Here is a 72,089-nt window from a genome sequence, read left to right as displayed (position 1 = left end):
CAAAAACCCCTGACGGCAACAGCAGCACCTGCACGGATTAAAAAGCCTTCAGACAATACAGCAACTGGGCCTTGGATCCACAAAATAGTTTTTGCCCTAATTAAAACAAATCTCCATTACACAAGGAACTCATAATAGTAATCATCCAAGACGTCCTTGAAACAGATCAGAATCCATTATTACCAAATATAGCGCATAAGGTCTTATCAGATCATACAATCATAAGTAGTAATAGAAAATAACGAACAGCTGCGAATGTCATGACATCGGCCCTGACATCAGGTAAAGGCCTGCATAATGAAGGACTTCACAACAACAGAAAGCATGTCATGACACTGTTTTTGACATGATAGAACCACAATTAGTTTTACCAAAAATTACAGCCAATCAACAACATCTACACAAAGAATGAGCTCCTAGTCTCTTGAGAAGGCTAAAGCAGTAACCAAGACCGTTCAAAGTTAGTTGGATGCCAATTTCATCTCTGAAGTTTGATATACCGAATGGATTTTTATTGTTGTGTTAGTTAAAAAAGAGCTTCAGGGAAGTGGAGGATGTGAGTCGGCTACACAAATCTCAACCAGGCACGCCCTAAAGATTATCATCCCCTGTCAAACATAGACAAATTTGTGGACAATTCAGCCAAATATAAACTTCTGGCATTCATGAGTGTGTATTCGGGCTACAACCAAATATCCATGTATGAGCCAAACAGAGGAAAGACACCTTCATGATCGAACGAGCAAACTACCAATACAGCATGATGTCCTTTGGAATGCAAAATGTAGGAGTGGAATACCTGAGGATAATAAACAATATCTTAGAAGAAGAAATAGGGGAGACACTAGAAATTTACATGGATAATATGATTGTGAAGTCTAGAAACAAATATCTACACGTCCTGCATCTTGACCGAGTATTTTGCAAAGTCTGAAAGTACAACATGAGGCTCAACCCAAAAAAATGCACCTTTAGGTTTAGATCCGACAAATTTCCAGGGTCTTACCAAATAGAAAGGGAGATAGAGGCCAACTGTCACAAGTGTGAGGAAATTATCAAGATGAACATGCCATCTACCAAAAAAGAGGTGAATAAGCTCAACGAGATACAAACAGCTCTAAGTCGATTCGTCTCAAAGTCTTCCTAGCATGCCTTACCATTTTACAGGTTATGGAGGAAAAAGGCACAGTTCTAGTGGACCCTGGAATGTGAATAGGATTTCTTATGCCTGGAGATCATTATGTGAGTCGGCTACACAAATCTCAACCAGGCACGCCCTAAAGATTATCATCCCCTATCGAACATAGACAAATTTGTGAAGAATTCAGCCGGATATAAACTTCTGGAATTCATGAATGTGTATTCGGGCTAAAACCAAATATCCATGTATGAGCCAAACAGAAGAAAGACACCTTCATGATCGAACGAGCAAACTACCAATACAGCATGATGTCCTTTGGAATGCAAAATGTAGAAGCGGAATACCTGAGGATGATAAACAAGATCTTAGAAGAAGAAATAGGGGAGACACTAGAAATTTACATGGGTGATATGATTATGAAGTCTAACAACAAATATCTACATGTATTGCATCTTGACCGAGTATTCTGGAAAGTCCGAAAGTACAACATGAGGCTCAACCCAAAAAAGTGCACCTTTAGGTTTAGATCCAACAAATTTCTAGGGTCTTACCTAATAGAAAAAAGGGATAGAGGCCAAGTGTCACAAGTGTGAGGAAATCACCAAGATGAACAAGCCATCTACTAAAACGGAGGTGAATAAGCTCAACGAGATGCAAACGGCTCTAAGCCGATTCATCTCAAAGTATTCCTAGCATGCCTTACCGTTTTACAGGTTATGGAGGAAGGAGGCACAGTTCTAGTGGACCATGGAATGTGAATAGGCTTTCTTATGCCTGAATATCCTTTTAACTACACTGTAGGTCCTATGCCTTTATATTGTTGTGTTTGAAAAGGCTATCAGCATCGCCCTGATCTTGGAGCCAGATTCTCATCAAAGTGTGGTGTACTTCATCTCCAAAACTTTTGTTGGACCAGAGACGCGCTATAGAAGATCGAGAAGGCGTCTCTAACTTTGGTAACTGCATCTAGAAAGCTATGACGGTATTTCCTAGCACATTCTATAGTTGTTCGAATTGAACTACCCCTGAAACATGTACTTCACCGTCCAGATCTTGCGAGGCAACTAACTAAATGGGGGTTGACTGTGTGTTGTAAGGGCTTGGTACGCAAACGCCATAAAAATGATATCATCTCTAGAACGCCTCCAAACCCACTTATCAATCTTTCACTAAATTGAAACTCTCAGAGAGCTAAGAAAAAAGAAGAGACCAAAGGTTCTTCGTGAATGAAGAAAAATCTTTTCCACCTATGGTCCCACAAAATCATCCCCTCTTCCCACATTGTTATCTCACTCGCAGTCCCAACTTGAATTTGAGATATGATAAAAAAAAAGTCTCTGAAATCTAATCTTACGAGGAATAATCCCTAACAAATGGTCCTCCCAAAAGGATGTCTGAAGACCTGTCCTCACCTTCTTAACAAACCCTTCCTCAAACCAATTAGAAGGATCGTCCTTTTTGGATCATAGGAGGGACACTTCTTTCCACCGGGAGGAAACTGAACAAAGCCTCGAAGACCTGCCCCGACACAGGGAAGACACCTTGGAGGAGCCATACCTGACATAGAAACATTGCACTTTGAAAATTAATCAATATGCTTTGTCTTCAATTTGGTATCTCATTATGAGCAATTAAGATCCAAAGATAGCATGATTCTTAACAGTATATACAGTACCTTAATAGCACCAAACAATTATAAACTATACCAACATTGTATAGCTAGTAGTTTAGTTCAAGATTTCCTTACAAGTTACAAATCTCAAAAGATTACTAGACACCAAATCTATATAAACACGAACTAACATAAAACACTTTATAGTACATCTTATTAAGTTTTACATAATGAGTCTCTTGCATAGCTTCAAGACCTTAAAAAGTCCAAACACCTGGACAGTTTTTTTTATGAGTAGGAATCGAACTCGATACTCCGGGTTTATATCATTCAGACACACTGCGCCCGAGAATTTACTTTCCCGGCTTGAAACCTTCGTTAACCACGGTAGAATCTACACCTTTACTTTGAATTCTCTCATATTCCAACCGGTTTACAATGGTAAATTTTCTAGCCAATTTCAAGCATACAACTCCTGCAAATATCATAATAGCAGAAAGTATCCAACTGAACTGCAAATTGGCTAATCCTCGAGCTCGAAAATCGGCCTCTTTCGTTCCACAGATAACGGCTCCGTGCATTTCACTACCACTCTTACTAGCCATATTCATCACACATCCTTCAGGAACAAATGCAGGAATCCAAAGCATAAATCCCATGTTTATGAACCAACATCCTTGAAAAATAACCGAAATCGAAAGTACAATTGCAGCGTTGAAACTGTTGGGAAAAACAGTTGCGGCCAGAGCTGCAACAAGCGAAACAAAAACTATAAGCTGTAACAGCCAGTGATAATGACCTTCGAGTCCAACATGATCAGTGGAGTGAAAATGGAGTAAGAAAAGCTCTTGACTGAAAACCGAGGACACTAGAATCCCGACAAATCCAGAAAAGAGTTCGAGCGAATCGGTTAACTCGGCAGCGAGCGAAAAGCCAGCAAACAAAGCAAGGTGTATGAACATGGTTGCATGTTCAAAGTTATCAAGCTTAAAAGCATAGTGAAAATAAGGGAAATCTATGATTTGCCTGAGAAATGCTAGTACAGAAAAGATTAAAATTAAAACAAGTTCCAAGTGTTTGAATTTGAATTGAAAGGTGTTAATTTGGAACCAAAATCTTACAGTGAAATTTGAAGGACCTTTCACAAGGTAAGATTTGATTGTGTTGATTATGTGCCATAGGCCAAGAAATATGAGGGCTAACCCTTGCACAAAGTGTGCTATAAACAATCCCATGAGAACTTTCAAAAAATTTCCCTTCAGAATAGAACAATTATTTAACTTGGTTTGTTTATTTAAATATATATGAAAGCATTAGGAATATGATGCTTGCACGGATTATATACATCAATTTTATCTTTTGTTTTTTGGATAAAAGTTACTTTATGATTATATGATGTGATTAGTCCACACATTTTATTGAGTAGTGCATGGTGCATGTGTTTCCACAAACAGAAAAGAGAACCTAAATTTTGAGTAACATCATGAAATAAGATGAAAATGGAGACACCACTTCATAAGTAATTAAAGTGACCTCCTAGTAAGGTATTTTTGGTTCTAAACCAGATATTCTCTATATGCAACACAATTGCAGAGACTAATTTTTCTATTTCAAGTAGAATCATGTTCTGGGCCGGCCGGTCCTAAATGAGGAGTCTCAATCATTAGTCCAAGTCACTCTCTACGAAAGCACTGAAGGCAGAGGAATCAGGATAACCCTGCTCTGAAGCTTCACACTTGATCCACGTTAGAGGTTGCTGCCTCTTGTTAGATACCATCAGACGACCCTCGCACACTCCACGCCAAAATGACAGATAACGTCTATAATTGCCATTCATATATAAGCCATGAGACTTGAGATACTCAATCTAATTCATAACTCACTTTACTTTTCATTCTCTTACTGACTTGGACGTTGGAGTGTTAATCTTACAGGTCCACCCTTGTACCGTCGTAATGGAGATCTACTATGTCGCATCAAGACTCTACTCCATCATTTCACCAAACATTTCTTGTTCCCTAATACAACAGATTATAATAAGATTATAATAGTCAAGTAAAGCTATCTCAAAAAAATAAAAAAAGTAAAAACTATATCTCAAAAGCTTTAACTCAACGCTGAATTCGGACTCATGACCTCCGGTTAAAATAGAAGAGACTCAAACTATCTCATATAAACGATATCCTGAAGTAATGGTTTCATGGACCTGTTGTTTTCTTCGGAACTCTGTGTAATATAATTGGAAATCCGCATCAGAGATTGTAGGATAAGAGACAACTCTTCTTTAAAAAAGCACTAGATGTAACAGCAATCAACATATTATTACATATGCAACCTTCTTTTCTTTGTGAAGCTGAAAATACCCATAACGATAGTTGTTGTCTTTTTGCATAAAAACCTACAAATAAAACTTGTCCTTTGGATTGTGTGGAGAGTAAAATTTCTCCAATGAAATCATGTGGCAACCATGATGTTCCCCCACTCATTAAAATAAGTTGATTCTCCATTAGACTATTTACAATGGTTTCCAAATTCAACACCCTACTTTTTCACTTTTTATACTCCACATCATCTTCTCTCTCTTCCACCTAATAATTCAACACACATTCAACTTTTACTCACTACAATAGTTTTGTTTAATAAAATTCAACACCCTACTTTACCACCATTCACAACACACTAAAAATTCAAATAGTCACAACAACCAATAGGATTTTGCAAAATATTGTATGTGGCCTCCACTCTCATTCATTCAACATGTTGAATTCTTTCAACACAAAGTAATCCACATCATATTAAACAAGCTATTAAACATACCATTGCATGATTTCAACAGTTGAAAAAAAATTTCAACACCCCCATTGTACATAGTCTTACATGAAATTCATGTAGAAAGAAGTCACTGATAGTGAAAGAGACAAAGTTGTGTGTCTATTATTTTGTATCTTCTTCCAAATTTAAAATAATGTCATTTTAAACTTTAAGTTCTTGACCAAGAAAAAGTATATTTAAAGTAGAAGGAGTTAGGAGTTAGAACACGATTTCATAACAAGAAAGAGAAGAAAAACTAACTTGGCCAATGAATGACTGATAAGTGGCATAAACAAGGGTAGATCAAGCATGGACTGTTACTTCCACTTCAAGATATATGGATATATATTAGAAAATCCATTGAAAAATTTAGCTTTTATGTTGCAACTTCTTTAGAGAAGATTGTGGTCATTTATCAAGTAGAGACAAAAGTGTCGTATCATCTGTGAAGTGGTGAATTTGGCAGCATTATTTTGTACAAAGTAAAATAATAAACAAATTTACGTGTGATTATATTTGTTTATTTGTTGTTTTTTTTTATGTTTAGCACTGTTAAACTGCTACTAGCATGTTAAAATAAACTGTATGTAACTTACAGTTTGTCTTCAAATTTCAACTGATAACCTGGGGTGTTTGGTTTCTGTAGTGTCTCAGTAAAACCAACTTTGGGTTGGGTAGAATTGATTCTAACCGAAACAGAATTTCGGTGTCTGGTTTTTTGTTGGCCAGGAAAACCGAAAACTCATTTCAATTCACAGCAGAAAATAATGCATTACAGATAATAGAAAAAATAGGATCAGAGACATTTCCTTGCCATGTTCTAAAGCTTGATCTCCTAGAAACTCCAACTAGGCCATGTGCCGCGGCATATGTATCTCTTATGACACTTGCCGCAGCATATGGATCAAGGTTTACAGCAGAAAAGGATTCATTACAGATAATTGAAAAAATAGGATAAGGGATATTTCCTTGCTAGTTACAGCCTAACCTCCTAGAAATTCCGAACACGCCACGTGCCGCAGCATCTTGTATATCTTATGAAACAAGCTGAAAGACGAGGTATTTTGACGGCAGAATTTTATTCACATCCAGAAGCTCATCAATCATAATAGCTAGCAAAAAACTCTATTCAAAGCAAAAAAAAATGACTTCAGACATAAATTGGATTAGATTGAAAGACATTGGCGTCTATTGTCCTTTGACATTAATTAAGGCAATGCAGCTTTGAACAACCTTTGTGGATAATTCTATGTACTAAAAAAGAAAGCCAGACTCAATGGTTCTATTATTTTTCTATTGATGAATGGAAACAAGAACATAATTATTGAAATAAATAATAGCTGAGTCATGTACGTTACACTTGTACAAGAACCTCTATTCAGCCGACCTTCATAATCAGGCGCATGTTCATGTTTGCTCAATGATGCAGCTTGTAAAATCAAGAGTACCAAGACAATATGTATCAACTCCACATAAAGAAGATTCCACACAAGTCCCTGAATAAATTACTTTCGTCTAGCATAGCTCTTTGTCTATTCAATATCCAAGTAAATGAAGATAAGCACAACCTCATTTATCATCATTTTCCACTAGGTCATCATTTGTCTCCATTGCCTCAACTAAAGATAGGAACGTGTTGTCATCAGGAGTAATGCCTTTTCTGTTCATTTCTCTTAGAAGCTCTTCAGCATACTCACTTTCACCGTTTTTGCAATAGCCTTGAATAAGAGCATTGTAGGTAAGAATGGTAGGATGAAATCCTATAGACAACATTTCATTATAAACTTCTAAAGCATCTTTCATGTCACCTTTTTTACTGTAACCACTAATAAGTGTATTGTAACTAATATGATCAGGATTAATCCCCCTTCTCTTCATCTCATCAAGAAGTTTCCGAGCTTCTTCCACTTTCTCTTCTCTGCAGTACCCTTGCATCAAAGTATTGTAAGTGACTTCATCAGGAACAACCTTTGCATCATCCATCTCTTTCAAGAGTTGAAATGCACGATCGATGTTACCATTTGCACAGTGACCATCAATCAATGCATTGAAGATTATGATATCCGGCAGCAGACCTTCTTTTTTAGTCTTCTTAAACATCTCATCAGCCTCGCTCATCCTACTCCTTTTCCCAAGAACATCAATAAGCGACGTGTACGTTACCAATGTTGGTCTAATCCTTTTCTCTACCATTTCCTTATAAAAGGTGAAGGCTTTCTTCGCATCCCCACACCTACAATACCCATTAATCAGTATATTATACGTAACAACATCATGTTCCATCCCTTTTTCTCGCATCTCTTTGATCATATCATCGACTTCCACCAACTTTTTCTCCAAAAACAATGCATGAATAAACAAATTATACGTGACAAGAGAAGGCATTATGCCTCTAGTAATCATCTCATCCCTATAAGCAAAAGCCATATCCAATTTCCCTTTATTGCAACACCCATCAATCAAAGCATTGTATGTTACAACATTAGGAACCAATCCAGATTCCAACAATTTACAAAGTAAATCAGACGCCTCCTCAATCCGTCTCTCTTTACACAACCCCGAAATAAAAGAATTATACGTGTAACTATCTGGTTTAAGACATTTATCTTTCATAGTCTGAAAAATCAAACGAGCTTCTCGAAACTTACCTTTTAAGCAGTATCCATTGATAAGTGTATTATAAGTAACAACATTAGGCTTCACACCAAGAACTTCCATGTGGCCGATAAACTCCTTAGCCTTTTTCAATTTGTCTTCTTTACACAAGACATTGATCATAATGTTAAAAGTGAAGACACTGGATTTAATCTTCATCCTAAACATATCTTCGTAAAAAGCCCATGCCATTTGGGTTCTATTAAGCTTAAGGAAGAGACTCAAAACCCGATTGCAAGTCTCGGTATTGGGGAGAATTCCGTTTTGTTTCATTAAATTGAAACATTCAAGTGCCTCATTGGGTTTTTTGAATTGGCAATAAGCGGTAAGGAGAATGTCGAAGACGACGGTGGTTTTTGTGTTGAGATGGTTTCGAGATAGTGATATTTGGTTGAAGAGGATAGAGGGGGAGGTGGTGTGGATGATGGGGTGGAGGATTTGGAGGGAGGGGGTGGAGGATGGGAGGCGGTAGAGGATACAGAGGGCGAGGCAGCGGGTGGTGAGGTCGAGGCAATGAGGGTGGTGGTTGAGGTGGGAGAGGAAGGTTTGGACGAGGGTTGGGTTTTGGTGAAGGTGGGGAAGAGTGGAAGAGAGGAGGGAAGGGGTGAGGTGTGGGGCAAGGTGTTTGATGAAATGCCACTGAGAAGATTTGATGGAATTGAGGAGGGTTGTTTGGGTGATTGGTGGGGTTGGGGGAGTGGTGAGAAGGGAGAGAGTTGAGAATGGTTTGGGATGGTGGTGAAAGGAATTGGGATTGAAGGGTTTAAGAAACTTCATGGTGAAAAGAGAGATCAAAATGGAACTTCAATTTTTTTTTCTTTTTATTCTTTTATCGTTTTTTCTAGTTTATAAACTGCTGCAGGCCTTTGAATCTGGTTTATAGGGCGGCGAGGGTCGATGCAGCTTGCAAGTTGACGGAGTAGCCGTTAAAGGAGCGGCGAGGGTCGACAGCAGCAACTTGGCAGCGGTGCAGGACAAAGGCTTCTGCGCTGTTTTGTTTGTTAAGTGATTATAAAAATAAATTTAAATTTATTTTGAATTTAATTTCTTTTTAATATGAATTATGAGATAGTGATTAAGGGTGTTATAGGATCTCCAGAACTGAGAATCGGATCGGTAAATTTGGATCAATATACCGACCGAAATAAACATTAGATTGGTATTGGATAAAAAATTTATTTGTTGCCCGAAGCAAGAAACGGACCGTTTATCCAACGAGTACCCGGTAGCTTCTCCTATTTAAAGTTATTTTCATTCATTTTGTCAAATTTTTTTTCTCACTCCCTTTCAGTCACTCTCTACACTCTCTCGTCTCTCTCCCTCTCTCCCACTTCCTCATCCATATGTCTCCTTTCCTAACCCTATCTGATTTTACGTTGTTGATTGTTATTACTTAGTGTTTCTTTGTTAGAAACTTTGATTCTTAGGTTGAATCGTTGAACTTGAAACCATTCCTGTAATGTATTATAAAATTTCTTCCTTTTTATTTTTGTATCTGTATGTATATTTATTTTGCTTGCATGTTTCTATCTTACTGAGATTATATGTTTGCTTGCATGTTTGATATACAAATCAATGTTTCAATTTTGACCTAGATTTTGTCCTAATTTTTGTTGCGATAACAATAATTCTCTTGTTGCGATTTGAGATTGTTTTGTGTTGCTAAGGGTTTTGATTTTGACCTAGGGTTTTTGAGTAATTGATTTTGAACATTATTTTGATTTGATTCAATTATTCTTATCAAAGAGGTTGTATACTTGAACGTGATTTTGATTTGATTCTTAGTAAATACTTTGGATTATTTTATGTTGTTGAGGTTGTCTTTGACTTGTTATTAATTTTTTTGCTGAGATTGTTGTATTGTTTGATTGATATTTTATTTTATGCCATGCCTTTTCAAGATTCTTCACTGACTCCTCCTCAAACCATGGTTGATCTTATTGATGTTAATATGTTGCTTGATTTGGATGGGGAAGAGGAGACCATGGATGGAGGAAATATAGAGGTTGGAGAGATGATTGACATGATGGAACATCCAGTTCCTATTCCAACTGACAACACTATCAATACTCAAAACACAGCTACTACTCAAAATACAACTACAACTGATGGGGCAACCCCTCCAATTGACCCATAATAGAATTCTCAGAGTCATTTAAATTATGTTGGTAAGGCCCCTCGTCCCAAGAAATTTGTGATTCATACTGAAATGGTTCTTGTTGAAATGACAGATGGTGCCAAGAAGTGGAAATGCAAATGGTGTGGCAAGCTGTACACCTATGATGCGAGATGGAAAAGCACTTCTAATGGTAAGAAGCACTTAGAGGCTTGTGTCCAAAGAAAGCTGAGGTTGAAAGGTAATACTGATAAAGACGTACTTCAATCTAGGTTAAATATAGGTAGTAGTGGTGATAGTACACCTAGTATTGCAACTTGGACTTATAATCATGCTAGGGTTAGAGAAGTTGCCTGTGATGATTTCTGAGGCAAATTTTGTGTGACTGGATTGTTTCTAATTCAATTATGTTGTCTCGGCCTGTGATGATTTCTGAGGCCAATTTGCCTATGATGAATATAATTTCTAAGGCCAAAAATGTTTAAAACTCTACTTGCTCAAATAGGTATAGATGAATTTAAGTTAGTTGACAACTCTACTTGTTCAATTAGGTATAAAATGATCTTCATCAAATGGGTATATCCCTTTTTGTATCCAAATCCTACTCAAGCCACTGAATATGAACAAGAGTTAGCAACTAACTTGAATTCTCTCTTCAAATTGTATCATGATACCTATGGAATAACTGATGATATATCCCCTGTATCTGGAACCCTTGAAGTAGGTTCTAGTTCTGGGTTGGGAAGGAGGAGTTTTGAGATGTTTTTAGAAACTATTGTGAGTAGTAATTCAAATTCTGATCTTGAATTGTATCTTGAGGAGCCTCCATTGAAAGTTCCACAAAAATCAAAGTTTGATGTATTAACTTGGTGGATGGGGAATGAAGCCAAGTATCCTGTTCTTAGTAAATTGGCAAAGGATATCCTAACTGTTCCAGTGACCACTATTGCTTCTGAAGCAACTATTAGTGTTGGTAAGAGAATTATTGATCCTAAACGATCTTTGATGAAAACTAAGACGATTGAAATGGTTGTTCGTGGGGGTGATTGGGTGAAAGAGAGGTATGGAATCAAAAAGGGATGCACTGCTAATGTTCTTGAAGAACCACAGGATGAACCTTTATCGTATCATTTTGGTGAGGATTCGAATGCCGCTACTTCTACAACTGCAGCTTGAAAATATTTGATGCCAATGATGACAATGTTCTGAGGCAAGAAAAAATGTAATCTTATTTTGTAGTTCTTTTAAAAACAATGCTTGAAGAATATTTGTGGGTGGAAAATCTTATTTTGAACAATGTTTTGTAATCCTTTTTTGAACATTTTATTTTGAAGTGTAATGTTAATATGTTATGTTATTTATTTGGTATGTATTCAGTATTATTTTTGCAACATTATTATAACAAAAGTGAATATAATTTAAGAAAAATTGGAATTATGGAAATATTTAAAAAATTCAATTATTTCGGGTGGACCGGGTATCCATCCGATTAAAATCGGTCCGGTCTCGGTTCCACAAGACTTTCATCCAATAATTCGGTCCGGTTTCGGTTTACCCGAATGATTCAGTCCGATTTCGGTTGCTTTTTTTGGACCATCACTGTTATGGTTCGGTCCCCGTTTACCCGATAAGGACTTCAGTTCGACTCTCGGGACCCTTGATATCCGGACCGGCCCGAACCGATAACAGCCCTAATAATAATGGATGGTTGTGATTTAATTCTTGTTTTTTTTTGCTTTAATACGTTCTTACAATAATCATTTTTCTTAAAAGAAATAAGAGTGAAGACTCGTTATTTTATTTTATTTTTTATTTTTTTATTATTCTTGCTAGAATATCATTTTTAGTTATGTATTTTTACGGCGTAGAGTTTATTTTTGTCCATCAATTTTAAAAATGACTATTTAAATTGAGCCACGTTTATATTTTTTCATCTAAATTTTACTAATGAAGTCAACTTTTTATGTCGTGTAACTTAGTAACAGAAATAATGAAAAAGAGTTTTAATTTGATTCTTCTTCTTAAAATTAAGAAATTTAAAATCCACAATTTTTTGAATCCACCAATTACTTCAATTTAAGATCCATAAATAATTAGTTTACCAAAATTATTTCACTTTTAAAAAAACTAATGAAGGATGTAAGTAAGAACCAAAGTCAACCGCATCATCAGTACACATGCAAGTCCTTTGTTTAATGTTGCTCCTGTTAAAACCAAATAATATCATAAATCAACACAACACCTACCAATTAACTTGTTTTCTAACTTGACCTCAACACAAAAATTATTAACATCAAAAAATGTTTAGAGAGAGAAGCTCTCCCCTCTATAAACTTAGGGTTCCCCTCTTTTGATGGGTGTCACCTCCCTTATTGTAGGGGCTACTCCTCCCTCATCGGAGCTATTCACCACTATTATGGTGGTCATCTTCTCTTCAATGGAGGTTTCTCCCCCACTATAAGTTTTCCCTCCTCTCTTTTCATTCCTTTGAAACCATTCATCCATGTTAAATTCATACATGTTTCTTCCTCGAACCTCCATCAAGCTCCTCCTCCTCTTTGCCATCAACTATCAATCGCTTGTCACCCAAAATCACCTCCACCAATCGATGGTCCAGAGTGGTATCGACATGGAAAACGACCTTCACCGGAGTCGCCACCACCGGAAGATAAGGAAGTCTGGAGTTTATGTGTTGGTGTTCATGTAATAGTTTATTTTATTGTGCTTATTTTATTGTGGGTTCTATTTTTTTCTTGCTTGGTTTATTTTGTTGGGTGTGTTGTTATTAGGCTTATATTGTTTTAAGTTTGTGCTCAAGGTATTTGATGAAATACCTCAAATAAGCTTGGATGAAGGAAAAGTGTTTTTGAGTAAGAATCTTACTAGGTATGTGACAAATCAAACTCCTCTTTTCAGTCAACAATTGTTTCATCCACAAGTTGCGAGATTAATCAATATTGTGAACTTTAATAATCGATTTGAGCGTGATAAAGCTAGTGTCAAAGCTAAAGATATGATCTGTAACTGGATATATTTAAAGATTGAGTTTCCAAAACTCACTTGTCTCTTGCAAAAGAATTTTGCTTGGTTGATTGGATTAAAGTTTTGGATTGGTACCTTCCTTTTGGTTTCTAACCTCTCAAAGCTTTTTGATGTTCATAGCTTGTTAGTCTTTAATATTAGTGTTGTTGTTAATGTGTGAATGAGAAATGCCCTAACACATTTTATTTCTCTATGTTTGTACTCTTTTTTTTTCATCTAATGAATGTGATTGTTTTCTATAAAAAAAAACTTGTTTTTCAACAACCTCACTTGTAAATGCCAACAAACCCATTAATTAACCATCATCAAAATTTGCAGATTAACCTGTTCCTAATAGACCCAATTGAAATCTAAACGCGTCCATTATTTAATCATCATTAAATAAGAGAAAAAATTCAAAATTTACTTGTTCTTAACCAACCCAATTGAAATATAAACACACCCATTGATTATTTATCATAAAAAAGATGGACTTGTTATCAACAAAATTGGATTTATTCACACCCATGATTTAATCATCATCAGAGCAGGAAAAAAATTAAAAATTTGCATGTTTTTCATAAACGTAATTGAAAATGAACTTGATCCTAACAAATCCACGTGATTGGATCATTATCAAAGCAGAAACAGATTTAAATGCGGAACGAATTCTTCCAGATTCTTCAATTTTTAGAAACAAATAGAAACAATCAAATTAAAATGGGTTTTGAAAAAAAATGGATTTTAGAAACATTTTTTTTCCAGAAATTAAAGTAATTTTGGTAAAGTAATTATTTCTTAATGTTGAATTAAAATAATTGGTGGATTTAAGGAATCATGATTCTTGAATTTATGAGTTTTTGGGAAGAAGATGAAGAATCAAACTAAAACTCCGAAGAAGAAAAAAGTGTAGCGTCTATTTTCTCTGTCGCTAAGTTACACGTGAGCAAAAAAAGTGACGTCATTAGTGAAATTTGAACGAAAATGACTAATGTGATGCTATTTGAAGACATAAGGGAAATAGATCCTCTCCTGCCTTTTTGAAACTGCCATCTCTCCTTTTCAAATCCAATGGTTGATTGATCATCAATGAAAAATAAAAACATAAAAAGAAATTAAAATATAATGAATAAATGATTGGGATTTGAGCTGAATGAAAACACGAGAGAGATAGCAGGAGAGGATCCAAATCCAGACATAAGGGACCTAAATGGTAGTTTTTAAAATTGAGTGACCAAAATGAACGCCACCCTATAGATACCGGACTAAAAAGGATATTTTGCCTTCTTTTTTTATAAGCGAATGAAGACTCATTTATGATATGTTTAGATTGATGGAATGAATTAGAATCCTATAAACTTATATTTCATTGTTTTGATTAATTAGAAATAGATGGAATAAAGCGAAATCTGATGAAATAAATTTCATTCGATCAAAATATTTCAATTTATCAAAATGTGATTTAGTGGGATACACATCTCTCATTGATTGATAATGTAAAAATATTTTATACTGTCATTGCATATACAATTTTCTCATTTAATTTGTGAGAAATTTTGTGAGTCTAATTTAGTCACTAACAAAATAAAGACAATTTTGACTTAAAAAACAATTTTAATTCTTGAAAAAATAAAGTAGAACAATTAAATCATTATTAAATAAGTTGAAAGTGTGTGATAGAAAATGGAGTAGACAGTCCTTCCGTTAAGGCAACTCAGTTGGAAGTTGTGTGGAGATATCAGATGCAAGGGTGCGGGTTTTGAACCCTCGGCATCCCACTTGTTCACCTTTAAAATGTGAATTTCAGCTACAACAATATTTTGCTGCTCAAAATCAAGGACGTTGTTACAAAAAAAAAAACAGTCTCATTTTCCATTTTGGACAGTGCCAACGCTTTTTTAATCTCATTTGGCATGTGATCCTTCATCTTCTGCCTAGGGGTGGCAAATGGGCATGTGGCCCCGTTTAGGCCCGCTCTGCAAAAGCCCGCAAAAAATGGGGCGGACGGGGCGGGCATAGTGGAGGATGTGAGCCTAAAACTTAGGTCTACCCCGCGAAAAAGTGAGGGCGGAAAAGGGAAAGTCTGCGGGCACTACACCTTTTAAGCCTAAAACACACAAAAATTTATATAAATGACCATGCCCTTAAAAGCCCATGATGAAAACGGGGCGGAGCGGGGAAGACACATTAGAGGTGAAGTAACTAGAAATGTCACGAGAAGGGGGGTTCAATTGTGACCCTTTTAAAGTCTAGCTTTACCTTAATAAAAAACACAACCTCTCAAGGAATCCTTGGAGAAGAATGGTTAGAGTAAATCTCATATAATATTTAGCGTAGTGTGTGTAACAATGTGATTAACAATATAATAAATAAATAAAATAGAGTTTAAGAGATCACACAAGAGATTAATTATGGTTCACCAATGTGGTTAGTCCCTTCCCAACACCTTGTGATATTTTCCTTTATTGAATATTATTACAACAACTTTTTTTTCTATGTATTCTTAGCCTCACCAGGCTTACACTTCTTAATGGTATAGCTTACAGACAGGTTACACGATAATTGATTTTGTATATCTTTGTTGTGATATACTATATGGTCTCAGGATGTTTACAATATATTTTAAGATACTCTTTATATGGCAGTGAGTATATGAACTGAGACTCAGAATAACAATATGATAACTCTAAGGTTTAAGTGTTCACTATTTGATAGTGAGTATTAGAAGTGATTTTAATGTGAATGATACACTTAACTTTAAAATTTTCTTTTCTTGTTGTGCTCAATATTGTGTTTGATACAAAATGTGTATCTCCTTTATATAGAGAGCCAAGACTTGTTTCACATCTTTGTCAAAAAGTAAGACTGTCATTTACAAAAATGTCCTTGAGCATATAAGAGACCAATATTGAGAAGTACTTTGGATGTGCTAAGAATAAATCTTGTCTTATTCTTGAGAAGGAAAATGCTGAGAAGTACTTCGGAAGTGTTGATAATAACTCTTGTCTTATTCTTAAGAAGGAAAATTCTTATTCTTGAAAGACCAAGTCTTATACTCGAAGACCAAGTCTTATTCTCGAAAGACCAAGTCTTATCCTTGAAATTTATATCCTCATATATTTTTTACTTGTCTTTTCATAATGAGGAATGCTATTCTTTTAAGGGTCATAGTATAATATTTTGAGTGAGAATGAATGAACCTGTCTTATTTATTTCCACTAAAGAGCACACATCAAATAACAAATAAGATCATAATCTTAATTATATTTACACAAGAGTTTGTCATCTTCAAAACATCAAAAAGGAATTTTTCAACAATCTCCCCCTTTGTGATGATGACAAAATTCTTGTAATTAAGATTTTGATTTTTTAAATTGGAGAAATTTTGTGCTCCCCCTCAATTTATGCATCATTAAATAGATTGTGCTCCCCCTCTGTTTAGGCATAAAAATTTGATGATTTTTATATATTTTGATTTTAAATAATTTCTCCCTTAATCGTTCTCCCCTTTTTGCCATCATGCAAAAAGTATGTGGAAATACATGGAAAATGAAATGAGCAAGATATACAATATCATAGAGAAAGAGACGAATCATCTAAAAAATTGAGATAAATGCATATAAATAAGACATAGAAATAACATATACTTTTTTAGTGATGTTTCTTACTCTTAGTATCAAGGGTGAAATCATCTTCAAGTTGTATTTTAGTTTGTCCTCAGGCTTATTTGTTAATTTTAGCTCAACGAGAGATAATGATTATATTGTTTTAATCTTCTTTAAAGGATTGTCTTGTTTTGACTCCATCACAAATATTTTTAATAATTTGATCTTGAGGATGATATTTGATAATTTTCCAACTCTTTGGAGGATCTTGAGAGGATGAAGCTTGTATACCTTCACTATTTTTGTTGATATCAAAATTTTAGTGTTGTTCATCTTCATCACCATTTTCATTTATTTTATCATCAAAATCATTAAATTCATCAAAAATAACATGCACATTTTCTTCTACTGTTTGATTTTTGAGATTGTATACCCTATATTTTTTGGAGGATGTAGAATATCCTAAAAATATGCCTTTGATTGACTTTGAGTCAAACTTCTTCATACTTTCTTTATTTTTAAAAATATAACAATTGCACCCAAAAATATGAAAGTATGATATTTTTTATTTTCTATTTTTTCAAAGTTCATATGGAGTTTTTTTCAAGATATCTTTAATTGAAACATGATTCAAAATATAGCAAGTAGTATTAATGGCTTCGGCCCAATATTGTTTTTCAACATTTGATTCAAATAAAAAAATTCTAGCCATTTCTTGCAAACTTCTATTATTTCCTTCAACAATTCCATTTTGTTTAGAAGTTTTTGGGAAAGAAAAATTATGAGTGATTCCATTTTGATCAAAGAAAGATTTAAAGGATGAACTTTCTAATTCTTTTTCATGATCTCTTCTTACAGAAATAATGTATAAATTTTTTTCATGTTGAACTCTTATGCAGAATTTTTGAAATGCATCAAAAGAATCATCTTTTTGTTTTAGAAATAAAACCCAAGTAAGCCTAGAGAAATCATCAACTATCACAAGACCATATTTCTTTCCATTAAAACTTGTAGTTTTGATAGGACCAAAAATATCAATGTGAAGAAGTTCAAGAGGTTTATTTGTAAAAATTGTATTTTTCGGATTGAAAACTACTTTTGACTTGTTTTTCTTTGATGCAAACTTCACATAATTTTTCTTTATCAAAATTGATTTTGGGAAGGCCTTTAACTAGATCAAGATTGAATAATTTGGAAATAGTCTTCATACTTATATGACCAGCTCGTCTATGCCAGATTCATCTTTCTTTTTCAATGGATATATAACATGAATAAATTGAGAGTTCGTCTAAGTCTAATAAATACAAAATTTTCTTTCTTGATCCAAAGAAAATGGTTTTTCCCGAGGATGATTGTTTTACTTCACACAAGTTAGGTTTGAAAATAACTTCAAAGCCACTGTCACATAGTTGACTTATACTTAGAAAATTATATTTTAAATCTTCCATGTATTGAACATCCTCAATTTAATAGAATAAATCTTACCAATAATACCAATACCTTTGGTTTTGGATTTTGTTGCACCCCAAAATTTGCCCTCTTTATTGGAGCTATAAGTTAATGATGACGTTTATTTCGCCATCCAAAAATGGAAGAAAAATAATAAAGAGTTTTCATGTGTTAAGGAAGTAAAGTGTGAAAAATGGCTTAAAACGGTGAAAGTACGGGAAAATTCATAAATACTATTTGAAAGGTGATACGAGTTAAGTTCCCGCGTAATCCCCATTGTCTCGACAAGATCTACAACTTTTGTGTTCGGCTCGGGAGCCAATTCTTTAAGGAAGGTCTTCAAATTGGCAAATTACTTGAGGTTTCATAGTGAAAAATAGTGCTGAATGTAAGGTCTTGCGCCTCGGAAAATTCATATCTCCTAATCCGCTCGCCGGATTCGCTTGAAAATTTAACTGGAGCTCCGTGGCATCATTACCAAGATTTCATATGTTCGTACCGAAGGCCAAATATGCATAGAAAATTCCCAGAATTTTAAGGATCGTCGCGTTGTTTCGGTAAAAAGTGTGTTTTCGGGTATGTCGCGCCGAGTTCGAAAATTCATAACTTCTTCGATTTTTATCGTATGAAGTCCATTCCGGCGGCATTCGCTCAGAAATTTCGTTAGCTTCGATTCTTCGTCACACATGCCTGTTCAGATTCTGAGCCGAAGATAGGTTTTTATCGAGTTCTTTGAGCGGTACTCACAAAATTTCGCACAGTCGCGCCAGATGAATCAACGTTTCTCGTCATTCAAACAGGCGTATTTTCTTCATCGCTTATCGGATTAAGGTGATTCTCGCGGCGACAGATCACAAATTTGGTCATCTTCATAATGGCATCGGTTTCGTTCCGGAATTCAGAGTCGAATCGAGTTTCCTTAAAAAACGAGCCAAAATGAGACGCACCGAGGGCAATTTGGACATTTCGCGTTGACAATATATAAACATTTTGCTCTTCACAAATCAAGAGGAGGACTCTCATAATTTTCAATTCACCAAAAGATCAAAAACACTTTCTCTCAATTCTCTCTCAATTCTCTTGGATCAAAACCACAAATCACATAGAACTTTCATCAATATTCATCAATTTTCTTCAAGAATCAAGAACAACATGGATTGAAGATCAAGATTTCAAGTTCGAATCTCTCCTTCCTCTTTTTGATCTTGCGCGCCACTCTCTCTCCCTTCGGATTTTGTTTTCGAGTTCGTGTCGCGTTCGCGTCGTGTTCGCGTTCGTATCGAGTTCGTGTTCGCACTTCGGTTAGATCTTCATCCGGTAAGCTTCGAATCTTGAATTAAGTGCTTAATTGTTGATCATTATGTGAATTGAAATATAGATCCATATTTTTTTGTTGATTAATGTTGATTGATGATGATTGTTCGGTGAATTTGTATGTTGTTGATCGAATTGGTAGTGTTTATGTGAATTTTGGTCGGATCTAATTTTGTTGCATGTGATTAATGATCATTGTTGATGAATTGTGACATTCGCGCTTCGGATGCGTAATTTTGTTGATGATTGTGTGTGCTTAATTGTTAAAATTCATATAGATGACTTGTGTCGCACTTAAGGTGTTTGTACAAATGCATGTGATAACTTTTTGCTTGATAATTTGCCTTGCTTGATGCTATATGTTGTGTAGCTTGATCACTATCGCATGTGCAAATACTTGTTGCCTTTGTTGCATTCATGTAATTGTTGGTGATGATATTTGAATTGTGGTTTAGCTTGACGCGTCGCACTTTGCTCGATTTGTTGTTATTCGGCCTAATTGACTTGTGGATTCATGACTATCCTTCGCCAAGATGCTTTGTGCCTAATCGTTGAGAGCGATACATTTTTGGCTTGTGCTTAATCATTGAAATCGATATATGTGTGGTTTTGTTGCTTTGGTGCTTAAGGATTGTTCACTTATTGCTAATAGCATGCCTCACATTAATATTTGGTTTACATATCCTCATATGCCATTGATTGTTACCGTGATATCGTGCTTTGTTTCCATGGGTGTTTCATTGTGTTTTGAATGTGTCTTGATGACTTTTCATGATGCTTACAAGTTGGCATTGTTTCAAGTTGAGTGGAATTGGTTCCCAAACATAAAAAATAGCAAAAAGTGATTTTCAAACAGTGGAACCCGGTTCCTAGCTTTGGGGAACCGGTTCCCATCCATCAGAGGCCAAAACGGGAGGCAGAATGCCCTGGAACCCGGGTTCCCAAATGGGGGAACCGGTTCCCCTGTGTGTTTTTTTCCTCTAACTTCAATCTTTCGTATCTTTTTGCTCGTAACTCCGATTTGCGCGTTCTTTATATCGTTGGAAAGCTTGTGAAACGTGCTATCTCATGAGATGATTGATATTGATTGATTGTAGGTTATTCATGTTTGGTTTTCCCCTTTACATTTGTTGTCCACTTTATGTGTGCGTTAATTGTTCATTTTATCTTAGCTTATAATGCAATAACGCAATTCCGATTGCGATGTTTGTTATCTCTAACTTGTGTGCTAGTGTGCAAGGCGTTTGGACGGTCACCGATTGATACTCATTGCTTGAGTGTTCCGCTTCACTTGCGGAATACGATTATATCTCATTGACTCGTATCGTGTTCTCGACTTGGAGACACGATCTTATCGCTTTATATCTGCTTGTTTGGTTTGCTTGGTCCTCTTGCAGGTGTATCGTGATTATGCTCGACATGCGAGTCGACATTTGTGCGCTTTATGGCTAATCGGTGTGCTGACTATTTGCTTTTGCTTTGCTAGCTCGCTCGCGGGATTCTAGTTTCTTCGCTTTGCTTCGCTTTAGTTTACGGATCATCATCCGTTTGGTATTGATTCCGTTTCATTTTATCTTTTCTCGCACTTTATCGCTTTCTCGCATCATCCTTTAACATGAGAAGTAGGACCTAGACATGCATCTGGCCAAGCCCTCGAAAGAGGCTCTGTTTTTGTTGGTGTGTTTAAATTTGTGCTTCGCGGCAGGGAGTCACGGTGTAATAAGTCCTATATGGCACTCCGTTAAGTCCTCATGGAAGGCATGCGGTCAAGGGTTCGTAATCAACCCCCGCCTAGTCTCATCGAGTCCGTTCGGTATGCGCACGCTACGCGTTGCTTGCTTTCGAACCTGCACAAGATCTTGTTATCGAGTATGTCAGGAAAAGGGTTCATGCAGTCGGACCCCCGCCTTTCTTATAGCTCGCGTCGCTCGACGTTGATGCTCGGTGTACGCACGCACCGTTTTCCTTTACGATCCGTGACGGCTTGGTTGCTGAGAGGGGTCCGCCCTCTTGTCTATGGCCCGATCACTTTCGCGAGGTCTAATGCTTGGTTGACTTGGGTTGAGCTGCTCCCCTTGGCTATGGCGGGACCGCTTTTCTACCATTCGGTCAGTACCGTTGGTTTGTTTGCTTCACGAGTGGATGCTCGTTTGTGTGCTATCTTGTTTGCCTTCGCTTTTCCCCCGTAGGTTGTTTAGTTTAGTTTAGACTTGTACCCTTTGTATGATAACATTAGGTAGCAAGCTTTCCCCCTTAGCTTAGGTCTTCCTCATGCATTCTTTAAAACACAAACCACACTCTTTGATTTTCTTTTCTTAAGAGCTTGTTATTTCCGCTCCATTCCCAGCATAAGTCTCCAAAGGTCGAGCAGCGGAGTGTGAATGTAACTCGTTCACCTAAAAAATACAAAACAAACAGAAATTAGTTAGCCGAGCTACGGTAGCTCTGATTCTGCAAAACAGATACGTAGGCAGCGGGGTAGGGCCCGTGCGAGCACAATCCTTTCTTTTCCCTACATTTTGCATTCATTTTAGTCCAGATTAGCGTAGATTTGTTACACACCCATAGATTTAGACACTAGCGTGGATACCATCGAGTACGATGGGCGCGAGGGGTGCTAATACCTTCCCCTCGCGTAACCGACTCCCTTACCCTTTTTCTCTGGTCGTGAGACCGTTGTTTTGTTTTGGTGGTTTGCTGGCATTCCCTTCCTTTTCAGGATAAATATGTTAGTGGCGACTCTGTTAATTTTCGCGGTAGCGACAGCTGGCGACTCTGCTGGGGATGATCGGATCTGGACAGCTGGCGACTCTGCTGGGGACGTCTCGACCTGTTGCTGGTCCGGACTCAGCAAGTCGATCCTAGCGCTTGTGTGTTTATCATTGGGTGTTTTTACTGCTTTGCATATTTACCTGTTTGCATTGCATTCTATGTGCGCTTTTACTTTTATGCATCATATTCTGGACTGGCTGGATATCTGTCTGTTGGGTGGGTGTTTCAAGAGGTAAAAGACCCAATACCCAGGCTATGTGTGAACCATAGGAACCCTAGGATAGAGTGGGAGCATGGTTTGTCTCGAGGTGTACGTCTCGGGATGGATTATGTGACCACGAGCAGAGTAGTGGTTTCAAACGGAGGTATTATCATCACCCGCTTCCGCGCTGTGATGATGCTTACCTTCGGGCGGACCGTATACTGCGTTTCATGACCTTACCTTGGCCTAGATTTTACCCGTGAGTGGGGCGGGAATCAATGATTATATAACAGGTACATTGTTGGTGACCACTGTTCTCGTTCGTGGGTTACCGCTGTTCTTGTTCGTGGGTTACCGCTGTTCTCGTTCGTGGGTTACCGCTGTTCTCGTTCGTGGGTTACCGCTGTTCTTGTTCGTGGGTTACCGCTGTTCTCGTTCGTGGGTTACCGCTGTTCTTGTTCGAGTGTACTATGGTCCTTGTTCGTGGGGTACTATGGTTCTTGTTCGGGTGGTAATCTGTGTTCTATTCCAGTGTGTTATTGACTATGGGCTTTGGTTCCGTGGATTGACATTCTATATTCCGTGTGGTATAACATTTGGGGGCCGAACCTTTGGCTCTATACTATGTGTGTTACCGGCAGTGCAGAATGCCTGGTGGGCGGCAACAAGTCCCACCACTTTGCATCATTGCATATTTACTTTCCAAAAATGATGTACAAAAAAAAATAACTAGCATACATGTTCATTCCATTTCTAAGGAATCATATCTTTAAGCCTCGTGTCAAGCTCTTTCATCTCTTGCTAAAAATCAAAACATGAGAATTCCTTGGAAATCGAATGAACATGGCATTGCATTCATATCATGCATCTCATACATTCCATGCTTAACAGGTATTCAGGACCGAGGATCTATTATTCAGACTTGGTGCCCTCTTCAGGCTCACACACTTGACTTATTACTGTTGTGAGCTCAAAGATTGGTCATGGAACAACTTTATGGGGATTTTATCCAAGGTGAAAACTCAATTGGGTTTCTTTTTGAAGACAGGTCTTATTCTCATTTGCTTCCACGGTTGCTTTATTTGCAACTGGTTAAGTTCCGTACTGTATTGATGTTTGCAAGTTCTCTGCTTGATGATGATGACACTAGGTGTGAATTCTATCCTTGAGCACCTGGTCGTGATGTTAGGATCTACAAGTCTTTGAAATTGCTTGGGGCTCCCGCACGAGGGATAAGCAAGACATTGTCTATCTTGAGCATTGCACCATTTGCATTGCTCGAATCCCTAAAGCACTTACAAAATTCTATGTGACTTCGCCAGAATTATCCGACTCAGAGTGGGGCACCCTGATAGTGCTGTGTCTTCCAAGGATGTGGAGGAATTATTGAGAATCATCAGGAAGTCTGATTACAAAGTTGTTGAGCAGTTGGGTCAGACCCAGTCAAAGATTTCCATCTTGCAACTGCTGATGTGTTCAGAAGGTCATAGAGATGCTCTCTTGAGAATCCTGAATGGTGCTTACGTCCCGCATGAAATATCTGTGAATCAGTTAGAGGCGGTGGCCAATAATATCTCCGCTGGGAACGGTTTGGGATTTACGGATCGTGATCTTCCTCCAGAAGGGAGAAACCATAACAAGGCTTTGCATATTTCGATTGAGTGTAAGGGGACGACTTTGTCCCGTGTTCTGGTTGATACTGGGTCTTCTTTGAACGTGCTTCCCAAATCAGCTCTAATGAGAATTGACTATGCCGGTGTGGAGTTAAGGCCTAGTGAGTTGGTAGTGCGCGCCTTTGATGGTTCAAGGAGGTCTGTTTTCGGAGAGGTAGATCTACCAATCCAGATTGGTCCTCAGATCTTTACTACAACCTTTTATGTGATGGATATTCAACCTGCTTACTGTTGTCTGTTGGGACGACCGTGGATTCACAAGGCTGGTGCTGTGACATCCACTCTTCATCAGAAGTTGAAGTATCCGGTTGACGGTAAAGTGGTGACAGTTTGTGGTGAAGAAGATTACATCGTGAGTCACTTGTCCTCTTTCCGGTATGTGGAGATCGAAGGTGAAATACATGAGACGCCATTCCAAGCGTTTGAAGCTGTAAATGCTGTGAGAACTCCTCCTTATGAGATAACGAAGCCAGAAACGATTATGTCTTCTCTGAAAGACGCTCAGGTTGTTGTTGAGACTGGAAAGGTGGAAGGCTGGGGGCAAGTAATTGATGTGCGTCCCAAATTTGACAAGAATGGTCTTGGTTTCAGTCCTGGAAAGCGTATTGCATCGCCAAAGCCTAATATCCTTAGCCCGATCAAGTTTGTGAGTGGGGGTGTCATTCAAGACGGTCAGGTTAATGCCATTGTCAATGGTGAAGAGGTGGATAGTGACTGTGATTTTGATAGCTGGATTCGTCCAAGTATTCCTGGGGAGATGCCTCGCAACTGGACAATTGAAGATGTCATTCAAGTCACACAAGCTCAGGAGTAAATTTCTTGTTTTTACTTTTCTTATCATGCAATAATTCCTACGCTCTGCCCAAGGCGTAGTGAATCATTTGTAGGGCCATGCAGTTCGCATTTTTTCAAAGTTAATCATGAAATAAAAGGACGTTTTTGCATTCAAATGTTTTGCTCCTTGTCTTTCTTTTTAACTTTTTCCTTTAAATGGCAATGTTTTTGCACACACTTGCACATATCTTAATAAAAACAAAACTAAAATAAAAACATCAATCATGCAGATGTTCCACTGCCACGGATTCCATTGGTAACAGTTCCGCTATTGCTTATTATGATTTTGACAATCCGATCTACCAAGCCGAGGAGGAAGCTTATGAAGATTGTGATCTCCCCGATGAGTTGGCCAGATTGTTGAAACAGGAAAAGAAAGCGATTCAGCCGCATCAAGAGGTAATCGAGATGGTAAATGTTGGTACTAAAGAGCAAGTTCGAGAAGTCAAGATAGGGGATGCGCTTGAGAGTAGTGTGAAGCAGAAGCTTATTGATATGTTGAAAGAGTATGCGGATATCTTTGCTTGGTCCTATGAGGATATGCCTGGTCTCGATACAGATATTGTGGTACACCGCCTGCCTCTCAAGGAAGATAGTCCTCCTGTCAAACAGAAGCTTCGAAGGACTCGCCCAGATATGTCTGAGAAGATTAAGAAAGAGGTTGAGAAACAATTTGATGCTGGCTTTCTACAAGTGGTGAATTACCCGCCGTGGGTTGCGAATATTGTTCCTGTACCTAAGAAGGACGGAAAGGTCAGGATGTGTGTTGACTATAGAGATCTTAGTAGGGCGAGTCCAAAGGATGATTTTCCTCTTCCTCACATTGATGTGTTGGTGGATAATACTGCTCCTTTCAAAGTGTTTTCCTTCATGGATGGCTTCTCTGGGTACAATCAGATCAAGATGGCACCAGAAGACATGGAGAAAACAACGTTCATCACACCGTGGGGAACTTTCTGCTATAAAGTTATGCCTTTTGGGTTGAAAAACGCAGGGGCAACGTATCAGCGCGTCATGGTGACTCTTTTTCACGACATGATTCACAAAGAGATTGAAGTGTATGTCGACGACATGATTGCAAAGTCTCACACTGAAGAAGAGCACTTGGTTCACTTGCAGAAGTTGTTTGAAAGGCTTCGGGAATTCAGACTGAGGTTGAATCCAAACAAATGCACTTTTGGAGTGCGATCCGGAAAGTTGTTGGGCTTTGTTGTTAGTGGAAAAGGTATTGAGGTCGATCCTGCCAAAATAAAAGCTATACAAGAGATGCCTGAGCCGAGAACAGAAAAAGAGGTTCGTGGTTTCTTAGGGAGATTGAACTACATTGCTAGATTCATCTCTCATCTTACGGCCACTTGTGAACCAATATTCAAGTTGCTAAGAAAAGATCAGACGGCCAGGTGGAATAATGATTGTCAAAAAGCATTCGAAAAAGTGAAAGAGTATCTGCAGGAACCTCCGATACTAATGCCTCCAGTTCTAGGAAGGCCTTTGATTATGTACCTCACAGTTCTTGAAAATTCAATGGGATGTGTGCTGGGTCAACATGACGAGTCTGGCCGAAAAGAGCATGCAATATACTACCTTAGCAAAAAGTTTACCGACTGTGAATCCCGATACTCACTGCTCGAGAAAACTTGCTGTGCTTTGGTGTGGGCTGCTCGCTGGCTGAGGCAGTATATGTTGGTTCACACCACCTTGTTGATTTCCAAGATGGATCCTATCAAGTATGTTTTTGAGAAGCCCGCTCTTTCCGGAAGAGTAGCCAGGTGGCAAATGATTTTGACTGAATATGATATCCAGTATACTACCCAGAAAGCCATCAAAGGTAGTGTGTTGGCGGATTATCTTGCGCACCAGCCGGTCGAAGATTATGAACCGATGAAGTTTGAATTCCCCGATGAGGATGTGTTGTACATCAGAGATTGTAACATTCCCGGACCGGAGGAAGGACCCGAACCAGGATCGCGATGGACGCTCGTGTTCGATGGTGCCTCTAATGCACTCGGGAATGGTGTTGGAGCTGTAATTACTTCTCCATCAGGTTTTCATATTCCATTTACAGCCAGAATCTGTTTTGATTGCACTAATAACATGGCTGAATATGAAGCCTGCATTTATGGTATCGAAGCTGCGATTGACTTGCGAATCAAGTACTTGAAAGTTTATGGGGATTCCAATCTTGTCATTAGCCAGATCAATGGAGATTGGGAAACTCGCCATCAGAATCTGATTCCATACAGGGAGCATGTGATGAGACTCATTCCGTACTTTGATGAGATCACATTCGAGCATATTTCTAGAGAAGAGAACAATCTTGCTGATGCTCTCGCTACTTTGGCTTCCATGTTCAAAGTAAAATGGGCCAATGAAGCGCCTAACATCACCATCAACAGATTGGACGAACCAGCATTTTGCTTTGAGGATGATGTTGAGTTGGATGGTAATCCCTGGTATCATGATATCAAAAAGTTCCTCGAAACTCAAGAGTATCCTCCCGAAGCGTCGGTGACTGATAAGAAGTTTCTGAGAAGGTTTGCAGCTAAGTTTTACCTCAACGGTGGTGTATTGTACAAGAGGCATCATGACGGTGTGTTGCTCCGATGTGTTGTGAAGGAAGAAGCTTCGAAAATCATAGAGGAAATGCACGAAGGCGAGTTTGGTACCCATTCAAGTGGGCATACAATGGCTAAGAAGATCTTGAGGGCTGGTTACTATTGGTCCACTATGGAAACTGATTGTCATAACCATGTCAGAATTTGTCACAAGTGCCAGATTTATGCTGACAAAGTGCACATGCCGCCTGTGCCTTTGAATGTTTTGACTTCTCCGTGGCCTTTTGCAATGTGGGGCATTGATATGATTGGAGAGATTAAGCCTACTGCTTCTAATGGACATCGCTTCATTTTGGTTGCCATCGATTACTTCACCAAGTGGGTTGAAGCCGCATCTTATGCGAATGTTACCAAACAAGTGATTACTCGCTTTATCAAACACAACATAATTTGTCGTTATGGGATTCCTGAGAAGATCATTACTGATAATGGATCAAATCTCAATAACAAGTTGATGAAGGAGCTTTGTGAGTCCTTCAAGATTAAGCATCACAATTCTTCTCCGTATCGTCCAAAGATGAATGGCGCTGTTGAAGCGGCCAACAAAAACATTAAGAAGATTGTGCAGAAGATGGTAGTGACGTACCGAGATTGGCACGAGATGTTACCTTTCGCTTTGCATGGTTATCGTACCTCTGTGCGTACATCGACTGGGGCAACTCCTTTCTCACTGGTTTATGGTATGGAAGCAGTATTGCCAGTTGAAGTTGAGATCCCTTCCTTGAGGATTATGAAAGACGTCGAGCTTGACGAGTCAGAATGGGTACAAAATCGTTTGGATCAGTTAAACCTCATTGATGAGAAGCGCTTAGCGGCTATTGGTCATGGTCAGGTATACCAAAAGAAGATGAGAAAAGCTTTTGACAAGCGGGTGCGACCCCAAAGCTACAAACCAGGTGACCTGGTACTCAAAAGAATCATTCTCCCTCAAGGCGATCCTCGAGGCAAGTGGACTCCGACGTATGAAGGCCCCTTTGTTGTGCAGAAAGTATTCTCTGGCGGCGCCATGATGCTTGCAACGATGGATGGCGAGAACTTTCCGCACCCTGTGAACGCAGATGTAGTCAAAAAATACTTCGCATAGACCTGATAAAAAAAAGAAGAGAAGAAAAAAAAAGAGAAAAGAAAATGAATCAGGCAAAAGAATGAAAAAGAAACAAATATACCCGCTAAGTTGAAAACCCGAAAGGGCGGCTTAGGCAAAAAAGGGACAAAAGCGAACGACTACATCTCGCATGCCACCATGGCAATCACTCTTCATACATGCTTAGGGCTCCCGACCGAGGGATAAGCAAGACTCCGTGTTCTTGAGTTTGCACCGGGCAGCTCAAATCCCTAAAGCATGCACAACATCCACTCACTTTGTTTAGGGCTCCCGACCGAGGGATAAGCAAGACTCCGTGTTCTTGAGTTTGCATCGCTGGCAACTCAAATCCCTAAAGGCGCTCACAAACCCCGTCGGGTCCACAAGTTTGGTGATGTCATCGGGCAGTGATCAATCCTAATGAGTACGGTCTTCCAAAGCAAGGAGATGAGAGCGTCAGAGTTATAAAAGTGATAGCGGGATCGAAATCAATGGATATCTGTTTCACATTGCCATTTCTCTCGTACTCAATAAATGTGTGGTTACCTCTTACTAGGAACTACTTCTGAAAAGTGTTCGCTCTTTTATGAGCATTCCTTTTGCAATTAATAAAGATCCTTTTTATCTTAAACAACTGTTTTCTTTTACCGTTTTGTTTGCATAAAACGTCCTAAGTTTGTGTTAAACTTTGCATATGAAAACTGCATTGCTTTTACAATACATGATTAGAAATGAAACCTTTGAATCTACTTCGAAGTTTTGTGTAACTGGGATGGCAGGCTAAGATACCATGCTATATCCTGGGGCATTTGCATTTGTTTGTCTCGCAGGTACATGCTTGCAAGCGCTTCGTATCAGCATATCGGCGGACTTAATCATGAGAGATTCTCACTCCCCAGCCGAGTGTTTCTTAATGAAAGATTCTCATTCCCCAGCTGAGTACTTTCAGATGGGACTTTCCTTGCTCCAGGATTCTCATATCCTCAGTAAAGAACATCTTAATGCATTCTCTATGCTCCAGAAGCCTTATTCCTGACGGAATGCTTTCTCCCCAGTTGAATCATGATGGAATGGTGTCTGATTCCCCAGCTAGCTCTTAATGAGGTTCCTTGCCCGAGTTCCTCGTTCTCCCCAGTAGAGCGTTTTCTCTCCCCAACAGATTGACCTGTTCTCCCCAGGAGAGTCATCTTGTTCCCCAGTGGAGTTGTCTTAACAAAAGGTTCTTATGCTAAGTCCTTATCCCCAACGGATTCCTCATCTCATCAGTGGATCTTTGTGCAGAAGTATTCATCTTCCCCACCGAGTCTTTCCTCAGCAGAGATTCGCATGCATCCTCAGCAGAATCTGTTTCCTTCAAGGATTTTCCCAGCGGAATGCGTCATACGCAAGCTAGTTGGTCACTCCCCATCAGAGTTGTCTTCATGACTTGCTCTTATCTCCGCATCCCCAGAATGTCGAGAATTTGCTTCTCCAATGAAGTTGCCAAGGTATTCCCCAAGCAGTCATTTGGGATGTTCTTATCCCCAAGCAGGATTTATTCCCCAAACAGAGCTCGCATCCGGATTTGATCGTCTCCAGCAGATTTCTGATTCATCTCTGTCAGCTCGTAGTTTGTGACTTCTAGTCACTCATCTTGTCCTCCCCGCAGAGTTCCATACTCTCTCCAGGACTTCTTTAGCAATTCAGTGCTCTTCCGCTGTTTCCCCAAGCAGCATCCGAATCATGCATCATTTGCATAGCATTCTCAAAAGCGTATAACGTCTTCTTTCTCGGGAACGTTATTCTATAAATATTCATACATACATCATGCATAAATCATATCATATCTGTTTCTTTCTGCAGGACAGTTATCCAGATTCAAATGCTCCCTAGAGAGCAATATTCGCCTAGTCATTATAGGCGCTTATCCTGATGTTTTGAATCAGAAGAGGATTGTTCTACTTATTTTCTGGCATAGCTAAGATCAGTTCAAAGACATTCCTATTCCCGATGCCCCCAGATCGGTGGAAGATATTTGTTCCTATCCTGATATCCAGCTCAGTTGAAGGAACCGCCTCCGGATCTCTATAGATCTTCCGAAGGAGCAAGCCCTCTGATACATCAGATCAGTTGGAAATATCTACTCCCTGACGATTTAGTTCGTTCAGAAGAAGAAACTCGCCTGCCCAGTCCTGATGCCTAACCATCAGTTGAAGACGTTTTCTTTACCCGGCGTACACAGTTCGGAAGAAACATCCGTTCCTATCCTAATATCCAGTTTCAGATTAGTTGAAGGAACCGCCTCCGGATCTCCCGTGATCTTACTAAGGAGCAAGCCACTGATATCATCAGATCAGATGGAGATGTTTGCCTGATCGACTTTGTCTTTCAGATGAAGATTGTCCTACTTATTTTCTGGCATCATGTCCAGATCAGTTTAAAGGCATTCTTTCCCCGGCGCACACAGTTCGGAAGAGATATTGTTCCTATCCTGATTTCCAGTTCAGTTGAAGGAACCGCCTCCGGATCCCCGTGGTCTTACAAAGGAGCTAGCCGCTAATTCCCAGATTAGTCGGAATATCTACCTGATGATTTAATTGCATCAGAAGAGATGTCTGCCCAGATTCCCAGATCAGAGATACTTTTACCCGTTGATGTCCAGATCAACCGGCGTATCTCCTTCGATTCCCAGATCGACTTAAGACATCTATCCCGATGCATGTTCGGAGACATTTGCTACGTCTGATACTCAGATCAGTCGAGATGTTCCTTCTCTTGATGCCCAGATCATTTGAAGTGGTTTCCCCTGCCTGTGGGTGCCCGTTCCCTCTTATCACAAGTTGGAGCATATTTATTATCCAGATCAATTGAAGTTTTTTCTCCCTGCTTGCGGGGTGGTACATTCCTTCTTATCACGAGACGGAATCTTCTATTGATCAAGAGTGCAAATTTTCGAGTTCATTCTGGTATTCAATCTCCTTCCACCTCAACGATTCGAAACTTTCGTTTCTCACTCGTCAGGTTCAAGAAGTTTGAATAGGGGCAGCTGTTGCACCCCAAAATTTGCCCTCTTTATTGGAGCTATAAGTTAATGATGACGTTTATTTCGCCATCCAAAAATGGAAGAAAAATAATAAAGAGTTTTCATGTGTTAAGGAAGTAAAGTGTGAAAAATGGCTTAAAACGGTGAAAGTACGGGAAAATTCATAAATACTATTTGAAAGGTGATACGAGTTAAGTTCCCGCGTTATCCCCATTGTCTCGACAAGATCTACAACTTTTGTGTTCGGCTCGGGAGCCAATTCTTTAAGGAAGGTCTTCAAATTGGCAAATTACTTGAGGTTTCATAGTGAAAAATAGTGCTGAATGTAAGGTCTTGCGCCTCGGAAAATTCATATCTCCTAATCCGCTCGCTGGATTCGCTTGAAAATTTAACTGGAGCTCCGTGGCATCATTACCAAGATTTCATATGTTCGGACCGAAGGCCAAATATGCATAGAAAATTCCCAGAATTTTAAGGATCGTCGCGTTGTTTCGGTAAAAAGTGTGTTTTCGGGTATGTCGCGCCGAGTTCGAAAATTCATAACTTCTTCGATTTTTATCGTATGAAGTCCATTCCGGCGGCATTCGCTCAGAAATTTCGTTAGCTTCGATTCTTCGTCACACATGCCTGTTCAGATTCTGAGCCGAAGATAGGTTTTTATCGAGTTCTTTGAGCGGTACTCACAAAATTTCGCACAGTCGCCCCAGATGAATCAACGTTTCTCGTCATTCAAACAGGCGTATTTTCTTCATCGCTTATCGGATTAAGGTGATTCTCGCGGCGACGGATCACAAATTTGGTCATCTTCATAATGGCATCGGTTTCGTTCCGGAATTCAGAGTCGAATCGAGTTTCCTTAAAAAACGAGCCAAAATGAGACGCACCGAGGGCAATTTGGACATTTCGCGTTGACAATATATAAACATTTTGCTCTTCACAAATCAAGAGGAGGACTCTCATAATTTTCAATTCACCAAAAGATCAAAAACACTTTCTCTCAATTCTCTCTCAATTCTCTTGGATCAAAACCACAAATCACATAGAACTTTCATCAATATTCATCAATTTTCTTCAAGAATCAAGAACAACATGGATTGAAGATCAAGATTTCAAGTTCGAATCTCTCCTTCCTCTTTTTGATCTTGCGCGCCACTCTCTCTCCCTTCGGATTTTGTTTTCGAGTTCGTGTCGCGTTCGCGTCGTGTTCGCGTTCGTATCGAGTTCGTGTTCGCACTTCGGTTAGATCTTCATCCGGTAAGCTTCGAATCTTGAATTAAGTGCTTAATTGTTGATCATTATGTGAATTGAAATATAGATCCATATTTTTTTGTTGATTAATGTTGATTGATGATGATTGTTCGGTGAATTTGTATGTTGTTGATCGAATTGGTAGTGTTTATGTGAATTTTGGTCGGATCTAATTTTGTTGCATGTGATTAATGATCATTGTTGATGAATTGTGACATTCGCGCTTCGGATGCGTAATTTTGTTGATGATTGTGTGTGCTTAATTGTTAAAATTCATATAGATGACTTGTGTCGCACTTAAGGTGTTTGTACAAATGCATGTGATAACTTTTTGCTTGATAATTTGCCTTGCTTGATGCTATATGTTGTGTAGCTTGATCACTATCGCATGTGCAAATACTTGTTGCCTTTGTTGCATTCATGTAATTGTTGGTGATGATATTTGAATTGTGGTTTAGCTTGACGCGTCGCACTTTGCTCGATTTGTTGTTATTCGGCCTAATTGACTTGTGGATTCATGACTATCCTTCGCCAAGATGCTTTGTGCCTAATCGTTGAGAGCGATACATTTTTGGCTTGTGCTTAATCATTGAAATCGATATATGTGTGGTTTTGTTGCTTTGGTGCTTAAGGATTGTTCACTTATTGCTAATAGCATGCCTCACATTAATATTTGGTTTACATATCCTCATATGCCATTGATTGTTACCGTGATATCGTGCTTTGTTTCCATGGGTGTTTCATTGTGTTTTGAATGTGTCTTGATGACTTTTCATGATGCTTACAAGTTGGCATTGTTTCAAGTTGAGTGGAATTGGTTCCCAAACATAAAAAATAGCAAAAAGTGATTTTCAAACAGTGGAACCCGGTTCCTAGCTTTGGGGAACCGGTTCCCATCCATCAGAGGCCAAAACGGGAGGCAGAATGCCCTGGAACCCGGGTTCCCAAATGGGGGAACCGGTTCCCCTGTGTGTTTTTTTCCTCTAACTTCAATCTTTCGTATCTTTTTGCTCGTAACTCCGATTTGCGCGTTCTTTATATCGTTGGAAAGCTTGTGAAACGTGCTATCTCATGAGATGATTGATATTGATTGATTGTAGGTTATTCATGTTTGGTTTTCCCCTTTACATTTGTTGTCCACTTTATGTGTGCGTTAATTGTTCATTTTATCTTAGCTTATAATGCAATAACGCAATTCCGATTGCGATGTTTGTTATCTCTAACTTGTGTGCTAATGTGCAAGGCGTTTGGACGGTCACCGATTGATACTCATTGCTTGAGTGTTCCGCTTCACTTGCGGAATACGATTATATCTCATTGACTCGTATCGTGTTCTCGACTTGGAGACACGATCTTATCGCTTTATATCTGCTTGTTTGGTTTGCTTGGTCCTCTTGCAGGTGTATCGTGATTATGCTCGACATGCGAGTCGACATTTGTGCGCTTTATGGCTAATCGGTGTGCTGACTATTTGCTTTTGCTTTGCTAGCTCGCTCGCGGGATTCTAGTTTCTTCGCTTTGCTTCGCTTTAGTTTACGGATCATCATCCGTTTGGTATTGATTCCGTTTCATTTTATCTTTTCTCGCACTTTATCGCTTTCTCGCATCATCCTTTAACATGAGAAGTAGGACCTAGACATGCATCTGGCCAAGCCCTCGAAAGAGGCTCTGTTTTTGTTGGTGTGTTTAAATTTGTGCTTCGCGGCAGGGAGTCACGGTGTAATAAGTCCTATATGGCACTCCGTTAAGTCCTCATGGAAGGCATGCGGTCAAGGGTTCGTAATCAACCCCCGCCTAGTCTCATCGAGTCCGTTCGGTATGCGCACGCTACGCGTTGCTTGCTTTCGAACCTGCACAAGATCTTGTTATCGAGTATGTCAGGAAAAGGGTTCATGCAGTCGGACCCCCGCCTTTCTTATAGCTCGCGTCGCTCGACGTTGATGCTCGGTGTACGCACGCACCGTTTTCCTTTACGATCCGTGACGGCTTGGTTGCTGAGAGGGGTCCGCCCTCTTGTCTATGGCCCGATCACTTTCGCGAGGTCTAATGCTTGGTTGACTTGGGTTGAGCTGCTCCCCTTGGCTATGGCGGGACCGCTTTTCTACCATTCGGTCAGTACCGTTGGTTTGTTTGCTTCACGAGTGGATGCTCGTTTGTGTGCTATCTTGTTTGCCTTCGCTTTTCCCCCGTAGGTTGTTTAGTTTAGTTTAGACTTGTACCCTTTGTATGATAACATTAGGTAGCAAGCTTTCCCCCTTAGCTTAGGTCTTCCTCATGCATTCTTTAAAACACAAACCACACTCTTTGATTTTCTTTTCTTAAGAGCTTGTTATTTCCGCTCCATTCCCAGCATAAGTCTCCAAAGGTCGAGCAGCGGAGTGTGAATGTAACTCGTTCACCTAAAAAATACAAAACAAACAGAAATTAGTTAGCCGAGCTACGGTAGCTCTGATTCTGCAAAACAGATACGTAGGCAGCGGGGTAGGGCCCGTGCGAGCACAATCCTTTCTTTTCCCTACATTTTGCATTCATTTTAGTCCAGATTAGCGTAGATTTGTTACACACCCATAGATTTAGACACTAGCGTGGATACCATCGAGTACGATGGGCGCGAGGGGTGCTAATACCTTCCCCTCGCGTAACCGACTCCCTTACCCTTTTTCTCTGGTCGTGAGACCGTTGTTTTGTTTTGGTGGTTTGCTGGCATTCCCTTCCTTTTCAGGATAAATATGTTAGTGGCGACTCTGTTAATTTTCGCGGTAGCGACAGATTTCACATTGTTTTCAAAAGTCAATAATCCACCGTCTTTTTTTTATTTGAATGATAAGAAGCATTTTCTATCTCCAGTCATATGTCTTGAGCAACCACTGTCCAAGTACCAAAGCTTTTTCTTATTTTCTAGAAGATATTCATGTATCACAAGTTAGTATTGATTTTGGTACCCATAATGATTTGGGTCCTTGATGGTTAATGCCTTTATGAAATATTTTCTTATTATAACACTTTGATTCATGATGACCATACTTGTTACAAAAATAACATCTTCTATTTATGTTCTCAAAATTTTTAGAATAACAATTTGACTCATGATGACCTTGCTTGTCATAAAAAGAACATATTTTCTTAATTTTGTCAAAATATTTATAATAACACTTTGATTCATGATGGTTAGGCTTGCCACAATGAGAACATCCCTTTTTGAAATTTCCACCTTTTTTCTTATGATAGAAATCTAACACAACATGTCCAAATATTTTACAGTAAGAGCATATTTTTTTGAACTTTAGATCTTCCTTTTTAGGTACAATTTTTTTAATAGACCTTTTGTTTTTGTAAGGTTCTAAAACCTATTCCAACTTTGTCAAATATTCCAACTTGAGATCCCATAATTTTTTGAAATGTCTTAGTGGATTTTATCACAAAGCTAGCAATATCATTCATTAGTTCCTCAACTTTTGTTTTCAAAGAATTGTTCTCTTTTTGAGTTTCACAAAGACTTTGAGGATGAACCTCACTTATTTTGCTCATAATTATTACAATGAGTCAGTTGCATATTTTGAATGATTTTAAGATACTCATCATTCTTAATTTGCAAATTCTCTTTTTCTTTATTTATCTCATAAAGTTGGGTTTTTTAGAGATAAACATTTTTAGACAAAGTATTTGAGTCATTTAAAAGATTATCAAACTTTATTTCAAGATGTTTACATAAAGAGCAAAGTTGAAAAACATATACCTTTTCGATATATGAGTTTACCATTAGACACATGCTGGCTTCTTTCTTTTATAATTTTGAGGATAGTCTTTTATGCATTTGTTGAATTTGTTTTGAACTCACTAACTCATCTCCATCCTCAACGTGTTGAGTGTATAGTTGATGCTTTGGCTTTCTATTTATTTGGGAGTGTTTTTTTTCTTAACCATTCCATTTGAAACTACATGTACACACTTTGTTGGTTTTAACATTTCTTCCTGGATCTTTTCCTCTTACACTGTTAAGTGCTTAAACTTAGAGTCAGTGCTCTTATACCAATTGAAGTAACTAGAAATGTCACGAGAAGGAAGGTTGAATTGTAACCCTTTTAAAGTCTAGCTTTACCTTAATAAAAAACACAACCTCTCAAGGAATCCTTGGAGAAGAATGGTTAGAGTAAATCTCATATAATATTTAGTGTAGTGTGTGTAACAATGTGATTAACAATATAATAAATAAATAGAGCGGAGTTTAAGAAAGATCACACAAGAGACTAATCATGGTTCACCAATGTGGTTAGTCCAGCCCCTACACCTTGTTAGATTATCCTTTATTGAATCTTCTTACATTAACTTTTTATTCTATATATTCTTAGCCTCACCAGGCTTACACTTCTAAATGGTATAACTTACAAACAGCTTACACGGTAATTGGTTTTGTATATCTTTGTTGTGATATACTATATGGTCTCAGGATGTTTACAATATGTTTCAAAATAGTCTCTACATGGCAGTGAGTATATAAACTGAGACTCAGAATAACAATATGATAACTCTAAGGTTTAAGTGCTCACTATTTATTAGTGAGTATTAGAAGTAATTCTAATATGAATGATATACTTAGCTTTAAGATTTTATTTTCTTGTTGTGCTCAATGTTGTGTTTGATACAGAATGTGTATCTCCTATATATAGAGAGAGAGCCAAAACTTGTTTCACATCTTTGTCAAAAAGTAAGACTGTCATTTACAAATATGTCCTTGAGAATATAAGAGACAAATGTTGAGAAGTACTTTGGAGGTGCTGAGAATAACTCTTGTATTATTCTTGAGAAAGCAAATGCTGAGAAGTACTTTGGAAGTGCTGAGAATAACTCTTGTCTTATTCTTGAGAAGACAAATTCTTCTTCTTGAAAGACCAAGTCTTATTCTCGGAAGACCAAGTCTTATCCTCAAAAGACCAAGCCTTATCCTTAAAAATTATATCCTCATATACTTTTTACTTGTCTTTCCATAATGAGGAATGCTATTCTTTTAAGGATCATAGTATAATATCTTCAGTGAGAATGAATGAACCTGTCTTATTTATTTCCACTAAAAAGCACACATCAAATAACAAATAAGATCATAATCTTAATTATATTTACACAAGAGCTTGTTATCTTTAAAACATCAAAAAGAATTTTTCCTCAACAAGAGGGTGATGGCCTAAATACTTGGCCCGCCCCCGCACTAAAGTTCGGGCAAAACGGGCATGCCTAATGGGTCGGACCCATTTTGCCACCCTTACTTCTGCCTCCTAACTACAAAATCCGTAAATCAAAGAAAACACCCTAAATGTTGTTCTTGTATTCTATAGATTCCAAATGCAGTTATTCTACTAGGTAAGACAGGGAGATAGGATATCTCCATAAAGGGTGTCGTATTTAACATTACTTACTAGTCATGTCTTATAAACGGAGAACTCACTTAGCTACGGCGAATTCTAACATTCTAAAAATCCTTTTTCTCAAACCGTGAACCCGGCCACGTTACAACCCTTAAAAGTTCTAACTGAAGCATGGGTCAATTCGAAAGCAAACTATACACGAGAGTACGGTAAATTGGCTCCTAGGAGATTTGCTAAACGCTTGAGTTGGTATCACACCATCTTTTCTTTCTTTCATAAAAACCCGATGTTACGACATCCTTTCAAAAGTTTCTTTAAACTTCAAGACAAACATACTCTTTGCATTAGAATTATATTTCTCATAATAAACATTCTTTGCATATGAACAAGTGCTTAACATCAAGAAAGTTTTCACAACGAACTTCAGATGAAAAGTTTTATCCTCCCGAAGGACGAGTTGTCTTCAGATCTCCGTTGAGCAGAGGCAGCAATATTTCAAAGTCCTATCACCCTCAGGGGCACAAAAGTGTTTGATTACTCTATCGAGTAAGTTTTCAATCAATCTGAGGCAATCAGGTCAAGATTCGAAGAATCTCTCAAAGTGTTGAGTAATCAGGGGCATTCACCCAGATGCATCTGAAGCTATTTACAACGCTGGTCAATCAGGGGCATGGTTCCAAAGTTCATGATACTGAGGCAAGTTGGCTATGATAGCGCGAATATCAAGAAGTCCTTACGAGACGAATTTCTTCAAAGTCCCTACAGGCTGGGGCAAGACATTGTGCATTGGTATTTTTCCCTCATCCGAAGGTCATCAGGTCAAGTCCAAGCGCGAGCTAAACTACTTGTGAATTCAAAGACCGTTGAGAAGTCAGGGTCATCATCCTCAACATTGATCAGAGACTGAAAGTCCATTACCTGTTGGCATCTTTACAATCAACACGAATATTCAGAACACTATGAAAGCCAATGTTTGTTTGGTCCCTTTGAAGACGATACTTGCTTGACCCATTAAGCCCACTTCCCGGTGGCTTTCTCTTGGAGAACCAATGCCTGTTTAATGCTCCGGCCGATACTTGTTTGGTGTTCTAATCACTGCTTGCCTGTCAACTCATTGAATCCATTGCCTGTATGGAAAGTTTCAAAGCTCAGTTGTCTGACAATCTGTTTGCTCTTGCACTTGCCTATTATGGGTGAGCACCTCTATCCTCTATCATGTGAGGAAACCCCGTGAAGATATCATGCTATATCATGGGGCATTTTCATCTGTTTATCTCGCAGGTACACCCTTTCGAGTACACCATGTCAGCGCGTTGGCGGATCTAACCAAGTGAGAGATCCTCCTTCCCCAGCTGAGTGTATCCAGATGAGGTTTTCTTCTGTTCAAAGATTCTCATCTCCTTAGCAAAGCATATTTCAACGAGATCTCTGTGCTTCAGAATTCCTTCCCCTATGGAATATCTTTTCCCCAGTTAGATCAGGATTGAATGGTATCTGATTCCCCAGCAAGCTCTTAATGAGGTTCCTTGCCCGAATGCCTCACTTCCCCAGTAGAGTGTTTTTCTCTCCAACAGATTGACATGTTTTCCCCAGGAGAGTCATCTTATTCCCCAGTGGAGTTGTCTTAACAAAAGGTTCCTATGCTAACTTCCTTATCCCCAGCGGATTTTTATCTTCTTAGTGGATCAATATGCAGAAGTATTCATCTTCCCCACTGAGTATTTCCTAAGTAGAGATTCGCATGCATCCTCAGCAGAATCTACGTCCGTCAAGGATTTCCCCAGCGGAATGTGTTCTACACAAGCAAGTTGGTTACTCCCCATCGGAGTTGTCTCCATGACTTGCCCTTATCTCCATATCTCCAAAGTGTCGAGAATTTGCTTCTCTAGTGAAGTTGCCAGGGTATTCCCCCAAGAAGTTAATTGGGATGTTCATATCCCCAAGCAGGATTTATTCCCCAGCCATCTCCAGCAGATTTCTGATCCATCTTTGTCAGCTCGCAATTATGACCCTTGGTCACTCATCTTGTCCTCCTCGCAAAGTTCCATACTCTCTCCAGGACTTCTTCAGCAATTCAGTGCTCCTCCGCTGTCTCCTTAAGCAACGTCTGAATCATGCATCATTTGCATAACATTCTCAAAAGCGTATAGCGTCTTCCTGCTCGGGAACGTTATTCCATACACATTCATACATGCATCATGCATAAATAATATCATATATGTTTCTTTATGTAGGAAAGTTATCTAGATTCAATTGCTCCCAGAGAGAAACTTTGCCTAGTCATTATAGGGGCTTATCCTGATGTTTGCAATCAGAAGAGGATTGTTCTACTTATTTTCTGACGCAGTTCAGATCAGTTCAAAGACATTCCTATTCCCGATGCCCCCAAATTGGTGGAAGATATTTGTTCCTATCCTGATATTCAGTTCAATTTTGAAGGAACCGCCTCCGGATCTCTGTCGATCTTCCGAAGGAGCAAGCCCTCTGATACATCAGATCAATTAGAAATATCTACTCCCTGACGATTTAATTCGTTCAGAAGAAGAACTCGTCTGCCCAGTCCTGATGCTTACTATCAGTTGAAGACGTTTTCTTTACCCGACGTACACAGTTCAGAAGAGATATCTGTTCCTATCCTAATATTCAGATTCGGATTAGTTGAAGGTACAACCTCCGGATCTCTGTCGATCTTCCGAAGGAGCAAGCCACTGATATCATCAAATCAGATGGAGATGTCTACCTGATCGACTTTGTCTTTCAGATGAAGATTGTCCTACTTATTTTCTGGCATCATGTCCAGATCAGTTTAAAGGCATTCTTTCCCCGATGTACACAGTTCAGAAGAGATATTGTTCCTATCCTGATTACTTGTTCAGTTTTGAAGGAACCGCCTCCAGATCCCCGTGGTCTTACGAAGGAGCTAGCCGCTAATTCCCAGATTAGTAGGAATATCTACCTGATGATTTAATTACATCAGAAGAGATGTCTGCCTTGATTCCCAAATCATGATTCTCAGATCAGAGATACCTATTACCCGTTGATGTCTGAATCAACCGATGTATCTCCCTCGATTCCCATATCGACCTAAGACATTTGTCCCGATACAAGTTCGGAGACTGTTGAATGCAGTATAGGGCAAGCAACAAAAAAGATTTGGAAATATTGATCCGGGAATTATCGTCCTCAGAGATGGAGAGATGCCATTCAACAGTTTCTACGGTTTCGAGCTTGGGTTTGAATGAGCAAAAAGTAAACAAAGATATAGACAAGAAAAGAATAAACACATTATTAGAAGAGAAATAACTTATCAGGAATGTAAATATATTCACTCTTCACAAACATACACTTACCAACCCGTTATACTCAACCTACGATACTCATCTATGTTATCACGTATCTCTCACATAAGCGTCCATCTCTGGAGCACAAACGAGATCATCTCACAACTAAGGTTATCTCTAACGCAAAGTCACGAGAACATCCGTGTTCTCGCGTCGGCGATCTCTCGCGCGCCGCTCAAACACGAAAGCATTGAGTACAGATACCCACAGTGAATGCTAGCTCTAAATCTATCTCTAGAGTTCCGAACCAACAGATTATCATCCTAGATAAGGATTCAAGAAGTTTATCTCTAAAGCACCCCAAATCCCCAGCATAGAGTAAAAATCCAGGATAATATCAACACAGATTTGTAAAGCAAGTTAAACATAACATTATAATCGGTAAATATACATAAGATTCAAGTAAATATACAAACAAAACCCAACCAAAGAGAAATACACAAAGAAGAAGAGAAATGAACCGAAAATCTCCCGGTTTGTCAGCTCCGTTCGATGCTCAATCCACCCCCGATCATCCTTATGCAACCTCCGAAGTTGTTTTCTAAGCTAATTTTGATCTAAGAATGAAAATGATGGAGTTGGGACTAAAACTTTCCCAAAACCATAACCATGAGCGGATGACAGCTAAAGTGAAATCTTGTTTTCGCCATAAGTTGAGAACCGTAACTCCGAATTGCGCCCGGTTCGAAGCGTTGGAAAGCTTATTAAATGCTCTATCCAATAATGAATGAATGGAAACCAAAATGATGATTTTGGTCATCCTTATTTTGAGCCTTATTCTTTGATGAATTGGTAGAATTTGCATTCTTGAAGCTTAGCCTTTGGTCTTTATTACTCAATGCTCCAAATATGCATGAATACCTATAAAATGAATGGAAAACTATTAATTGGTATTAAAATGAATCAAAAACACAAGTATGCACATATTTACACAAAAGTTAGGATTTTATTACAAAAATCATAAGAATAGAATCGATAAGTGCCACGAATATATACTCAAAATATCGACATTTTGGCACTTATCAGAGACATCTGCTACGTTTGATTCTCAGGTCAGTCGAGATGGTCCTTCTCTTGATAACCAGATCATTTGAAGTGTTTCCCCTGCCTGTGGGTTCCCGTTCCTTCTTATTGCAAGTTGGAGCTTATTTAATTATCCAGTTCAATTGAAGTTTTTTCTCCCTGCTTGCGGGGTGGTACATTCTTTCTTATTGCAAGATGGAATCTTCTTTTGATCAAGAGCGCAATTTTTGAGTTCATTCTGGTATTCAATCTCCTTCCACCTCAACGGTTCGAAACTTTCGTTTCTCACTCGTCAGGTTCAAGAAGTTTGAATAGGGGGAGCTGTTGCACCCCAAAATTTGCCCTCTTTATTTGAGCCATAAGTTATGGATGGCATTTATTTCGCCATTCGAAAATTGAAGAAAATAATAAAAGGGTTTCTCATCTTCGTTCATGTTTGTTTCAACCGATTCTTCTGTGTGCATTGAAATGTGAAATAGGGTTGGTTCATGGACTTCTTCAAATTACAAGTTTGTCTACATAGAATGACTGGATTTCATGTTAATATGTGTTTCTATGTCTCAATCCTTATCTCTATTAAAGAGGTCCTCAAAGCGTTATGGTTACGTTAAAATCATTTATTGAGGAAGACATTTTGTCAAGGCATGATATATGACCTGAAGATTCATTACAGTTGAGACATAATTGTTCTTTCAAATTGATCGATTGATTGAAGTTCAAGTCACTTATGGTTTGAGAATTGAAGACAAGTTTTCATTAAGTAAAAGATTCGAATTTATTGGTGATTACTTGATGCCACGAGTGCAAACTATTTGAGACCATACAAATGTTCATGTTCGTCAAGAAAATTTGGAAGTTAAAAAAAAAATTCAAATGTTCAAAGTTACATTCAAAAGCCCATTCAAATTCATCACAAAAAGACTATATCAATTACAAAGTCCAGTCCATTACAAAAATACCATACAAAAAAAATAGAAAGACAATCTATGCAAAATAGAAAGAAACTCCCTGCATTATGCATCCAAAACCGATCCACTTGCAGCTAACAAATTCTCACACCAAAACTTGCTGCATAAGGGGAAAACAAAACCGAAACTCATTGGAATGGAAACCGGATTAGAAAGCTAACTAACCATCAAAACCAATCCTGCACAAATCAGTAAAACGGTTCCCATATCTTTCATGAGGATTCAATCTTGAATTTGCTGGGAACCAAAGCAAAAAACCGATTCGGTGTTAAACCGAAATCACCTGTAATACAAGCCAAAGCCGGTTCAGTATTAACAGAAGCAGAAAATCAAAACCAAAAAAACGTAACAGAAAACTTGAGAGGAAAAAAATCTGAACAAGGAGAGAAGATAACCGAATCGTAACAAACTTTGGCGGGGAAGAACTCTCTCATTGGATTCATCATCATCAACGTTTCCATTCACCAAGATCTTCTTCTCCGATCTTGAATGCTTCAACCTTCTTCAACAAACATCACCATAATCGATTCTTCACACTTCACAACAATTCCAACAATCTTCATCCCTTCTGAACCAATCTCTAACCTTCAGAATCCTTCACATCTTCATTCAATCATCAACAACAGGAATCAAAAGGAGAAATTACAGAAGAAATTATCAGAAGAGAAGAACGTCGGAAACAGAAAAAGAAAGAAGAAACCTGTAGAAAACTGATCTTCAGACGCTCTCTCTCAATCTTCCCCCGGATTCGATCTTCGATCTCTTCAATCTTCATCACCAAATCTTCATCGCAGCACAGCAACAAAACTCTATCAACAACGTTCAATTCATCGAATCCTCACATAAATCTTCACCAAATCTTCAACAAACTCACTTTCGGATTATTTCTGCAAAGCAACTTAATAACAACATTGAGAATCTTCATCAGATCAAAATCGTAGGCGAAAATTAGAAGAAGAAAAAGAAGAATGGATTCGGAGAGGAAGGAGACGATACGCGCATACCTGAACAAGGAACCGTGGACCTCCGTTCGTCGTCGTCACGCTTGAAGCGCCGTCGGAGCGACTCTGACGAGGATTGGACGAGATATGAGAGAGAGCATATGATGGTGAGCTGATTCTAATGTCAATGGTAGCGTCACGGCGGAGCTCTGATCGGAGAAGGTGAGGTCGACGCGGCGTCGTGAGTAAGAGGGAAACGAGTGAGGTTTCAACGTGATAACCAGTGTTTTAAAAACCGGACCGGTCATCGAACCGGTGAGGGTACTGGGTCACTGGTTTATCGGTCGAACCACTGGGTCACTGGTCGAACCGCACGACCAAACCGGATTAAACCGGATAGCTCGGTTGAATAGACCTGTCATTATATAGGTATAAAACCGGTCGAACCGGATGATTCAGTCTCTAAAAAAATATAACTAGCTTTTAAATTTTTTAAAAATATCATATCATAAATTCACAATTTTATAACTTAAATTCAAATTTTAAACAAAGGTATCACACCTAACAAAATAGTAAAAAATTATAAAGTCTAATTATAACATAATCTAATTGAATAGTTTATAACAAAATAACTCCAATGTGTACCAAATTTAATTCAAAATAGGCTCCTCCTAAAAAGAAAATCAAATAAAATTCAATATGTTTATGCTATTTAGGAAAATTTATTAGCAAAGATAACAAATAGACAATAAAGTTTTTAATTTGTCACTAACGAAAAAAATTATGTGAGAATGCTATTTAAGTAATACACTACTAAATATATTAATAAAAAAAGTTTAAAAAAAAAGTTTAAAAGAAATGTTAAAAAAAAAGTTAAAAAAAAAAGTTTAAAAAAAAGTTTAAAAAAAAAACTAAAAAAAAAGCAATTAAACCGCCGGTTCACCGGTTTTTCCGGTTTTCCCGGTTATTCCGGTTTTTACCGGTTCCCACCGGTTTGATGGCATACCCGATCTGATTATTGAACCAGACCGGTTACCTGGCCGGTTCCCGGTTCGACCGGTCCGACCGGCCGGTCCGGTTTTTAAAACACTGGTGATAACTATCAAAACATAAACCTAATTCCCTATGTTTCTTAATCCTGATTTTAATTTGAATAATTGTTGCTAATTAGCACTAATTGAATGACAAAAAATCTGAAAATTTGAATCATGAAATTGGAAGATGGATTGAATCCCTTGGGCCTCCAAAATTGCTATTTCACACCCCCCGAGAGGCCCACACGCCTCACTTTTTCTGAATTGCAAACAAAACTCTATTTGGGCCTTATGATTGGGCTTCCTGCGCCTTTGTACTGGACTGCACCATTGTCTTCCATGTTAAACCCCCCTGACTCCATATGTTTCTCATTAGATTTAGTTTTGTTACATAGTTTTTTCTACATTTTTAGCATAATAAAAACATAAAAACAATTCACTTTGTTAGACTTTTGCATGATAAAAAAAATGAATAAAAATATGTATTATTTTGCTTGTTAGAATTTAAATGTTTTGTTATATAGTTTAGTTTTTTTATCGTTTTTACCCGATTTTACGGTTTCGGTGTACCTTTTGATTTGTAAATACTTGCTTTGGTTTCCATAAAACTTGTGTACATATTTGACTAACGTTTGAGTGCTATTTTTGGTTGTTATCTTACTTTCGCTCGATTTATGTTTAAAAAGTGTGTTAATGTCAAATTTCTCATTTCGTTATCTTTTTTCGGTATAAAGCACCAACGCAATTCCGATTGCGATGTTTGTTATCTCTAACTTGTGTGCTAGTGTGCGAGGCATTTGGATAGTCACCGATCGACGCTCATTGTTTGAGTGTTCCGCTTTATTTGCGGGACACAGTTTCATTCACTTGTGTCGTGTTCTCATCTTGGAGACACGTTTCTATTACTTTATATCTGGTTGTTTGGTTTGCTTGTTCCTCTTGCAGGTGTATTGTGATTATGCTCGACGCGCATGTCGACCTTGTGCTTTCATGGCTAATCGGTGTGCTGACTATTTGCTTTCGCTTTGCTAGCTCGCTCGTGGGATCCTTAGTTTCCTTGCTCTCTTCGCTACAGTTTATGGATCATAATCCGTTTGGTATTGATCCCGTTTCATTTTATTTTTCTCGCACTTTATCGCTTTCTCGCATCATCCTTTAACACGAGAAGTAGGACCTAGGCATGCATCTGGCCAAGCCCTCGAAAGAGGCTCTGTTTTTGTTGGTGTGTTTATATTTGTGCTTTGCGGCAGGGAGTCACGGTGTAATAAGTCATATATGGCTCTCCGTTAAGTCCTCATGGAAGGCACGCGAAAATGATTAGCAATCAACCCCCGCCCAGTCTCATCGAGTCCGTTCAGTAAGCACACACTACGCGTTGCTTGCTTCTGAACCAGCACAAGATCTTGTTGTCGAGTATGTCAGGTAAAAGGTTCATGCAACCGGACCCCCGCATTTCCTATAGCTCGCGTCACTCGACGTCGATGCTCGGTGTACGCACGCACCGTTTTCCTTTCTGATCCGTGACGGCTTGGTTGCTGAGAGGGATTCGCTCCTCTTGTCTATGGCCCGATCATTTTCGCGAGGTCTAATGCTTGGTTGACTCGGGTGATTCGCTCCCCTTGGCTATGGCGGGACCGCTTTTCTACCACTCGGCCAGTGCCGTTGGTTTTGTTTGCTTTACGAGCGGAGCTCGTTTGTGTGATACTCTTGTTTGCTTTCCTTTTCCCCGTAGGTTGCTAGTTTAGTTTAGACTTGTACCCTTTGTATGATAACATTAGGTAGCAAGCTTTCCCCCTTAGCTTAGGTTTTTCTCATGCATTCTTTAAAACACAAACCACATTCTTTGATTTTCTTTTCTTAAGAGCTTGTTATTTCCGCTCCATTCCCAGCATAAGTCTCCAAAGGTCGAGCAGCGGAGTGCGAATGTAACTCGTTCACCTAAAAAACACAAAACAAACAGAAATTAGTTAGCCGAGCTACGGTACCTCTGATTCCTCAAAAAAGATACGTAGGCAGCGGGGTAGGGCCCGTGCGAGTATAACACTTTCTTTTCCCTACATTTTGCATGCATTTTAGTCCAGATTAACGCAGTTTTCTTGTACACCCATAGTTTTATACGCAAGCGTGGATACCGAGTCCCTTACCCTTTTTCTCTGGTCGTGAGACCGTTGTTTTGTTTTGTGGTTTGCTGGCATTCCCTTCCTTTTCAGGATAAATATGTTAGTGGCGACTCTGTTAATTTTCACGGTAGCGACACTAGAACCTAAACCCAATTAAAGCTTTGGAACCGGGGAATTCATGACACGTCACTATCAAACTATGAGGTCATTTTTTCTCTTTCTGGTCACGTGATAACTCAACATATAGTTGCAAAAGCTTGAACGTTTGCAATTGATAATTCCTTTTGTAGCAAAGCAACCTCCCACGCCACTTTCACACCTTACAGTTCCCCCATCTCAACTTGTTTATCTCCACTTTATTCTCTACTAAATCGAACAACCTACTATATCTAACCTCCAAAGAAATACCTTAAAGCCAAAGATCTTCTAAAACATAGTAGAATATTCATCACCTATCTTTCCAACAATGTTATCAAGCAACCACCCTCCATCGACCAAATCAACCCCCTCCCCAATATTTTTCAAATTTCTCCACCAAACAGATCCATCACTTCCCCCAAAACATAATCGCCCCTATTCCTCACCATATCGAGCACGCAAAATCTTATACCAAAGACTTCCCGTCTCATTTAAAATCCTCCGACACTATTTACTAAGTAAGATTAAGTTAAACTCCTTCAACCTCCTAATCTTCAAAACTCCATTTTTTAAACAAATAAAATCCCACATAATCCAGGAAAATTTTCTCACGTCCTCACTCCTCATAAAAAATGCATTATAAATATATGTTTATAGTTATTATTCATGTAATTTGACGAAAAAGTAATCAAATAACCATCATCTCGCTATCCCTTATTCTAGTATCTCATTTTAAGGTCCATCAACATTCGCTCCATATTGACAACTCTAATTTAGAAAAATTTAAAAATTATAAAAAATAATAGTTTTAGAGTTTAAATAAATTTTTTAAATATAGCTTTATTGTTATAATATTTTACAATTCAAAAAAATAAAGATTTTTTTCCCTTAATCCTTCTCTCCAAAGCATTCACTTTCTGTTCAAACTTCTAAATAAAATTTAATTATATTCAAATAAATCTTAATTTTAATTTAAAAACCAAGATTTTTCAATTTAATATAGGGAAAGGAAAAAAAAAAGAAGAAGCCAAAAGAGTAAATAGTTAACAGAAAAGTATCTGTCCTGGGTTACGGTCGGAGAGCATAAAGATCACACTGACTTCAGCGGCAACAAAAGAGCATATACCAGTGCCAGCGCGAGTGAAGAATAGTAAGGAAATGAGCGATGCAAGGTCTACAGCAACAACAACAGCAGCTAGCAGCACTTCTCTCCGTCGCTCTTCCCAACCAAAAACCCGACACTCCCGACGACGACTCTTCTCGCCTCTCCGCAATCAATTCCCTCCACCGCGCCATTCTCCACCCTCACAACTCCCTCCTCATCACTCACTCCGCCACTTTCCTTACCCAAGGCCTCTCCCAACTCCTCTCCGACAAGTAACCTAATTCCCTCTTTTATCATTTCAAATTCTCTGTCATCACTATCATTCATTTCAATTAAATTTCATTTTCGCTTAATTTCTTACAGATCGTTCGAGGTCCGTCAAGCGGCGGTTACAACACACGGTGCACTCTGCGGCGTTATCTGTTCGGTTCCCGTCCCGCCTAACGGTAGACAGAACCATGGTATACTCAGTAATTTGGTTGATCGTTTCATCGGTTGGGCGTTACCGTTACTTAGCAATGTTACTACTACAGTTGATGCCACCGATCTCGCGCTTCAAGGTCTTCGCGAGTTTCTCAATGTAGGTGGAACTGAAAGGTACGCTTTACCTATTCTCAAAGCGTGTCAGGTGCTTCTAGAGGATGATAGGACTTCGCTAGCTTTACTTCATACTCTTCTCGGTGTTATAACGTTGATATCGTTGAAGTTTCCGAGGTGTTTTCAGCCTCATTTTCATGATATTGTTGATCTTCTTTTAGGTTGGGCTTTAATGCCTGACCTTGTTAAATCGGATAGGAGGGTTATTATGGATAGTTTTTTGCAGTTTCAGAAGCATTGGGTTGGTGGGTTAACAATGTCTTTGAGGTTGATTACTAAGTTCTTGGGGGATATGGAGGCTTTGCTTCATGAAGGAACTCCTGGAACGTTGCAGCAGTTTCGTCGGCTTTTAGCTTTGCTTTCTTGTTTTTCAACGATTCTGCAGTCAACTGCTTCGGGTTTGTTGGAAATGAACATGCTTGAACAGATCATTGAACCTCTCAGTGGGTTGCTTCCTCGATTGCTCAGGTGCTTGCCTTTGATTGGGCAGAAGTTTGGATGGTCTGAGTGGATTGAAGATTCTTGGAAGTGTTTGACTCTCTTAGCTGAGATATTGCGGGAACAGTTTTCGAGTTTTTATTCTCCTGCACTTGATATGTTGTTTCAGAGCTTGGAATATCAGGCTGGGTTTGGGAAAATTAGCTCTGTTCAAGTTCATGGTGTTTTGAAAACTAATCTCCAATTATTATCCTTGCAAAAACATGGCCTTCTCCCGTCCTCTGTGCGGAAGTTGTTGCAGTTTGTTGCACCGGTTTCTCAGCTGCGGTTGCATCCGAATCATTTGGTGACAGGAAGTTCTGCAGCTACTTATGTTTTCTTACTTCAGCATGGGAATGCAGAGGTTGTCGATGAAGCTGTCACCCTATTGATTGAAGAACTGGAGCTGTTGAAGAGTGTGATTGGAAATGACACCACAGATTCAGACCAGTTCACTTTTGATATAGATTCTAAAACATTTTCAAGACTTGAATTGTTTGCTCTGATCAAGTTTGATTTCAAAGTTCTATTAGCATGTGTTTCCATGGCTGGGGATAGCAATTTGACTGGCCAAACACAAACAACTAAATTGTATCTTAGTAGGTTGGAGAAGTTGCTGTCCTTTATCACAGAAAAGATGAATCCTTTTGAGTTGCCTATTCAGGCCTTCATGGAGTTGCAGTTCGCTGCTGTCAAGACATTGGAGAGGCTAAATTCAGTTGAGTTCTTAATTAAGTGTTCCCTAAAAGAACATAATCATGATGGAGACTCTGTTGAATTTCAAACTGAAAAGGAGGAGGATGACTATCAGTACAGTAATGGGCTTTCTGCCGTGATTACTGAGAATTTGGAAAAATACAGCAAACTCCTTGTAAAAGCCCTTCACGCTTCTTCTCCTCTAGCAATAAAAGTAGCAGCTCTTGACTGGGGACAAAAGTTATGTGAGAATGTTAATAAGATCTCAAGCACAAAAAGCTTCTCTTATGAAGCATCCGGAAATGCTGGTGTAGTCATGAGCCTGGTTTTCTCACTTTTAAGTGGTACTTTTGAGAGGGAGCCAGAAGTAAGATCAAATGTTGCAACAACCTTGGAGATGTTTGTACAAGCAAAGCTTTTGCATCCGGTATGCTTATATCCCTTAGCTGAAGTGATACTGGAGAAACTTGGGGATCCATCAACAGAGATACATGATGCATATGTGAGGCTACTTGCCCTTATTTTGCCAACTACCGTATATACATGTGGTCTCTATGATTATGGGAGATTTAGACCTGTTGATCTCGGGTTTGACAACACTACCAAGATGCACTGGACACAATTATTTGCTCTGAAGCAGCTACCACCGCAGCTGCAATCACAACATCTGGTGTCAATCTTAAGTTACATTTCACAAAGATGGAAGGCACCTCTTTCTTCTTGGATCCATCGCCTCATTCATAGTTGCCAGAGTTCAAAGGATGCTAATTTAAACCAGCCTGAAGAAACAGGAAATTTTGGTGCTAATTTTCCGTGGTTGGATATACAAGTGGATGAAGGTATACTTGAAAGAATATGTTCTATCAATAATATAGCTGGTGCCTGGTGGGCTGTACATGAAGCAGCTAGATACTGTATTTCTACACGTCTACGGACTAACCTTGGTGGGCCTACCCAAACATTTGCTGCTCTGGAGCGCATGCTGTTGGACGTTGCACACCTTTTGCAACTTGATAATGCACAAAATGATGGGAACTTAAGCATGATAGGTTTTTCTGGTGCTCACCTTTTACCAATGAGATTACTGTTGGATTTTGTCGAGGCTTTAAAGAAAAATGTATACAATGCTTATGAGGGTTCTGTCATTTTACCATCTGCTACCCGTCAGAGTTCTGTATTTTTTCGGGCAAATAAAAAAGTTTGTGAGGATTGGTTTTCTCGTATATGTGAACCAATGATGAATGCTGGATTGGCTCTACATTGCAACGATGCTGTTATTCAATACTGCACACTACGTTTGCAGGACCTCAAGAATCTTTCTGTGTCATCTTTGAAGGAAAAGCCAAGGGCTCAGGTTGCTGACAACCTCCACAATATCAGAGGAAGAAATAAAGGAGATGTCTTGAAAGTTTTAAGACATATTTCACTAGCTCTTTGCAAGAGTGCTGAACCAGATTCTTTGATCGGTCTACAAAAATGGGTTTCAGTTACATTCTCCTCCATACTCGGGGACGAAAACCAGTCCGTCAATGAGTGTAGAACTACTGGACCCCTTTCATGGATAAGTGGGCTTATATATCAGGCAAGAGGCGAATATGAAAATGCTGCAGCTCACTTTACTCACTTGCTACAAACTGAAGAGTCACTCAGTTCCCTGGGCTCTGATGGTATACAGTTTGTTATAGCACGTGTAATTGAGAGTTATGCTGCTGTGTCTGATTGGAGATCTCTTGAAACCTGGCTATTAGAACTGCAATTGCTTCGTGCTAAGTACACTGGTAGAAGTTATTCGGGTGCTTTGACAATGGCAGGCAATGAAGTTAATGCAATCCATGCGTTGGCACGTTTCGATGAAGGTGATTATCAGTCTGCTTGGTCATACCTTGATTTGACACCTAAAAGTAATAGTGAGCTTACCCTCGATCCAAAATTAGCCTTGCAAAGGAGCGAGCAGATGCTACTTCAATCGTTGCTCTTCCATAAGGAAGGGAAAAATGATAAGGTGCTCCATGACTTGCAGAAAGCAAGGTCAATGTTGGAGGAACCACTTTCCGTTTTGCCACTTGATGGGTTAGCTGAAGCAACACCTCTTGCTATTCAGTTGCGCTGCATTTTCCTCGTAGAAGAGGATTACAAGCTTAAATCAACTAATGAGAAGGCCGAACAACCTCATCAGTCATTAATAAATTCTCTTCAGTCATTTCCATTCTCCATTAGTAAAGTCCGTCAAGATTGTAATCCATGGCTGAAAGTTCTTCGGGTTTATCAAACCATTTCCCCAACTTCTCCCGTTACTCTAAAATTCTGCATGAATTTGCATAGTTTAGCCCGTAAACAAAAAAATCTACTGCTGGCAAATCGTTTGAACAACTATATCAAAGATAACATATCTGCTTGCCCAGAGGAGAAACATCACAATATTCTTCTGTTAAATTTGCAATACGAGAGCATTTTACTGCAATATGCTGAAAACAAATTTGAAGATGCTTTTACAAACCTTTGGTCTTTTTTATGTCCTTTTATCATTTCTTCAACATCTAGAATATTTGATGTGGAAGAGAGAATTCTGAAGGCCAAAGCATGCTTGAAACTCGCTGGTTGGCTAAGGCGGGATTTTTCAGATTGGAATCCAGAGAGTACTGTTCTTAAGATGTTAGCTGATTTTGATATGACTGGATCAACTTCAATTGGCAAGGACGGTAATAGTAAAAATATAAACTGTAAACAGAATTTGGGTTCTATTACCGAGGAGATTATTGGAACAACAACAAAACTGTCTTCTCGTATTTGCCCCACCATGGGCAAGTCGTGGATATCTTATGCTTCTTGGTGCTTTAAGCAAGCCGGAGGCTCACTCCCTGTTCAGTGTGAAACTTCCTTGGATTCTTGCTTATTTTCTCCCATACTTGTTCCAGAAATTTTGCCTGAGAGGTTCAGATTGACCAAGGATGAAGTTCTACAAATCAAGTCATTGCTTTTGTGCCTTCTTCAGGATAATATTGATGTGGAAGGTTTCATAGACGAACAGGAAGAAGGAAGCTCTTTGCATGATTCTGCAGAGCGCTCAAGTACTAACAATCCTCTGCAGAAATTGGTTTCACATGTTGTAAATATTATTGAAACCGTTGCAGGGGCACCGGGTGCAGAAACCTCTGGTGGAGAACGTCTTTTAGCCACCGTATCTTCTCAGTTAAGGGTTTGTTTGTTAAATACGAACTTTGGGCTGAGAGAATCTGACATAGTACCTACACTGGATGATTTTGTAGATATTTGGTGGTCTTTGAGGAAAAGAAGAGTGTCCCTGTTTGGATATGCTGCTCATGGTTACATACAATATCTTTCTTATTCTACTTCTCATCTTGGCCATAGTCACATGCCTGGTTCTGAAAATGAATCTTTCAAGCAAAAAACTGGCAGCTACACTCTGAGGGCTACTTTGTATATATTGCATATACTTCTCAATTATGGTGTGGAACTGAAAGATAAGCTTGAATCTTCTCTTTTGGTTGTTCCTTTGTTGCCATGGCAGGTTGCATGCTAGATCTTGAGCTCTTACTTTAACTTCTTTCAGTGTTAAACGGAGGCTAGTTTGCTGAATGGTTGCTTGAATTGTTTTTTTAGGAAGTTACTCCTCAACTGTTTGCACGTTTGAGCTCTCATCCTGAACAATTGATTCGGAAGCAGTTGGAGAGTTTACTGATCATGCTGGCCAAGAACTCTCCTTGTTCTATAGTTTACCCTACTCTAGTTGATGTTAATGCTTATGAAGAGAAGCCTTCAGAAGAGCTTCATCATGTGCTGGGTTGTCTGGTAATGTGAAAAACTATTTTTGCATTTTGCTGCTTGTATATATTTTTTGACAACAGTTATTTTCTTTCACATCATGTGGATATCGTACTGGGTGTTAGGAAAAACAGGAAAGAAATGATCTTTTTGCTGTTTTTTTGTCAGATATACAAAACCCAGTACGATATGCATTTTCTAATTTTTCTTTTACTGAATTAGTGTTAGTTTAAAATGAAGGGTAATGCTAACTTGTGCCCCTACGGTACAAGATAATGCCCCTATGCCACAAGTTAAGAGCTAGATATAGAAAAAATTACTTGGAAATTGTGTATTTTTTTCATTACAAACTTATAATTAATGTTTTTTATTGCTTTTTTTTTTTTTCAATACAAACTTTCTATTTATGAGTTTTTTAACATGTGCCCCTAGGGCACAAGTTAGCATTATCCTAAAATGAATCACTTACTAGATCATACAGGCCTACAGGTCTAGTAAAGGTTTAAGACAGCATGGACACTTAAGGCCCATCCTACAATGAAACACTACTTTAAAGGAATAAATAAGAACATTTGGGTTTTGACTACTGTATACACTTTCGAAAAAAAACTTTAATAATACACAAATAATAAGATGAGAGTTGCTATGCTTACACCAATATCTAACACCAAAAGTGTACACCGTATGAAATACACATGGCCCTCATGTAATTACTTATGCCAGCAAAAATAAAAAATAATGATTAAACATTTTAGAAAAACGAAACCGTATTATTATATGGTGTAGATGTAATATTCCGTGTAAAAATAGCATTTCACTATTAAGATAAGAATAAAACAGTAACATTATTTAGTACTACTAAATAATGGATCACTAATTGAGTAGAAAAATAATGATAGTAATATAAACAAATAATAAAATAATAATTTTCACAGAAAATAGTAATTACTTGTATGTATTTAGTAAAAAAATATTTATATATATATATATATATATATATATATATATTCTAGATTATTTTAAATATAAATATAAAAAATTATCAAATATTGGCTGGTCGGCTCCATGCTTTCCCACTTTTGGGGTCGACTGCTTCGCTATCCGGGATTGACAACTATGAAAACATACCACAACAACAACCAAGCCTTATCCCACTATGTGGGGTCACACAACTATGAAAACATATCACGGAAATTTACTTAAAATCTTAAATTTTCATGATGGTTAATGTTTAGAGTCCCACATTGGATTATTTACTTAATACAATAAATTTTCATGATGGTTGGTTGGTGTTTAGAGTCCCACATTGTATTATTTACTTAATACCTTAAGTTTTCATGATAGTTGATGCTTAGAGTCCCGTATTGGATGTGAAATCACAGAGTTTATAAGTTGTGGACGTCCTTCTCCTTACATTGAATGTGAAATCACAGTTTATAAGTGGTGGACATCCTTCTACAAGCTAATGACCAATTTTTTGTGATTGAGTTATACTCAAACTCAAATTTTATGTTGGTATGAGAGTCTATTTTTCAAGATTTGTTGGACCATCTGGGTCACACTCCATATATCAGGTTTATAAAGTCTCACATTGGATGTGAAATATTTTGAGCAAGTGTTTATAAATTTGGACATCCCTCACATTGTAAGTTACTACCTCCGTTTTTTATTATAAGTCATTTTGGACTTTTCACACATATTAAGAGAAGTAATAATTGTTGTATGAAAATGAGAAAATATGAAGGTTTTTACAAAATTGTCCTTCATTAATGACATGTGTAAGATTAATTTATATAATTGAAATGAGAGAGAATAATAAATATTTAAGGATATAATAGGAAAAATATCATTAATTATTCATTGGGATTGTAAAGCGACTTATATTTTAATGCAATTTTTTTTTCCAAAACGACTTATAATAGAAAACCGAGGGAGTAATTTTATGGAGTTGAGTTAGCTTAACCTAAATTCTAAGATGGTATCAGAGTCTATCCTAGATATATATGAGATGAGATTAAATGACACTAGGTGTCAAATTTAAGCATGACAACAAATCCTATCTACTCATTTTGTTTAATCCAAGGTTCCACGACGATTCACTTAAACAGTCACGTGTATGTCTCTTTCCTTACCTTAGATACATTGATAAACATATTCCCTCACGACTCACGTTCCTGTCTCCCATTGCGCTAGTACCTCATTGAATCCCGTGCCTCCAAGTCGCTCTTGTGAGTAAGGATTTGTTATTTGAATTTTTGTTCGTCTTTCTGCATAACCACTTCTGGCTACTGGATTTTTGTTAGCTTATTATTTTTGCAAACAAAGAACTCACGGGACAAAATGGAAATGGACAACAATAAAAGTAAATAAAATAATAAATCCTAATCAGCAATATTAATCCTAGTAGAGTTAAGCGGCCCATATCACTTGCTTCCAGCCCAAATGGCTCTTGCATGAATGGGTCTGCAAAAATATAAATCCAGTTGCGCCTTTATGCAACAGCCTAAGTTTTTAGGAGAGTTGGTTGTTGATAGTTTCAACCCTTATCTCTTGATCTTTCTGTGAGTATTAGGTCCGTGCATTGAACTTGAAATTATTTTGTTTGTTCAGTAAAGAGGTTCGAAGACGCTAACTGATGTATGACTTTTTAGTGGTTGGAGATATAATGTTACTCTTCTTTTCTCATATCTTAAACATAGTCATTCTTAAATTCAATTTATTATATAAGTTTAGGTTCACATCCAAAGTAAGTGCTCAGAAGTCTGAACCTATAGCAACAGTAGGAATAGCAGCCTAGCAGTAGCAGTTCTGTCTCAAGCTTCCATTGTTGTCTTCAAATGGATTTGAAGTGTTAGTGTGTTACACTGAACATCATAATTGACTCTGTATACTTATCAAATAATGCTCTACTTAGTCTGAAATTAGATTTCAGAGGGACAAGTGGATATCAGTATGTTTTCGAGCTGATTAAGCACATCTTGATGGGTACTTATTTGCTTGACCAGACATCTTTATCACATCATACACTCATTAGTTTGGCTAATATGTCAATTGCAGTTATTGATTTTATAATGACCTAATCTTAATTTGCTTGGTTAAAATAGTATATTAGCATGTAGAATGATTAGATTTTGTTTCATGCAGAGAGAGCTTTACCCTCGATTGGTTCAGGACGTGCAGCTGATGATAAATGAACTTGGAAATGTTACTGTTCTCTGGGAGGAGTTATGGCTCGGTACTCTTCAGGATCTTCACACAGGTTGGTTTCCTTATTCTCTAACATTTCATCGATCTGTGAATTTTTTTTATTGAACTACATTAAAGAATTATTGACTATTTTGTAGTGTTTGATAAATGGATTTCATTGTTTCTTTTTATTTTATGAATTTCCTGTTAGTGAAGAGAAATGGGGCTTACTCTATTTTATTGCAGATGTGATGAGGCGAATAAATGTGCTAAAAGAGGAGGCTGCAAGAATTGCAGAAAATGCCACACTCAGTCACAATGAGAAGAGAAAGATAAACTCTGCTCGTTATTCTGCAATGATGGCTCCAATAGTTGTGGCTTTGGAACGTCGTTTGGCTTCAACTTCTCGAAAACCTGAGACTCCTCATGAAGCTTGGTTCCAAGAAGAGTATAAAGACCCACTGAAATCAGCTATTGTATCTTTCAAGACTCCTCCATCATCTTCTTCAGCTCTCGGGGATGTATGGCGGCCTTTTGATAGTATTGCTGCATCCTTGGCTTCTTACCAGAGGAAATCTTCAATTTCTGTACAAGAAGTTGCTCCACGCTTAGCTCTGTTATCATCTTCAGATGTTCCGATGCCAGGTCTTGAAAAACAAATGAAAGTACCTGATTCTGGCAAAGCAACTGATCTTCAAGGGGTTGTCACTATTGCTTCTTTCCTCCAACAAGTCACTATCTTATCAACGAAGACTAAGCCTAAGAAACTTGCTATACTTGGTTCAGATGGTCAAAAGTATACATATCTCCTTAAAGGACGAGAAGATTTGCGCCTTGATGCCAGGATTATGCAATTGCTGCAGGCTATAAATGGTTTTTTGCATTCTTCTTCGACATGCAGCAAATCTCTTGGAATTCGCTATTATTCTGTGACTCCAATCAGTGGTCGGGCTGGCCTAATTCAGTGGGTGGATAATGTAGTTAGTATTTACAGTGTATTTAAATCTTGGCAAACCCGAGCCCAGCATGCACAGTTTTTGGCATTAGGCACTGCAAATACAAAATCTTCAGCTCCTTCACCTGTTCCTCGTCCCAGTGATATGTTTTATGGGAAGATCATACCTGCACTTAAAGAGAAAGGCATTAAGAGAGTGATATCACGAAGGGATTGGCCCCATGAAGTTAAATATAAAGTTCTTCTTGATCTCATGAAGGAGGTGCCTAGAAATCTTCTTTACCAAGAACTATGGTGTGCTAGCGAAGGATATAAAGCCTTCAGCTCAAAAATGAAAAGGTATATTTATGGAACTTTTAAGCCTTTACTTATTTATTTTGTGGTTGATATTTATGATTAAAAATCAATGGTTAGAATCTGTTATCTAAATGTGGATTTAGTTTTTGATGATTTATTTATATATTTTGGCTTGCCCCTTTATATTATGGGATTAGAACTACATTTAAACAGAGTGAGTTTTTTTCATCCTACCCTTTGGAGGCTTGCAATTCTTTCCTCACACACTAACTTATTCTAGACCTTTGTTCCTTTATTTCCTCGTATGATTAACCAAGTTTGTCTTGATCTTATAGTTACGATCAGGTGTCGAATACAAAATTCTGTTTGTTGACTAATTTAGTTGAAAGTATTTCTAAACCCTGTGTTGCTGTAAATTTGTCGTGGTTGTCTTATTTCCTTCAATCTGTAGATATTCTGGAAGCCTTGCTGCAATGAGTATGGTTGGCCATGTTCTGGGACTGGGTGACCGACATTTAGACAACATTCTGATTGATTTTTGTGGTGGGGATATTGTACATATTGATTACAATGTGTGTTTTGACAAAGGACAGAGACTAAAAATTCCAGAGATTGTTCCTTTCCGTCTTACCCAAATGATTGAAGCAGCTTTAGGGCTGACTGGAATAGAGGGTAGCTTCAGAGAAAACTGCGAGGCAGTTATTGGCATTCTAAAAAAGAACAAAGACATACTTTTGATGTTACTAGAAGTGTTTGTCTGGGATCCACTTGTGGAGTGGACACGGGGTGATTTTCATGATGAAGCTGCAATTGGTGGCGAAGAAAGGAAAGGCATGGAGTTGGCTGTTAGCTTAAGTCTATTTGCTTCTCGAGTGCAAGAAATTCGTGTTCCCTTACAGGTACTTCTGAACTAAAAAATATTTATATGCCTTCTACTTAAAGATGTTTGTATGTGGCATGACATAGTTAGATGAGCTGCTTTCAGTGTGTTTGAAAAGTCAGGTTTTATTTGGTGTGACCATGCGGTAGCATTTATATGCGTATGAGAATAAGACTATAGCACAGAGCGAGTGAAGCAAACACGAAAGCAAACGTGTACATAATTGAAATACAGTGTATTTGAGTGCTAAAGACAAATAGGTGCATCCACGTGCATGTTTGTGATTCATTAGTTAATGTAGGTTATCCATGTATCAGATGGTTTTTTAGAATTTGCATGATGTGTTTACCATAAATATGCATGTATTTTCATATTTGAATTCTTTGTTTGTAGTAGTAACCTTCAATTAGCGAATCCTGGGTGGGATAATTGTTGTAATTCAACCTATCTAGGTGTTTATATATTTTCTTATACTTTCATGATATATAAAACATTATTAATAGCTTTTTTTTCTTTCCATAATGTGAGCAGGAACACCATGATCAGTTACTGACTAGCCTGCCAGCTGTTGAATCTGTACTTGAGGTAATGATTAAATAAATACCCTGAATTTTGGCTTCATTTAGATCACAACTTTGGTTAGATTTTTCTCAGATCAATTATTTCTTTATTTGAATTGACTTTGAGAACTATGTACCAGAGGTTTGCTGAAGCTCTAAACCAATACGAGATTGCATCTTCCATATACTGTCGAGCTGACCAAGAGAGGTCGAGCCTTACATTACACGAGACATCTGCTAAGTCAATTGTTGGTGAAGCAACCCGTAATTCAGAGAAAATCCGGGCTTCATTTGAAATCCAGGCTCGGGAATTCGCTCAAGCTAAGACTATGGTTGCTGAGAAAGCTCAGGAGACAATGACCTGGGCTGAGCAACATGGAAGGATTCTTGATGCTTTACGATGCAACTTAATCCCAGAAATAAATTCTTATGTTAAGCTGAGTAACATGGAAGTTGCCTTATCTCTTACGTCTGCAGTTACTTTAGCGGGCGTTCCACTAACTATTGTTCCTGAGCCAACACAAGCACAATGTCATGATATAGATAGGGAAGTTTCTCAATTCATAGCTGAGTTGGATGATGGACTTACTTCAGCAATAAATTCTCTGCAAGCATACTCCTTGGCGCTGCAAAGAATCTTACCATTAAATTACCTTTCAACCAGTGCGGTGCATGGCTGGGCCCAAGTTCTTGAATTATCTGTCAATGCCCTGTCATCTGATATTCTCTCTCTTGCCAGAAGGCAGGCTTCTGAACTTGTTGCAAAATTTCATGTAGATAACACTGATTCCATCAAATGCAGTCATGATGATCTTTGTTTTAGAGTGGAGAAGTATGCTATGGAAATAGAAAAATTGGAAAAAGAATGTACTGAAATAGAAAGTTCTATTTGCTTAGAGTCAGAATCAATAACTAAGGATCATCTTTTGTCAGCTTTCATGAAATTCATGCAGTCCATTGATCTTTTGAAAAGGGAAGGTGGAATGTCTTCTCTTCAATCTAGATATCATGGGAAAATCAGTACTAGACTCTTAGGTGAGCTAGAGGAGGAGAGGGAGAAAGTACTAACAATTCTAAATATTGCTCTAAGTTCATTTTATAATGACGTTAAACATAGAATACTCAATATATATAGTGATTTGTCTGGAGGAAGAAATCAATACAATATGCTGCGGAATGATTCTGGAACTATTTTTGCTTGGTTTGAAGAACAAGTAGAAAAATGTAATCTCCTGACAGAGTTTGTCAATGATCTACGGCATTTTATTGGAAATGATATCCATTCTATTGATACAAACAAAGATAATTCCAAGTTTTCTTCTGAAAGTAATTGGGTTTCCATTTTCAAAACCATTTTGATGTCCTGTAAGGGATTGATTAGTCAAATGACTGAAGTTGTTCTGCCCGATGTGATACGATCAGCAGTTTCGTTAAAATCAGAAGTTATGGATGCATTTGGGTTGATCTCACAAGTTCGAGGGTCTATAGAAACTGCACTGGAACAGGTTGTGGAGGTTGAAATGGAGAGAGCATCACTGTTTGAACTTGAGCAGAATTATTTTGTTAAGGTTGGTCTTATTACTGAGCAGCAGCTGGCTCTTGAAGAAGCTGCTGTTAAGAGCAGAGATCATCTTTCATGGGAAGAGGCAGAGGAACTTGCATCTCAAGAAGAAGCTTGTAGAGCACAACTAGACGAACTTCATCAAACATGGAGTCAGAGGGATGCAAGGACTTCTTCACTTAAAAAGAGAGAAGCTGATATTAAAAATTCCCTGGTTTCGGTGAATAGTCAATTTCAATCTCTAGTTGGTGTGGAAGAAGAAAGCGAACTACATATTTTGAGAAGTAAAGCACTACTGGCGGCACTTGTTAAGCCTTTCTTAGAACTAGAATCCTGTGATAATATGCTGTCTCCTGCTGATGGTTCTGTTGTGATCCCCTCAAATAAATTTCATACTCTTGCGGATTTTATAAATTCCGGGAATTCCATTTCTGAGTATGTCTGGAAAGTTGGAGGATTGTTGGATGACCATTCATTTTTTATTTGGAAAGTAGGTGTTATAGATTCTTTTGTAGATGCATGCATACATGATGTAGCTTCATCAGTCGAGCAAAATCTAGGCTTTGACCAGTCACTCAATTTTATGAAGAAAAAGCTTGAAAACCAACTTCAAAAACACATTAGTCACTATTTGAAAGAAAGAGTTGCCCCTAGTTTGTTAGCCTCTTTAGATAGAGAAAAGGAGCACTTGCAACAATTAACAGATTCCTCAAAGGAACTCGCTTTAGATCAGGTGAAAAAAGACGGGGCTGTGAAGAAGGTTTTACATATGCTTGAAGAATATTGTAATGCACATGAAACAGCTAGAGCAGCAAAGTCTGCAGCTTCTCTCATGAAAAGACAAGTGAGTGAATTGAAAGAAGCTCTTCGAAAAACTACACTTGAGGTAGTTCAGATGGAATGGATGCATGATGTTAGTTTGAACCCATCATATAACAGGAGAATCGCATATGAGAAGTATCTTGATACTGATGACAGCTTGTATCCAGTCATTTTAAATCTCAGCAGATCTAAGTTATTGGAAAATTTACAATCCGCTATTTCAAAAATCACATCATCATTGGATAGTCTTCAGTCTTGTGAACAACCTTCTCTTATAGCTGAAGGACAGCTTGAGAGAGCAATGGGTTGGGCTTGCGGGGGTCCAAGTTCAAGTAGTTCCGGAAATACATCAACTAAAAATTCCGGAATTCCTCCCGAGTTCCATGAACATATTAAGAAACGGAAGGAGATTTTATGGGAATCTAGAGAAAAAGCATCAGACATTGTGAAGTTATGCATGTCAGTATTAGAATTTGAAGCATCAAGAGACGGGCATTTGCTTATACCAGGGCAACCATATCCCTTTAGGAGTGGTGTTGATGGAAATACATGGCAGCAACTGTACTTGAATTCACTAACAAGATTGGATGTTACTCTCCATTCTTATACCCGTGAGTTTTCTATATTCCTCTATATTTGACATCTCTTCGCTCCAATTAAACTCCTGTGTGAAATTGAACATTACACTCGTGTTCTTGTAATAGGTACCGAACAAGAGTGGAAGCTTGCACAATGCACTGTTGAAGCTGCTTCCAATGAATTATATGCTGCAGCCAACGAACTCGGCATCGCCTCTCTGAAAGCAAAATCAGCTTCTGGTAGATCTCACTGATCCTGGTTGTTGGGTATTTGGACATTGATGTTCATACATCCATATGCACGTTTTATTTGATTTTTGAATGTAGCGGCATTGTCACTTCATATGTTGATTTAATATGTTCTTTACCTTTATTTAGGTGACTTACAAAGCACAGTTCTTACAATGAGGGATTGTGCATATGAGGCAAGTGTTGCTTTGTCTGCTTTTGTTCAGGTTTCAAGGATGCATACCGCTTTAACTTCTGAGTGTGGTTCTATGCTTGAAGAGGTGCAGTTTTTAAAGTATTTGATGTTGCCTTGTATTACTATGGATATAATTCTGAACTAATTTCTTATTTGGTTTATAGAATTTGACGTCTATTGATGTCCAATACATGTGTTGTTTATATGGCTCTATATTATAATTTCTGAGCTGCTAATTTCTATGTAGCTGGAGGCCTTTTGGTTTATGATATCACCCGATGCATACTCTCTTCCAAATTTTAATCTTAACAAGCCCAAGTTGACCACTCGATCTAATATAGCATTAGCATTTTGAGTTTTGAATATTAGTGTAATTGCTTGTTTCAAAATCTTAGTTATGTAACCCTTACCTGTTAACCATGTAATGGTAAATTACAAGCCCCCTTCCCACCAAATAATCCCAATTTGGTAAAAGGATTAAGCTTACTAATACAAAAATTAACCCTGATTGCCCAATCTCCTGTCACCTGAAGCTTAAACAATATGATTGATGTCTCATTCATAAAAGGATTGTTACTGTCACATGTAGCTTGCAACGATCCATAAAAATTGAACAGATTAGTTACTTAGGTCTGCATTCCCCTAATCACCTTAGGTCTGCATTCCTTTAATCACCTTAGGCCTGCATTCCATTGTGTGTTTCTTACATAAAGTTGCTTTCTTTTTGCAGGTTTTAGCAATAACTGAAGATGTACACGATGTTTACAATCTGGGGAAAGAGGCAGCTTCAATCCACCTTTCTCTCATGGAAAATCTTTCAGAGGTTTTTCTCATCCCTTTTGTAGCTTTATAAATATGACAGTCAGGCTTTGGCTGTAACTGTTCATTCTATATTTCCTGATATCAAACTTCCCCCTAAAGTAAAATTGTATTTTAATGGTTTTATGTTCTTGATAGGTGAACGCCATCCTTTTTCCACTTGAATCCGTGTTGTCTAAGGATGCAGCTGCTATGGCTGATGCTATAGCTAGGGAAAGTGAGACCAAGAAGGAAATATCACACATCCATGGACAAGCTATATATCAATCATACTGTTTAAGGATCAGGGATTCTTGTCAGACATTTAAGCCCTTAGTGCCATCTCTGACATCAGCTGTGAAGGGACTTTATTTGTTGTTAACCAGGCTAGCAAGAACAGCTAATCTCCATGCTGGGAATCTGCACAAAGTAATGTGAAAGTTTCAAGATGTTTTTAGTTACTCGTTTCTCTTTTATACATATATATATATGCATGTGTGTGTATACACATTTATATAAGGAAATTCGATCAAAAAGGTTGTGCAATTACTTTTTTACTTACCATATTTTGAAAGAATAAAATATAGATCCTTGCTCTTTGTTTTCAGGCTCTTGAAGGAATAGGAGAAAGTCAGGAAGTAAAATCACAGGATATTGCTTTGTCCACATCAGATGCTGGTGGTGGTGATGCTGTTGAGTTTGATGGTAAAGAAGGGGAGAGTCTCTCAAGGTCTGATGATGATAAGACTGAAGATATTATTGGCTTTTCTCGACTTTCTTTGGAAGAAAAAGGATGGATATCGCCTCCAGATAGCAGCTTCTGTAGCAGCTCAGGATCTGACGTTACATCTGCTGAAGTTAGTCTTTCTGATAGCATGAATGATTCAGCAGAAAATACAGATATGCTTTCACAGGTGTCTAATAGCAGAAACCCTACCAGTGATTTACATACCACTTCCTTGTCTCAAACTGATGTTGAAGAAATCCCACTTTTTGAGGTGCCAAAATCTTTTCCTCTGGAAGCTGATCTCGACAGTGCCGATTCTGTGAAGTTAACTTACGGGGCCACTGAACTTCCCAATGCTATGCCTTTTCCCAGTCATAAATCTGTTGCCAGCTCTGCTGTCTCCCATAATCCATCGACTGAGAACTTAGACAAATTTGATGGTAAAGATGATCTACTTTCTACAAATAAAGCTAAGAGTGGCACAGAACACCGTGAAACTCCTGATGCTGACATCAATACCAGTACTCGAATAGGAAGGGGTATATAAAAGTCTTTTTTCAACTATTTATTTCTTGTCACCTTTCATTTGATTTAAATCTCACATTAATAACAGGTGGTTAGACATAAAATCGATTGGGAGAACCAGAGTTCATTTCCTGGCTGGAACATTCTTTGGCCAGACTTTATTTACCTCCTAGCTGAACTCCAATTATCAGGGCATCCTCCCCTAGCCCCTAGGGAACTGGAGGTTTAAGACCAAACAAATCTCACATTAGTAAAATAATTATTTGTGATTTCATTTTGAACCAGTAAAAGAATAAGAACGTTATAAAATTTATTTTACCTTTGTTACCTATATCAATTAAAAGAAAAGATGCATCACTCTAATGGACTTAAACAACTTATGCTAGGTTTTACTATGAAGATTTCAGAATTATCATGTATAGGAAGAGCTAATCAAGTCAGGAGATGTAATAAGCTATATGTTAGAGAATTTTTCCAAAGTCAACACTCAATTTTATCTTGTGGTGTTTTATTTTATTTTATTTTAAATGTAAAGAGGATTGGCTTTTATAATTTATTTTTCCTTTTGTTTCTTTACTTAACCCTGCATTGTTCTTTTGGAATTGGTTGGTGGCATTGTTTACGTACATGTGAGGCAGGAACCGCTAACAATCTATTTACACCCATCTCATAGTATTTATGTCCATTTGACTTCATAAAATCTTGTGTGATTGAAAGTTGCCTGGAAATAAAATTGATATGCCCTTTTGTGTTTGCACTTATCTGTAGGAAAAAATGCTTATGCCTTGTCAGTATTGAGGCGGGTTGAGATGAAAATTGATGGTCGAGATATTTCTGAACGCAGGTATGGGTATATATATAATATAGCTCTTTCTGGAACTCAATCTTCTGCTGAATTTGTCTGATACCAAACTTTCTATGAATTTCAGAGAAATTAGCATTGCAGAGCAAGTAGATTATCTACTAAAGCAAGCTACTAGTGCGGATAATCTTTGCAACATGTATGAAGGTTGGACACCATGGATTTGAGGTTTCAAGAGGTTTCTCATGAACATTTTAAACTGAAGTCTCGTTCCCCAATAACACACATGAAATGGCCTCTGGAATTGTCAGTTGATCAAGGTGAAGAGTAGGACCGGACCTCTGGCGTGATTATTTTCTTGGCATAAGGAAGCTCCCACTCCGATGTTTTTGCAGGTCCCATTAGTCTGGCCATAGCGGGAAGTCTTCCAATGATCCCAATCAGTAATCTTTGCATGGCCGGAATCAAACTGCATTCTGTTTAGGTTCTGCCATCCCTTTGATTTTAGCATTTGTACTGGCCAGAGTTATTATTTCACACCATGCACGTGGGTTTGCATCCACCATCCCACGACATGCTGCAAAGAAGGCCAAGGCTCACTGATGGTCTTGTGGGGGATGTAAAAAATCTGTGCCTTCTCTTAGGATGTAAACAATGTACTGCAGATTTGAACATCTCTAGCTTCCACTGCCATATTTATCGAGGAGTATGTTTTGAATCCTGGGCTCTTAAAGGTCTAAAGAAAAGACGCTGAGTGCCAGCAGTCGGGGTCTGGATTATCCAGTTATTGTTTTGGCTGGAGCATTACATTTCTGCAAAACTGAAGTCAAGCATCAGTTGCACATATCTATGCAATATTTTGTATATAAAAGATACATGTCAAATAATCAACTGCGATTGCCTTTATTATGTAATGGGATGTATTCAATCCTACCTAAGATTGGGCTGGTGATTGATATCTGAACTGTTTGTATAGTAACTTTCGGGTCCTTTTATCATTTTAGTGTCCTTTTGTGCAACTCTTTCGCCATAGAAGGTAGGAACTTGTATGGTATTAAACCAATATGAAATGAGAAAATGTTATGTTTGTATATCTTGGAAATATAAAACGGAAGCTATTAGGTGCTTATCATAATATCTCTACAAAGAAGCTAGTATCCTCTCAATGCGGATCATATGCATTAGAATACCTAATGTTATGGCATATCAGCAGTGATATAAGATGAGTTTTAAAAATCCTCAATTTTATTAATTTCTCATCCCACCTTTATTCTATTCTATGGAGCGCACCTTTGAAAATTTAAAAATGCTTTTGGAAGAATTTAAAGATGCATTTTCGGATGTACCAAATATATTTTTTTTTGTCAATATTTAGTTCGGAGATGCATTTTCGAATTTATTCTTAGGAAAATTTCGGAGATGCCTCTCCGAAGTCACATTCTGTTCTTAAAAAAAAAATCAAATAATCCTCATATTTCTTAAAAAAATTGATTTGGAGACGCATCTCCGAATTTTTGCTTGTGTAATTTTTCTAGAATCAATTTTTAAGTATTGTGGTGTTTTCAATCCAAATTAATTTTAATTCGATTAAAAATGCCGTTATTTGTTTCAACGATTAATAAAAACGAATATTATAGAACCACGTAAAGCTTTAATAAAATCGAATATTATAGAAATCGAATATATTAGTACAACCATTATTCTCAAAGTCGATTAAAATTAAACAAAATACAATCAAAATACACTACTGTGTATTCTTAATCCTAACACCCTGTTTCCTTCTCAGTCTACGGTAAGCCACGACACTCTGTGCCTCAAAAAGAATGAACTTTACTAGGGTGACCGCTTCATCTTCACCTCTTACAAACACTTCGAACTTGATGCCCTAATGTGTAAGCCGCATAATACTCTGAGCGACAACACATCAACGATATGATTGTCCAATGCCTCTTGATTCTCCAGGAGCTCCTCATGAGCAAACATAGGTGGGCGTCTAGGAGCGTCCTGTGTCTTGTAAGGGTGTGACACTTTATTGAACCATGTCATGTAACCCTAAACATAGCTCCATTGAGATGTGGCCTTATGAGTTCGATACTCCATCGGTATCAAATGATTCTCAAAATCCTCCATAATGTCATCCAGATTTCTGCAGACACTACAGATAGAAGCAACTTGGAAGGGTGACCTGGAAATGATCTGGACGTACTCAAACTGTCACATGCACCACTTGGACAGATACCTGCACATGATGTTGGTCTCACATGCCAACCATCTAGAGTATAAGGAAATGAGGTTGAATGGAACTCTGTCCTGGTGAGCACCGTATGACCTCCATTTTACATTGTCATCCTGAGTGCGGTCAATATACACACTGTACGACAAGATATGATTATTCCCTATACTAAGGACAAATCGACAAGTATATGGCCAATCATGAGTATAAGCCGGAGAACGTGCAAATCCGTAGATGCGGTGATAGTGAGCCAAGATCCATCCCTAAAAATCAATAAGAAAAAAAAGTATGAGTAACCAAAAAATTAAAATAGAATAAATGATAAACTTACTCAAAAATGTATTGGTGAGTGATTAAAGTACTCTGACGTTGAATGCATTAAATATGGAGTTGAGAATGATAAGTAACAGATAAATGCAGTTTTTTATACAGAAATGATAAGCATACACTAAAAATTACACCAACACCGTATATACATACGGTTTCATGCACCTTTGTTTTGTTTTTAATAATTTTTTCTTGTCTTGGTATTTGGGTCCAAAGCTAAAATGTTTTGAAAAACATATGGTGTAAATACGGTGTAAAGCTTTTTCAGTGTAAGCATAGCAAACCTGTTTTTTATATCTACTACTTAATAGTAGGACTAAATTTTTCTTGTGCAATTTTTTTTTAAGTTCTCATTTACGAAATGATATATTCTAAAGATAAGGATAGTCTGATCATAGTTATCCCTGTCCCACACTTGCAGCAGATCATGCCACTTGAGAGGGAGGTAGGACGTGGCAGTAGCTGAGTCATATAGTGTGTTAATGCAAACGTCATACTCAAGTTGATTTTATTTTTTGGTTACATATTCACTGTCTCTATCTGATTGAGCCAACAGATATTTGCCAAAGTTTAAACAATTCAATAGTTTCAACTTTTATATGAATGGCGCAAGTAGTAACTTGATAGTTCCACGGTATCACTAGTGGTTTTGCATATAGACGAATTCTTTAACCTGATATGGCGGTTGGTCAATAACATTATTCTGGTACCACGGTATATTAGCTAGTGGTTTTGCATATACTAGGTACCCTTATCACAAAAGCTTCTATAGTTTTATTTATTTATCACTATTTCAGCTCAATCATTAAGTTATATATTTTATTACTTAACCAAAAGACATCCTTATCCTTATTATATATATGACACTCAACTCCAAACAAATTCAAAACAAACATATACTCAACTATTAGTGTTTTTGGCCTTTATAGTAGTGATGTCTGGACTTGTGGATATATGGACAAACGAGATGTCCAAACTGAGGGAAAAGGAAAAACTTCAAATTCAGAGTATTCATTCTACTGCCTCCACTCACCTTGAAACCAGCCAACAAAAGAGCGACATGACTTCAACTGGGATATTGGCTTCAACCCTCCAGTTTTTCAAGCCTAGGTTGCTGTTTTCTGAGGCTTCACTTTCCATGCTTGTTGAGTGTTTTAACCCTTGAATAAAAATGAACTAGTTAATTAACACTTGAGATATATTTTAAGAAGCTTCAAATATTTCTAGTGTTCTTTTAACCCTTATAAATTACTATGTGTGTATATTGTAAATAAGATCTCTTTTTTGGTGTGCACTAGGGAACAAGCTAAATAAAATCCCTTGTTATTTATATGAATCACCTATGTTTACCTATGTTTGATAGAAAATATATGTACAATTTACATCATCAATTTATAAGAGTTCTTTGTAAAATGGATCACACACTTTTACTCACTCATTTATTTATTATTATCCACTTATGTATTATTAGTTTTGGAAAAAAGAGTTTAGAAGAAAGAGACACGCTGAACTGCAATTAGGGGTGACAAACGGGCATGTCCGCTCCGTAAAAGTCCGCGAAAAAATAGGGCGGGGCGAGAAAATTCCGCGGACATCAAATTTTTTAGGCTTAAAAATAGTATGAAAAAACTCATGTCCAAAAAATTCGCAAAAAAACAGAGCAGGGCGGACACATTAAAGAGAACGGGCCTAAAACCTTGTCCCGCACTGCGAAAAAGTGCGGGTAAAACGGATTTTTTCTGCGGGCCAGACCCATTTTACTACCTCTAACTGGAATTATAGCCAAAAGAAAAAATTGACAGCTCTATCATATTAGTATTCAATAAAAACTGAGTATGAAAAATGTTCGAAAATTTCAATGGTGAAAAACTTTCAAGCAAGAGAGAACTTCCAAAATAGAATTTTTTAATAAATATAGACATTTTTTTAAAGTGGTTAAAGTAGTATTATTATTGAAAATTAATTTTATATTATTATTTAATAAAATTATAATATTCTGCTATATCAGGTTATCATTTTTAAATTTTTAAATTAAAAATTTCCTGACAATGTAAAGTTATATATATATTTTTAAAATAATAATTTAATATTGTTAAAGGTGACGGAGATGAACAAGAGAGACACTATGTTAGAAGTGGTTGATGAAGGAGATTTGATTAATATTGTTAAAGGTAGGAAAAGGCATCAAGTCGGTTTTGGTTGAATTTGAGGATCAAAGAGAATATGCTCATCCAAAAGTCTAGATTATCGTGGCTCAATGAGCGAGACTCTAATAGCGGTTTTTTTCCATAAGGTGATGAAAGAAAGGAGAAGACATAACCACATAAGTCCCATGAACTCTTCTAGGGGCTTGTTAGAATCGGTCAATGAGGTCAAGGAAGAAGTTTTTACTCACTTCGCTTGTAAATTCGAGGAGACGGATCAGAATAGGCCTTCTTTAGAAGGTATTCCTTTTAGAAGTATTAGCATGGAGGAGAGATCTTTTCATGAAGCTCCGTTTGAGGAAAGTGAGATCAAGGAGGCGATATGGGGTTGTGGTGGTTCTGATGGATGGAACTATTGGTTTTTCAAAGTAAAATGTCAGTTCTTGTCAATGGTAGTCCGACTAAGGAATTTACGGTGGAGCGCGGGTTGAGACAAGGAGATCCTCTTTCTCC

The 72,089-nt window shown here is 38.1% G+C and overlaps 3 protein-coding genes and 2 long non-coding RNA genes across 7 annotated transcripts; 1 reads left to right on the top strand and 4 right to left on the bottom strand.

Annotated features, from left to right (window-relative positions):
* Positions 1-2,925: 2,925 nt before the first annotated feature.
* LOC131633861 (uncharacterized) lies at positions 2,926-4,056 on the bottom strand. The gene has a single exon (XM_058904541.1). It carries the CDS (start codon positions 3,986-3,988, stop codon positions 3,107-3,109), a length of 882 nt encoding a protein of 293 aa, XP_058760524.1. The 5' UTR covers positions 3,989-4,056; the 3' UTR covers positions 2,926-3,106.
* Positions 4,057-5,519: 1,463 nt separating this feature from the next.
* Positions 5,520-9,183, bottom strand: LOC131633860 (pentatricopeptide repeat-containing protein At2g15630, mitochondrial). Its single transcript, XM_058904540.1, has one exon. The coding sequence runs from the start codon at positions 8,994-8,996 to the stop codon at positions 7,134-7,136; it is 1,863 nt and encodes a 620-aa protein (XP_058760523.1). The 5' UTR covers positions 8,997-9,183; the 3' UTR covers positions 5,520-7,133.
* A 34,624-nt stretch (positions 9,184-43,807) lies between these two features.
* LOC131633858 (uncharacterized) lies at positions 43,808-45,067 on the bottom strand. The gene is made up of 4 exons (XR_009293421.1): positions 44,871-45,067; positions 44,567-44,764; positions 44,262-44,469; positions 43,808-44,149 (listed from the first exon to the last, which is right to left on the bottom strand). It is a non-coding gene; the product is annotated as an uncharacterized LOC131633858 (long non-coding RNA).
* A 4,060-nt stretch (positions 45,068-49,127) lies between these two features.
* On the top strand, positions 49,128-68,007 carry LOC131633854 (uncharacterized). Of its 3 annotated transcripts, XR_009293417.1 has the most exons (16): positions 49,128-49,476; positions 49,568-54,503; positions 54,596-54,784; positions 57,902-58,016; positions 58,190-59,237; positions 59,647-60,094; positions 60,607-60,660; positions 60,776-63,629; positions 63,723-63,836; positions 63,975-64,105; positions 64,751-64,843; positions 64,978-65,247; positions 65,427-66,084; positions 66,839-66,914; positions 67,000-67,192; positions 67,268-68,007. XR_009293417.1 is itself a non-coding variant. In XM_058904535.1 (15 exons), the coding sequence occupies exons 1-15, from the start codon at positions 49,265-49,267 to the stop codon at positions 67,097-67,099; spliced, it is 11,298 nt and encodes a 3,765-aa protein (XP_058760518.1). In that variant the 5' UTR covers positions 49,128-49,264; the 3' UTR covers positions 67,100-68,007. The 3 variants fall into 3 exon arrangements, 2 of the variants coding, with proteins under 2 accessions (XP_058760518.1, XP_058760520.1); XM_058904535.1 differs by having other exon boundaries at positions 67,000-68,007; XM_058904537.1 differs by lacking the exons at positions 66,839-66,914; positions 67,000-67,192; positions 67,268-68,007 and adding an exon at positions 66,159-66,829.
* A 509-nt stretch (positions 68,008-68,516) lies between these two features.
* Positions 68,517-69,726, bottom strand: LOC131633855 (uncharacterized). The gene is made up of 2 exons (XR_009293418.1): positions 69,598-69,726; positions 68,517-69,368 (listed from the first exon to the last, which is right to left on the bottom strand). It is a non-coding gene; the product is annotated as an uncharacterized LOC131633855 (long non-coding RNA).
* Positions 69,727-72,089: the final 2,363 nt, after the last annotated feature.

The sequence above is a fragment of the Vicia villosa genome, unplaced genomic scaffold (assembly GCF_029867415.1).
Source record: "Vicia villosa cultivar HV-30 ecotype Madison, WI unplaced genomic scaffold, Vvil1.0 ctg.001182F_1_1, whole genome shotgun sequence".
NCBI lineage: Eukaryota > Viridiplantae > Streptophyta > Magnoliopsida > Fabales > Fabaceae > Vicia > Vicia villosa.
The sequence above is the reverse complement of the archived record's forward strand: the minus strand, read 5'-3'. Positions and strand labels throughout refer to the sequence as shown.

Bases quoted from the DNA above. Each gene is read 5' to 3' on its own strand.
- LOC131633861 (XM_058904541.1), bottom strand. From the start codon at position 3,988: ATGGGATTGTTTATAGCACACTTTGTGCAAGGGTTAGCCCTCATATTT.
- LOC131633860 (XM_058904540.1), bottom strand. From the start codon at position 8,996: ATGAAGTTTCTTAAACCCTTCAATCCCAATTCCTTTCACCACCATCCC.
- LOC131633854 (XM_058904535.1), top strand. From the start codon at position 49,265: ATGCAAGGTCTACAGCAACAACAACAGCAGCTAGCAGCACTTCTCTCC. The intron at 49,477-49,567 runs GTAACCTAATTC...AATTTCTTACAG, and splicing joins TCCCAACTCCTCTCCGACAA to ATCGTTCGAGGTCCGTCAAG. The intron at 63,630-63,722 runs GTGAGTTTTCTA...TTCTTGTAATAG, and splicing joins TACTCTCCATTCTTATACCC to GTACCGAACAAGAGTGGAAG.